Below are 72089 nucleotides of genomic sequence, written 5' to 3' on the forward strand. Positions count from 1 at the left end.
GATGCTCGAAACCCTTCTGGGTGCCCATACCAGAAAGTTTATCGAAACTCAACGTGTCACGATCCGTTGCGACCTGGATAAAATTTTAACCACGTTTAGGCGCCTGGAACCTTTCGAGGTGCCCTGATCAGGGCCATAAATACAATCTTGATCCCAGAAGCTAAAAACAAAACTTGTAATAAATTCTTTTCTTGTTTAGCTTTGTAATTCAGTGCTTCAACTACTGTAAGAGGTTTCTCAGCTTAAAGGAGACTTTAGTGCAATGTCTTGGATTAGCAATCTCCTGATTGCAAACTAAGTAAATCTCGGTGCTTCTTTCTCTCTTTAATTAACTGTTTAAATTCTGTTTATGCAAGTGTTAGTTTTAATTAAACTGTAAAGATCGAGAAGGGTGTTCATTTTTTGTGTAGGGTAATTCACCCCCTCTTGCCAGCCTCCAAGGGAGTAACAATTGGTATCAGAGCAAGGATGCTTCAGAAGGACTAACTTCTGACCGAAGCACAAGAGATGGTCGGACCAAGCATCTACCCGCCTATGTTCGAGGGGGAGTTCACGATTTGGAAAAGAAAGATGGAGGTATTCCTCAAAATGGATTTTGATTTATTACTAATATTAAAATATGATTTTGTAGCTCCAAAAGATAAAGAAGAATATCAATAGACAAAGAAGGAGCAAGCAGATTTCGTAGTAAATGAATGAGCCAAATTCCATCGATTAAGTGTGCTACCTCTATAAGAAGTCAACAGAATTGACGCCTATGAATCAGCAAAGGAGTTTTGGGAGAAGTTCCTGGAGCTACACGAAGGTACGTCCGAAGCCAAACTTGTGAGATGAGACCTCCTTCAGAACCAGATTAGCAGCCTTCGGCTAGAAGAAGGTAAAATCGTTGCACACTTTCACTCAAGGATCAAGAAACTCATCACCGAACTCACGAATTTCAGAAAAAAGGTAACCAATCGAGATTCACTAAGGTACGCACTTAACGCATTTCCTAGGAATCCTGAATGGTTAACCTTAGTAGATGCTAATTACATCTCTAAGGATCTAGAAGTAAGTACATTAGAAGAATTATTTTCTACACTTAAAGTGCATGAAACTAGATGTGCAGATATGAAGAAGGAGCTCAAGCACAATATTACCTTAAGGGAAAAAATGGACGAATCAAAATTCGAAACGACTCTCAATTATGATGAAATGTTCTTTATGGTAAGAAAATTTAAAAAATTTATTAAAACTAATAAGTTTAATCAAGTGCAGGGTAATAGAAGGAAAAGAAAGGTAAGATGCTACCACTGTAATGAAGAAGGGCATATCAAGAACAACTGTCCAAAACTGAAGAATAAGAACAAGGATAAGGAAAAAGACAAAAAGGCGACCCAAGCGGCCCAGAAAAAGCACAAGAACCTAAAGGCGACATGGGACGAAACTTCATCAGAATCAGAAATCGAAGCCTACGCCGAACTTGCACTGATGGCAAGTCACGAAGAAGGTGATGAAGCAAGTTCATTAGAAATGAGTATCGAGAGTATCGATGAAGAGAAAGCAATGTCAGAGGAAAGCAGCTCTTCAGGGGGAGCTTCTGAGATCAACAAGGTAATTCATGTATGATCTCCACCTCTAGATAAATTATTTAAATTTATAAAAATATTGTCAAAATGTTTTTGTAAATTAGAAATAGAAAATAAAAAATTATTAAAAGAAACTAATGAGTTAAAAGGAACTTCAACAATGTCTTGTCGATTAGAGGATTTCGACAAGATAAAAATGGAAAATAAAAAATTAAAAATAGAAATGAAAAATCTTGCATGCTCACATATTCAACAAGCTCGAATTTATAATATATTAAATTGATATTTTAGATATCATCAGGGCTAATTTAGAAAGTTGTCACCAAATATATCCCTAAAAAATTTTTAATTAATCTAATAAAAAGATACCTATTTTGGGTTCCAAAATCATTCTTGGATTAAATTTTTATGCATGTCTTACATTTGAATTGATTGAATAATTTTTTCTTGCTTAGAATTGACTAAATAAATTTTTTTTGCATAATTTCTGTTAAAAATTAATTTGATCCAAATTTTTCTAATTAACTTGCAATCAACTCAACTCATGCTTGGAAGTTAAGGTTTAAACTTATTGCTCCTCCTTGACCATTAAAGTATCTTGAAATTCATTATTCATTTAAATATTTTTCTTAGACTTTCTTAATATTTTTTTATACACTTTTTAAAGCCATTTGAAAATTTAGTGAAGTTTATTTTTTTCTCTCTCCAAATTATTATTCATGATCCTGTCCGAAAGCTGAATCAACGGACGCTGGGCACGTGGCGCTCTCCGAGTCGCTGACGTGGATCTCCGACCGGTTGTACGGTCCTCCGACGAACCTGCAAGGAAGTCGGGCCAGGAAGGGGTTCCCGGCGACGACCCTCCGACGCTCAAGTCAGGCAAAGCTCAACAAGAAAGTGGCTCCAAGAATCGTAGAATGCGTACCTCCGGCGAAGGATGAGGGCCTTTATATAGGGCTCTGGAGAAGCGGGTGCACACATACCCAGGTGTACACGTGTCCTCAGCCCATACCCCAGTAAGGGCCTGTCAGTGAGCTTACCTGACCCCATACTGCCACAGTCCAAGCACGTCTTCGATGGGACAGCGGAACCCCCTGTCGTAAGATTTGGAGTATGGCCTAAACGTAGAACATGCCGCTGTCAGAAAAAGATGTCCCTTGTCCTTTTCCCCTTGATCCCGGCCGGGCGTCCGGCCGGCCAGCCTCTGCCTTACGTCCGGCCGGACACATATAGTGGTCTACTTGGGAGATTCTCGGTAATGTGTTTTGTGGAGACTGTTAGCAGTATGCTACCTCATGTCTTCGGCCGAGCGTACCCTCCGCTCGGTCCTACGATCCTGTACCATGAGCGTCGGGGCCCAGCTTCCTGCTGGGGCACCTTTTGCCATCAGTTAGACACCGGTCAGCCAGTCGGGCGTTCGACCCACCCATCTCCGGTCGGCCACCTGACCCTTTGACTTCCGCGTGGCGTTGACTCCCCAGAACGGGGGTCCCCTGTTCTTACCCCGGATCACTTGCCTCCCTTTCAAGTCTAGTCGAAGGAGGCGATTAGTCCGACTGACTGGACTGCGAGTCTAGCCGGGCGGCGCCTTCATGCCATTATCCTCCGCTCGGGCTACCACAGGGATGGGCTTAAGGTTAGTCAACAGCCACATTCCTTGGACCTCCTCCTAATCTGCGCCAATCTTCGACATTAAGGCTGAGCATGCGCTCATTAAATGCTTCGAATGGCTGAATGCCACATGGCGCACTGTCGTCATCGTACGGAGGCGGCGGCGTGGTGCTTTGATGGGATCGAAGCGGTTTGAAATGAACGGTGCGATGCGAGCTTTGATTCCCGTGACCTGGATCCAACGGTGGAGGCCGCCCGGCCTCCACCCTATAAAATCTTCATTTTCTCCTCTGATGCGAGCTTTGATTCCCATGACCTGGATCCAACGGTGGAGGCCGCCCGGCCTCCACCCTATAAAATCTTCGTTTTCTCCTCCGTCGCCTCACTCCTTCTTTCGCGTGCCCCCAGTTATCCCTCGCGTTCTAGAGCTCCGGCGATCGTGTTCTCCTGCTTCCGTCGATCCCCAGTGTTCTTCCTTCGATCCTCCTTCTTCTCGTAAGGTTCTCCTCCTTTCTTTCTTGTTTCCGGTGCTTTCTTTACATTTATTTCCCCAGTTTTCGCTTCCAGAGTACTCTTTTCGCTTGTTGTCGTCTTTCTTCTGCCTTTTTGCCTTTTCGATTTCTTCCGATCGGACTATGGCTAGTTCTTCTCATCCTGAAGACCAGTCCCTCGGCCCCTGGTACACTACCATGCAGTCACGATTCGATCAGCATGACTTTGATATTCTGACCGATAATTTTGAAATCCCCGATGATTTTGAACTTCTTTTAGCCGGTCCCTCCGCTCGGCCACACAAGCCGCCGCGCGGAGCTTTCTGTGTCTTTCGCGACTAGTTTACTGCCGGTTTGCATTTCCCTGTACATCCTTTCATTATAGATGTTTGAAACTTTTTTGGTGTTCCGCTTGGCAGTCTAGTACCCAACACCTTTTGCCTTCTCTGTGGGGTTGTTGTTTTGTTCAAAATCCACAACATCCCCCTCCGACCGGACGTCTTTTTTTATTTCTATTACCCCAAGCAGTCCGAGCCGGGCACCTTCATGTTCCAAGCTCGGCCCGGCCTAGTTTTCTTCAACAAACTGCCTTCTTCCAATAAACATTGGAAGAAGTATTTTTTCTATATTCGTATGTCTGATCAGGCCAATTTCCGGACCAAGTGGCAGGTCGACCTACCCCCCACTCCTGAGCTGAAGAAGTTCAAGACTCGACTGGACTACCTCCATGCTGCAAATATGCTAGCCGGTCTACGGCTCGACATCAATAAGCTTCTTCACGAAGGAGTGATGTACATCTTCTGTCTGAGTCCCATACGGACTCCTCTTCCGAGCGGCTTCAGTAAGAATTTTACTTGGGCGTTTGCTTTGATTGCTAACTGATTTTTCTCCTTTCCTCTGCAGCGGACATCGTCATGGAGTCAGTAATGGCCGGCATTCTGAAGAGAAAGGCGGCGGCGCTCGAAGCCGCGGCAGCCAAAGAAATGGAAGCGCTCGGCATCCAGCCGGTCGGCTCGCATGAAGAAGAGAGCGGGACACATGCCGGGGAGTCGGTCGCTCAGGCTTCTCTCCCAGAGCCAGCGGCTGGGGCAACCATCAGCCAAGAGCCCTCCGCTCGGGGTGACGGCTCAACTCCGGAAGAAGAGCAGCCTCACCCGAAAAGGCGCCGAGTGGAGACTCCCGTCCGCTCAGCCACGTCGGCTGTTCAACCCTCCGCCCGAGCCACTGCAAGTGGTCGCGGAAAGGCTCCAGAGATCGAAGCCATTTCGTCCAATCGGACTCCTTCGGAATGGGACGAGCCGACGACCCCTATTGAAGCCGTTCCAGTCAGCTCCCTTCCGCCCGCTCCTCAACCAGCCCAGCGTTTGACCATTCGATCTCAGTTTTCGGCGCCGGCTTCTGATCCTCTTCCGATCGCCGGTCGGACGACCCCAGGTCATGGCCGCACGATACGAGTCACTCTTCATCTTCCGACTGAAGAGCTGCTACCAGAGGCCGACCAACCGACAGCGCCCGAGCATACCATCACTCTGAAGGGTCCATTAGTTTAGATGTGGGCCGACGCTCGGGCACGCGTTGCTCTGATCCCCCTCCGAAATTTGGCCAATAGCCATATGCAGCAGGCCACGGGGGTAAGTTTATTTTCTCCTAAGCTTTGTATGCATTCCTTCCGATCGGCCAATAACAACCTCTTATTTCTTTTGTCGGAGATGGGTGGAGGAGATTGCTGTCTCCAACCGCCTGGCCTTGGTAGATGAAGAACTGAGGCAACTGAAGGCGGCAGTCGGTCCGTCCGGCTCTCAAGGCCCTTCATATGCCGAGCTGCAAAAGGAGCTGAAGAAAGCTCAAGATCTGTTGGCGGCCGAGCAGAAGAAGACGATCAATCAGGCCCACACCTTGGCCGAGTCCGAGCGACAGGTCAAGTCGCTCGACACAAAAATAACCCTGGCCACCACTCGAAAAAACACGGCCATCTCCGATCTGGAGAAAAAGAATGTGGAGGCTCGGGGCCTAGAGCAGAAGGTAAAGGGGCTAATGGATCAGCTCGATGGCAAGAAAGCAGGCCGCTCGGCTGACGCACTGAAGCATATAGACGAGCTGAAAACTCTTCAGGCATCCCTCGAAGTGTCTCAATTGGCCTTCAAAGAATACCAAGACGTCGAGCCGAGTCGGGTAGCTGCCCTAAGACAAAGCTACATCCGCTCGCCGGAATTCTCGGAGAAAGTCTGCGAGCGGATGTACACGGCCTTCGACCTGGCTATGACCGCCACCACTACGTATCTGAAGTCTAAGGGTCTTCTTCCGGACTCTACTACTATTCCGGCCGGCGATCAAGTGGCGCTCCTGAACAACATTCCCAAGGACCTTTACGATTATATTGAGTAGGCATTTTTATATGTAATTAGGCCGCTCGGCCAAAAATGATCCTTTTTTGTACTTAAGCCGCTCGGCTTAAAGTTTTATTTTTAGTGCAATGCTTTCCTTTCACGTACTTCGCCCCTTTGGCTAGCTAATATATGTGTTATCCGCCCATCTATTATCACCCCTCTAGCATCCGAAAGGGATTTTTACGAAGTATTTGGCGTGACCCTTCCGCTCGGATAAATATGTAATATTCCGCTTTGATAGCAGAGATCGCTCGCTATATGCTGATGAAGTACTTTTGGGTTTTGAGCTGAGCGGAACGTAGAGACGGTCGAATGATATTGACGGCGAGTTTCTTGGACACTTGTAGTCCTTTTTATTGGCCTTATCCGCTCGGAGGGTTTATAGACGGCGGCTCGTCTCTCGATTTTTAACGTCGGAGCTCGACGGTCTTCCACTCGGAGGGTTTATAGACGCCGGCTCGTCTCTCGATTTTTAACGTTGGAGCTCGACGATCTTCCACTCGGAGGGTTTATAGACGCTGGCTCGTCTCTCGATTTTTAACGTCGGAGCTCGACGGTCTTCCGCTCGGAGGGTTTATAGACGCCGGCTCGTCTCTCGATTTTTAACGTCGGAGCTCGACAGTCTTCCGCTCAGAGGGTTTATAGACGCCGGCTCGTCTCCCGATTTTTAACGTCAGAGCTCGATGGCCTTCCGCTCGGAGGGTTTAGACGCCGGCTCGTCTCTCGATTTTTAACGTCGGAGCTCGACGGTCTTCCGCTCGGAGGGTTTATAGATGCCAGCTGGTCTCTCGATTTTTAACGTCGAAGCTCGACGGTCTTCCGCTCGGAGGGTTTATAGACGCCGGCTCGTCTCCCGATTTTTAACGTCGGAGCTCGACGGCCTTCCGCTCGGAGGGTTTATAGACGCCGGCTCGTCTCTCGATTTTTAACGTCGGAGCTAGACGGTCTTCCGCTCGGAGGGTTTATAGACGCCGACTCGTCTCTCGATTTTTAACGTCGGAGCTAGATGGTCTTCCGCTCGGAGGGTTTATAGACGGCGGCTCGTCTCTCGATTTTTAACGTCGGAGCTCGATGGTCTTCCGCTCGGAGGGTTTATAGATGCCGGCTCGTCTCTCGATTTTTAACGTCGGAGCTCGACGGTCTTCCGCTCGGAGGGTTTATAGACGCCGGCTCGTCTCTCGATTTTAACGTCGGAGTTCGACGGTCTTCCGCTCGGAGGGTTTATAGACGCCAGCTCGTCTCTCGATTTTTAACGTCAGAGCTCGACGGTCTTCCGCTCGGAGGGTTTATAGACGCCGGCTCGTCTCTCGATTTTTAATGTCGGAGCTCGACGGTCTTCCGCTCGGTGGGTTTATAGACGTCGGCTCATCTCCCGATTTTTAACGTCGGAGCTCGACGGCCTTCCGCTCGTAGGGTTTATAGATGCCGGCTCGTCTCTTGATTTTTAACGTTGGAGCTCGACGGTCTTCCGCTCGGAGGGTTTATAGACGCTGGCTCGTCTCTCGATTTTTAACGTCGGAGCTCGACGGCCTTCCGCTCGGAAGGTTTATAGACGCCGGCTTGTCTCTCGATTTTTAACGTCGGAGCTCGACGGTCTTCCGCTCGGAGGGTTTATAGGCCGTCTCTCTATTTTTAACGTCGGAGCTCGGCGGTCTTCCTTCGGAGGGTTTATAGACGCAAGCTCATCTCTCGATTTTAACGTCGAGCTCGGCGGTCTTCCTCAGAAGATTTATAGGCGCCTCGCTCTCGATTTTAACATCGGAGCTCGGCGGTCTTCCGCTCGGAGGGTTTATAGACGCCTTGTCTCGATTTTTAACGTTGGAGCTCGGCGGTCTTCCGCTCGGAGGGTTTATAGGCGCCGGCTTGTCTCTCGATTTTAACGTCGGAGCTCGGCGGTCTTCGCTCGGAGGGTTTATAGAGCCGCCGGCTCGTCTCGATTTTTAACATCGGAGCTCGGCGGTCTTCCGCTCGGAGGGTTTATAGACGCCTCGTCTCTCGATTTTTAACGTCGGAGCTCGACGGTCTTCCGCTCGGAGGGTTTATAGACGCCGGCTCGTCTCTCGATTTTTAACGTCGGAGCTCGACGGTCTTCCGCTCGGAGGGTTTATAGACGCTGGCTCGTCTCTCGATTTTTAACGTCGGAGCTCGACGGTCTTCCGCTCGGAGGGTTTATAGACGCCGGCTTGTCTCCCGATTTTTAACGTCGGAGCTCGACGACCTTTAAGGCTAATTTGAACATCGCCGTTCGGCAAAGCTATTTGTCATCCTTTTTATCATTTTTGCTGCCTGCATTACAAGTACATAGGCGATCAAAATATACACAAAAATGAGTTACATCAGTGCACCTTTCACCCAGCTCGATAAGGTTGGAGATGATTCGCGCTCCACTGTCGGTCCAGCTGTCGCCCGTCTTCATCCTCCAAATAATAAGCGTCCGAGCGGAACTTTTCGATGATTTTGAAGGGGCCTGCCCAAGGAGCCTCCAGTTTGCCGACGTCGCCGACCGGCTTTACTTTCTTCCAGACAAGGTCGCCTACCTGGAATGATCTGGGGATTACGCGTCGATTGTAGTTTTGCTTCATCCGTTACCGGTACGCCATCAGCCGGACGGATGCCTTGGCTCGCTCCTCATCGACCAAATCCAGCTCCATGTTCCTCCGCTCGGCGTTGCCATCATCATAATTCTGGATCCGGATGGACTCGACGCCGACTTCGACAGGAATCACCGCTTCGCCGCCGTACACCAGATGGAAAGGCGTGACGCCCGTTCCTTCCTTTGGGGTCGTGCGGATGGCCCATAAGACGCCAGACACTTCATCCACCCAGCTTCCTCCCAAATGGTCGAGTCGAGCGCGCAGAATACAAAGAATTTCCCGATTGGCTACTTCGGCTTGACCATTGCTTTGAGGATACGCCACGGACGTGAAGTGTTGCTCGATGCCATAGCTTCTGCACCAATCTTCGAGCAACTTTCTTGTGAATTGCCGACCGTTGTCTGAAACAAGTCGACGGGGGATGCCGAACCGGCAGATGATATGTTGTCAGATAAATTTCTTGACCATCTGCTCGGTGATCTTGGCTAGCGGCTCGGCCTCCACCCACTTGAAAAAATAATCAACCGCCACCAATAAAAATTTCCGCTGTCCGGTCGCCATAGGAAACAGACCCACAATATCCATTCCCCATTGGTCGAACGGACAAGACACAGTAGCTGCCTTCATTTCTTCCGCCGGTCGGTGAGAGAAATTATGATACCTTTGGCAAGAAAGGCACGTCGCGACGGTCCGAGCGGCGTCTGCTTATAAAGTTGGCCAGAAGTATCTGGCCAGCAGGATTTTCTTAGCCAGCGATCGCCCGCCCGGATGCCCACCGCAGGATTCTTGATGCACTTCTTGGAGGATATACGTCGCGTCTTCCGAGCTCACGCATTTCAACAGTGGGCGAGAGAAAGCCTTCTTGTATAGTTGGTCTCCAATGAGCGTGAACCGACCGGCTCTCCTCCTTAGTAGCTGGGCCTCATCCCGATCGAACGGTGTAGCACCCGAGCGAAGGAACTCCATGATGGGTGTCCGCCAGTCGCTCGGGAATGAGAGGCCCTCCATCTGGTCGACGTGCGCCACCAAAGATACTTGTTCAACTGGCTGCTGGATGGCGATCGGTGTTATTGAGCTTGCGAGTTTGGCTAACTCATCGGCCGCTTGGTTCTCCGCTCGGGATATCTTCTGGATAATAACCTCTCTGAAGTAGGCCTTGAGTTTCTCGAAGGCTTAAGCGTAAAGCTTGAGCCGAGCGTTGTTGATTTCAAAATAGCTTGAGAGTTGTTGAGCGACCAATTGGGAGTCTGAATGTAGCGTCACCCGTCCGGCCCCAACATGCCGGGCAGCCTGTAAGCCAGCTATGAAAGCCTCATACTCCGCTTCGTTATTTGTAGCTCGATAATCCAGCCGGACGGACAAGTGCATCTTTTCTTCTTGAGGAGAGAGTAATAATATGCCAATCCCGCTTCCGAGCCGAGTGGACGATCCATCCACGAATATTTTCCACATGGCTTCTGTTCGGCGCTGAAATCCCTCTTTCTCTGCTTCATCGGCCGAGCATTCGGTTGGACATGGAGCTCATGCTGCGCTATACTTGGTGAAATTCCGGGCAGCTCATGCGTCGCCCAGATGAAGACATCATGATTTTTCTGGAGGCATTGGATCACTTCCTCCTTCTGGCTCGCCTCCAGATCGGACGCGATGAATGTCGTGGCCTCCGATCGGGTCGGGTGAATTTGCACTTCCTCTTTTTCTTCATAAATCAAAGAGGGTGGCTTTTCAGTGATAGCGTTCACCTCGATCCGGGGCGTCTTCCGAGCGGCATTGACTTCTGCTTGGACCATCTCGACGTAACATCGCCGAGCTGCCAGTTGATCCCCTCGTACTTCTCCCACTTTGTCCTCGACGGGGAACTTGATCTTCTGGTAGAAGGTGGAAACGGCCGCTCGGAATTCACTGAGAGCTGGTCGCCCCAATATGACGTTGTATGCCGACGGAGAGTCCACCACGACGAAGTTTGCAGTACGCGTCCTTCTGAGCGGCTCTTCTCCCAGCGATATGGCCAGCCGGATCTGTCCGATCGACTGAACTTCATTGCCCGTAAACCCATAAAGGGGGGTTGTCATGGGCAGCAGCTCGGCTCGATCAATTTGCAGTTGATCGAATGCCTTTTTGAATATGATATTGACCGAGCTTCCTGTGTCAATAAAAATGTGATGAATAGTGTAATTGGCTATTACCGCTTTGATGAGAAGAGCGTCATCGTAGGGAACTTCAACCCCTTCCAAGTCCCTGGGCCCGAAACTAATTTCGGGTCCGCTCGCCCGTTCCTGGCTGCAGCCGACCGCATGGATCTGGAGCCGCCGGACGCTCGCCTTCCTTGCTCGGTTGGAATCTCCTCTGGTCGGACCACCAGCTATGATGTTAATCTCCCCTCGGGAAGTATTACTTCTGTTTTCTTCTTCCCGAGCGGACTGTTGGGGCCGTTCCCTAGACATCCGGAGATTCTCCCGCCTCAGAGAGCGATGCCGCTCGGGAGTCTGTTGTTGTCGCCTGTCAGCTATCCTCCGATCGGCTTCACGAGGCCTCTGTCGCCTGTCGGCTGATGGCGATCGACGACCGCCGCCACTGGGAACGGAGTGGGCGATTAGAGGAAGACTCTGGCAATCCCTAGTGTTATGTGTGTCTGTTCGGTGGAAGGAGCAGAACATTGGGGTCCATTTCTTCTTTGGCTTGGGCCGCGCGGCAGCTACCTCTTGCACGTGGGACCTAGCATGGGGGGAGCGGATTGCTTTGGCCCTCGGTCCTCTGGGTGGCTGATGAGCAGCGTGCGGCTTTCGCTCGGCAGGAGGAGCCCGCTCGGTTGGAGTTTCTTTTTTCCGGGCCGCTTGGGCTTCCTCCACGTTGATGTATTCGTTGGCCCGATGTAGCATGTGGTTGTAGTCTCGGGGCGGCTTCCGAATGAGTGATCGAAAGAAATCCCCATCTACGAGGCCTTGTGTGAAGGCATTCATCATGGTCTCCGAGGTGGCCGTTGGAATATCCATGGCCACTCTGTTGAACCGCTGGATGTAGGCTCGGAGCGATTCGTGGGCTTCCTGTTTGATGGCAAACAGGCTGACACTAGTCTTCTGATAGCGCCGATTGCTTGCGAAGTGGTGGAGGAAAGCCGTTCGGAAGTCTTTGAAACTTGAGATAGATCCGTCCGGCAGTCTCCGAAACCAGCGTTGAGCCGATCCAGAGAGGGTGGTGAGGAAAACCCGACACTTCACCCCATCTATGTATTGATGCAGGGTTGCCGTGTTATCAAACTTACCCAAATGATCATCCGGGTTGGTGGTTCCATTGTATTCACCGATCGTCGGAGGCACATAGTGCTTGGGCAGAGGGTCTCGTAGAATAGCCTCTGAAAATTGGCGGTTGATCCGCTCGGGCGATGCGTCCGCTCGGGGGCTTTTCCTTTTTTGTTGTCTCGTCTTGGCATTTCATCCGAAGAAGATCCCCGATCTCGATTAGTTGCTGCGGCTTCAGGAGTGCGGAATAGGGCCCGATGGAATGCAACGGTGGCCTGAGGTGCTTCCGCTTGGCCTCCTGATGCTGATGTTGCTTGCTGCTCTGCCCGCTCAGCTTGTGACTTTTGTCTCTGTTCCATAAGCTTGGCGGCTCTTGTCTTGATCAGAGCGTCGAGTTCCTCCATGGAGAGCATCACCGAGTGCTGTCGTCCAGCTTCGTCCATTGCTTCCGATCGGATGCAGGAGCGTTCCCACAGACGGAGCCAAATTGATCCTGTCCGAAAGCTGAATCAACGGACGCTGGGCACGTGGCGCTCTCCGAGTCGCTGACGTGGATCTCCGACCGGTCGTACGGTCCTCCGGCGAACCTGCAAGGAAGTCGGGCCGAGAAGGGGTTCCCGGCGACGACCCTCCGACGCTCAAGTCAGGCAAAGCTCAACAAGAAAGTGGCTCCAAGAATCGTAGAATGCGTACCTCCGGCGAAGGATGAGGGCCTTTATATAGGGCTCTGGAGAAGCGGGTGCACACATACCTAAGTGTACACGTGTCCTCAGCCCATACGCCAGTAAGGGCCTGTCAGTGAGCTTACCTGACCCCATACTGCCACAGTCCAAGCACGTCTTCGATGGGACAGCGGAACCCCCTGTCGTAAGATTTGGAGTATGGCCTAAACGTAGAACATGTCGCTGTCAGAAAAAGATGTCCCTTGTCCTTTTCCCCTTGATCCCGGTCGGGCGTCCGGCCGGCCAGCCTCTGCCTTACGTCTGGCCGAACACCTATAGTGGTCTACTTGGGAGATTCTCGGTAATGTGCTTTGTGGAGACTGTTAGCAGTATGCTACCTCATGTCTTCGGCCGAGCGTACCCTCCGCTCGGTCCTACGATCCTGTACCATGAGCGCCGGGGCCCAGCTTCCTGCTGGGGCGCCTTTTGCCATCAGTTAGACACCGGTCAGCCAGCCGGGCGTTCGACCCACCCATCTCTGGTCGGCCACCTGACCCTTTGACTTATGCGTGGCGTTGACTCCCCAGAACGGGGGTCCCCTGTTCTTACCGCCGGATCAATTCAAAAAGTGTGTTCAAAATTAAAAGAATATTTTAGAATCTATTTAACAGAATTTGAAAAATATATTTTTTTCTCAAAAATTTCAACTAAGTTTCAAAATTGGCTAAAATTACTTTTCAAAGTAAACCTTCTACTAGCTTAATTGAAATAAAATTATCTCTTTAGACATTTAGCTTTACAATGAAAATTAATTATAAAAAGCTAAGTGTTTGAAAAGTTCTTTAAATTATCCAAACATCCTTTCTTTAAAGTTAAGAGTTTTCTTTAAAAAAAAATTTCCAAACTTAATTCAATTTTCGTACTTAAGAAAATCCCTTTTAAAAAAAGACTTTTAAAAGTTTAATGAAAAATCTTTAAATAAAGTCTTTAAAAGCTTAAGTTTTCAAAATTTTGGCTAAATATAATTGTTTTGCACTTAAACTATTTTTACTTAGCCAAATTTCACTAAGCTTTTTCCTACAAAGTTTTAAAATTCAGGTATTTTAAATGTTATTTTTGGGCTTCAACATTTTTACTAAGTTTTTCCTACAAAGTTTTTGATATATGGCAAAGGGGGAGAATAGGACAAAAAGTTCAAAATTCAAACTAAGGATAAGAGTTCTCTTATTAAGGGGGAGCCTTAACTTTGAAAACTTTAAGTTTACCTTAAATTTTAAAATCCTTTTTGCTTGTACTTAACCTGTTACTTAAGTATGCTTACGTTTGGAAACTTCTTATTTTTAAGCATGCTTATGTTTATTTATGCATTTTTGTTTTACTTAACTTTGAATTTGAGTTGCCATAATCAAAATGGGGAAGATTGTTGGTGTGGGAAGCATCAGAGGATCGAACCCAAGTTTTGATAATGGCAAAGGGTTCAAAGTTAAGTAGTGTTGTGATTTAACAAGTTCATGGAGCTTGCAGGAAAGTCCTAAGTGGTACTTAGGCAAAAGTCCTAGCTGCGGTTAGGCAGGTGGAAAACCCTAGGGGGTGGTAACCTTAAGTCATAGGGGTGGTAACCCTATGCGGAAAGTCTTGGCGGGTCGAGAGCTTCAGGTAAAAGTCCTGGGGGGGGTAACCCTAGGTGGAAAGTCCTGGTGTCGCGAACCAGGTGGAAAACTAGACGGGCCGGGAAGCGGAAGTCCAGCAGAAAGTCCGGAAGCTTCGAAAGCTGAGCAAAAGTCCAGTCGATCTGGAGGATCACACTGGCAACAGGTAAATCTCCTGAGTGGAGTAGGTGAGGATGCATTCCCTGTAGAGGGAACAGTAGGCGTCGGGTCGACCTAGGGTTTTCGGTTGGAAATCCGAAGTCAGACCCGGATAGTCCGATGACTGTCGATTATATCACTTATAATATGTCTGTGCTAACTTTGTTTTACAGGGTTTTGTGTTTGGGACTAACACATTTTGCAGGAACAAAGAAGCACATTTGACCTCGGATGAACAATGTCCGAGGCGCCTCCATGGGGCTTGGAGGCGCCTCGGGTGCTAGCCGAAGCCAGTTGTCCAGAGGAGCTGGAGGCGCCTCGGAGGAAGCTGAAGGCACCTTGGACCAGGCGTTGGAGGCGCCTTGGACTAGCCTTGAGGTGCCTTCATTGAGATAAGGCGAGCTGATCCACGCGTGCGACTCGGCGACCTGGAGGCGCCTCCAGCACTGTTTAAAAGGGGGGTCGAGGTAGAGGCTCAGACATCAATTCTAAAGTTGTTATTCATCAACGTGCTGCTCAAAAATGACCTGACGAAGCTACGACGAGTTTTCGACAAGACCTGGTTGACTAAGCTTGAGTTGGCTCAAGCTTGAATCTTGATATTTGGGTTTCAATGTTTGACAATACGTGGAGATTGCAGGTGTAATCATTCGATTGGGGAGATTGCTGGTGCAATTCTCCTCTGGTCAGGGTTTGATCAGACTGATGTGAAGAAGAGTCAAGTAGATCAAAGGATTGATTGGATACTTGACTGAGAAAGTCCTAACTAGAGGTTTGACAATTGATAGTCTTGGTGAGTGAAGTCAGGCAGTTGGAAAGTCCTAGTGAGTGAAGCTAGGTGAAAGTCCTGGTGAGTGAAGCTAGGCATAAAGGAAATTCTAATGAGTGAAGTCTGGTGAAAGTTCTGGTGAGTGAAGTCGGACAGTAGAAAGTCCCGGTGAGTGAAGCCGGACAGTGGAAAGACCTGGTGAGTGAAGTTAGGCAAAAGGAAATCCAAGTGGGTCAAGGTTGACCGGACACCTGGTGTGGGAAGTCCAAGTAGGTCAAAGGATTGACTGGATACTTGGCACAAAGAAATCCAGATGAGTCAAGGATGACCGGACATCTGGTGGAAGGAAGTCCAAATGAGTCAAGGTTGACCAGACATTTAGCACGAGATGAAAAGTCCAAGTGAGTCAAAAGGATTGATCAGACACTTAGTGAAGGAGTCCTAGCAGGTCAAGGTTGATCGGATACTAGGCATAATGTTCCAACAGGTCAGGATTGACCAGATGTTGGAATTGGGGACCCTAGACTTGATTTAAGCAAGTCAAAGGGTAACCAATTGATCGAATGATCTATTGAACAGGGGTTCAATCGATCAGCCGATTGATTGGGGATGTGCTATGACAAAGTAATGGCCCAATCAATCTGCCAATCGATCGGAACCTTATACCGCGCGCACATAAGCGCTCCCAATCGATCAGCCGATCGATTGGGCACCTCCAATCGATCGGCCGATTGATTGGGCACCTCCAATTGATCGGCCGATTGATTGGGGAAGGGATTTCTTGCTCGCAGACGCGAGAAATGCTGGATCGATTGGTTGATCGATTCATCCAATTCCCAGAGAGCACAAAGGCACTCTGAATCAATTGACCGATCGATTTAAAGCCTCCCCAATCGATTGAGAGTCATTCAATCGATTGAGATTTGACCGTTGCGCAGGTTATAGCCGTTGGTGAGCGATTTCTTCGACACGACTTCCTTCTAATCTATAGCGTTTTCTCTCCACCGAGCTCGGTAACACACGCCAGTTCTTGAAGGGTCTTGGAGTGAAGTGCAGTCGCATTCCCAAGCATCAAGAGGTGTATTCAAACAAGAAGAAAAGCAAGTTAGGGTTTCTATCGTGTAAATCTTGTAAGATTTGATATTGTATTACCTTGTATTTTGTTCTTCTTGTATATCTTTGTGTGTGAGCTTGTACAAGGCTTCTCTGCCTTCGGTAGTTACCGTAAAGGAGTGTTTTCTTAGTGGGGAGTGCTCGCGTGTGTGGATCCTTGGATTAGTCACCTCTTCTTGAGGTGAATACCAAGTAAATCCCTTGTGTTAGCATTGGAGAACTTGTTTCGAGTCTATTTCCACTGCATATCAACATCGAAGCAAGCAACGAGAAGTGCGACAAGCTATTCACCCCCCTTAGCACATTTCGACCCTAACATTATTGACCTCCTTAAACATGTGGAACCAGCTAATTATCTCCTGCATCACCGCTATAACATACTTGGTTTTACTTGGTGACTGCATCTCAAGGTGACTACTATTAAGGTCTAGTCTTAACGACTACCACCACTATCATTCTCTTTCTTGGATACCTTTCGGAGGTAGAAAAGCCTCTTACAACCTTTTCTTGCAACAATAAGATACACATATAAAAACAAATGAAAGTAAAACAAACTTTACAAATGAAATATTTACTTTAAAAGTTGCTTGTTGTTTTGGATAGCCGCTTGATGATGAGAAATGCAGCTGATCCTGTCCGAAATCGGTGAAGGCGGTGAGTTGGGAACGTGGTATGCTGTTGACTCGTTGAAGACTTTGCGCTGTCTTACAACACAAAGAGCGTTGGTACCGGGCTAGGTAAGGGGTCCTCGGCATTGGCCCTCCGACGCTCAAGTCAATGCTCAATTTAGGTGAAGAAAGTAGTAACTAACAATAGTATCAAATAGTGTGTGCAAATAAGAAACATCGTATACCTTCACCTATAGATAGAGACTCATTTTATAATATCATTATTGCATTATGCACATATCTCAATGCATTAGCACGTTTTCTAGAGCTTTCCTAAGAAAGGATGGGCCAAAAAGTGCCCCTGACACCTTTCCTTAAACGAGCCGACAAATTACTGTGACTTGATAGGCTAGAAGTTTCTAAAGGAGGATTTGTTGGCGGGATCTTCTTTGTCCTTTCTGGCATAAACTTCCAAAAGAGTACGATATGATTGATATTTAGGTTTCGTTATAGGCCGACCGATGGTCACTTGGCCAGGTGCTTGCCAGCTTGCCTTTCCAGAATGCAACCATCGACTTGTTCTTCACTCGACCCTTCATGTTGTCAGAGAGGCACACTATGTCCGCTCGACCCTATGGCCGATCGAACCTTAGGTATGATTGGCTAGGATGGTGGTCCAGATAAATAGTACTTAGCTCTAAGTTTCATCTGTGAGTTGAGAAGGACAACTATTCGAGTGGTCAAGCTAGCCCTTCATGTTCGATTAGCGATGCGAGGCCCGCTCGGCCAACCGACCTAGTCAACAATTCTAGGTTGTTGGACCTCGTGATTGTTTTGATGTGATCAACCAAGTTTAAGTTAGGTCATGTTTGTCTGATCCCTGTGTCTAAGTGTGCAGGAGCTTAGGAGCGCAGGAAGTCGAGCGGAAGACGCAGCTAGCGAGAAGGACAGCACGAGAAGGGAGCTGACGGGCTCGGTGCGCCCGAAGGACGAGAGAGTTGCGGAAGAGTACACTGGTGGGCGTGAAGAATGTACACGGTATACGAGGGATGTAAAGCCGGGACGGAAGACTGCTTGAGGAGAAGGCCGGGAATTGGGTTCGGGTGAGACCTATTCCGGTTGGCCGAAATCACCCAAGCAAATCGAACCAGAGCAAGTCAACCGGGAGTTGACTTGACAAGTGTTCGGTCGACCGAACGCCATGATCGATCGACCGAACCCCTATCAACAGAAGGCAGCCATTGGTGACACATCAACAACCAGCTGTTGGCTGATCGGTCGACCGGACCCTCTGATCGATCGACCGAACCTGAGATAAACCAAAGACTCAGTCAAGCATTCTGATCGGGCCAGCTCAGGGAAAGACCGTTGGTTGATCGGTCGACCGAACAATGGGATTGGTCGACCGAACGCAGGCTCGATCCACACAGACTGCATCTGGACGGAAGGCTGGCCAAGTACGCAGGTTCGGTCGACCGAACCTGGGGATCGGTCGACCGATCCCTCTCGAGTCAAAACCTGATCCCGAAGATCAGGTGATCTGATAAGCTCTGGAACCCCTATATAAAGGGGCCTCGAGCAAGCAACGAGCACAACAACTCTGTACTTTCATTTCTTAGCAACTTCTGTGCTTTCCAATTGTGTAAAAGGTTTCTCCGTCTTCAGAGAAGGAGACTCTACTAGTGCGCTTATTCAACCGCCTTGGATTAACAACCTTCTTGGTTGTAACCAAGTCAAAACCGCTGAGTCGTCTCTTTTCTTTTCTATTATTTATTTTATTATTCTTGTTGCTTTATCTTAGAGTTGAAAGTTTAAGGAGCGTATACTTTTTGTGTTACAGGCAATTCACCCCCCTCTTGCCGGTCCCGCTGCACCAACATAGGTCTGGTCGGCCCTTGTGACTTTAACCATTTGACTTTGACCTCCACGTCAACTGGACCTCTGGGCTTTGCCCCATTTTTCAGGGGACTCATCTTTTGTTGGTGTGGGAAGCATTCGACGATTGAATCTGTGTTTTGATTATGTCAAAGGGTTCAAAGTTAAGTTGGTTTGTTATCTGATATGTTGAATGAGCTTTGCATGAAAGATCTAAGTGTACTTAGGCAAAAGTCATAACTGCGGTTAGGCAGATGGAAAATCTTAGGGGTGGTAACCCTAGGTCCTAGGGGGTGGTAACCCTAGGTAAAGAAAAGTCCTAATTGTGGTTAGGCAAAGGGAAAACCCTAGGGGGCGGTAACCCTAGGTTCTAGGGGGTGGTAACCCTAGGTGGAAAGTCTTGGCGGGTTGAAGCTTCGGGTAAAAATCATAGGGGGCGGTAACCCTAGGTGGAAAGTCCTGGTGTCATAAACCAGGTGGAAGTCTGGGCGGGTCGCGGAGCGGACGTCCAACATGAAGACCAGAAGCTTCAGACGCTGAGCAAAAGTCTAGTCGGTCTGGAGGACCGAACTAGCAAAAGGTAAACTCTCCTGAGTGGAGTAGGTGAGGGCGCGTTCCCCTTTGAGGGAACAGTAGGCGTCGGTTTGACCTAGGGTTTCCGGTCGAAAATTTGAAGTCAGAACCGGACAGTCCGGTGACTGTCAGACTTTTATATTCATGTTATTATGTGCTAACTTTGTGTTGCAGGGTATGCCTGATATTTTTTTAGGACTATCATATCTTGCAGGGACAAAGGAGCAAGCTTTGTGTCGGATGAACAGTACCCGAGGCACCCTCCATTGAGATTGGAGGCGCCTCGGGTGCAAAGGCTGAGGAATGCGCGCAGCGGAGCTGGAGGCGCCCTCATGGAGTGTTGAGGCATCTCGGATGGCATTGAAGGCACCCTCAGGGAGGTTGGAGGCGCCCTCAAGTGAATAGATGAAGACTGCTTCGGAGCTGATCCACGCTGCGAAACCAGCGGTGATGGAGGCTCCCTCAAGGGCCTTGGAGGTGCTCTCCATAGTCTATAAAAGGCAGTCTCGAGCAGCAGTTTGTATCAACACATTCCAAGAGATTCTTCTTCTGTGTGCTGCTAACGAGACGTTCCAGCTAAGCTACAATAGGATCCCGACAACCCGAAGCTGCGAAACTTCAAATCTTTGTTGTCGGTATAGCTTTTTCAGTATTAAATTATAATAATCTCTTGTATTTTTACGCGATTATAGTTGTTGCCCAAAGTAAACGCTCAACGAGCGTGAGCCTTGGAGTAGGAGTCACCCAAGGCTCCGAACTAAGTAAAAATACTTGGGTCCTTCTGTGTTGTGTTTTATATTTCCACTGCATTTACTTGATACATTTTTTAATACGAAAAGTGAAAGCCACGAGCGCTATTCACCCCCCCCCCCCCTCTCTAGTGCTCCTCGATCCAACAATTGGTATTAGCGTAAGGCCGCTCTGAATTGGTGAAACCATCAATCGAGCAGGGGGTTCCTTTTTGAAAATCAAAATTATATATCATTTTTGTTAAAAATAAAACCTTACACCTTTCATTTTTTCTCTCAAAAATTATTTTTAAAAAATTCAGTTTCATATTTTCACCGTTGGTCGGTATTAGCGAGATATCGCATTTTCAAAAATTTGTAATAATATATTTTTAAATATTTTATTATTTTTTTGAAATTATTGAATTGGTAGTTTTCTCTTAATCCCGCATTGCTAATCCAAGACCAAGTCTTGGAACAAAGTTTCTTGTTTTTGTGTGTGCGAGATTGTCTTTCTAAAATGGTCCATTAAGAAGGCTACAGCACAGCTCGCCCGCCTCTCTTCTTCAGTGAAGACTTTGACTACTGGAAGGGTCGAATGGAATCATACCTACAAACCCAGTTTGAGATGTGGATGATCATCAAGACTGGGATCACTCTTCCACTCGACGGCTCGGGAAAATTGGTTCTATGCGAGAACTGGGATGTAGGTCAAATAAAGAAGGTCAAGGCCAATGCCAAAGCGACGTATACTCTTCAATGTGGTCTAACAAAGGAGGAGTTGAACCGAGTCGGCCCATTCTCAAGCGCGAAAGAGCTATGGGAGAAGCTGATTGAGCTACACGAAGGTATTGCGTTGGTTGCAGGTACAAGCAAGACAAAGGAGGCTAGAAAGAGGAAGGTGTTGAAGGCAACATGGTCCGAGTCATCAGACGAATTCAAATCCGACAAAGAAGAACAAGCAAGCTTCCTCGCTCTACAAGGACAATCAAACATTGTTGAAACCGAGTCTGAGTTCGAGTCCGAAATCGAGAGCGAATCAGAAACCAAGTCCGAACGAAACCACGGATCCGTATCCGTTTACAAAGGACCCAAACCTACTGTAAGCTCTTTAATTTATGGTATTAACATAGATAATCTAGAAAATTTAGTTCCTTATTTGTTAAAGAAATTGGCTAAATCCAACGTCCGGATCAAGTCACTCCAAAAGGAGGTAACATCCCTAAAGGAAACGACTAACTCGAGTCCTATGACTGAGCCAGTTCGAATTGGAAGTTTAACTCAAGTCCAACAACTTGAGAAAGAAAATTCCAATTTGAAAACTCAAGTTAAAGAACTTAAGGACACATTAGAATGATTCACGTTGGGTTCCAAGAATCTTAATCTGATTCTTGGTAAACAAAGAGACATTTACAATAGATCTGGACTTGGATTTAAGTATAAATAAAAATCATATTTGTCAATTATGAATAGATCAAACAGAAGCAAAGTCCAAGCATGGGTCCCCAAGTTGAACTTGGTTAATCAAGTTAGACTTGGACTATATTGAGTCCCTTAGGATCAAATACATTACCGTGATAGACCATATTGAGGCTATGATCCAGAAGGAACCAATAGAAAAACCATCGTTATAAATAAATAGAATTGTTTGATGATTGCTTTGTTTCTTTTGCTTTTATTAAATGCTTAGATTAGGATAGATTAAGGACACAAGCATAATTTACACTTGATTGGTTAGTCCTAGGAGTTTCAAAAAGAAAATTAAATATATAATTTCTTTGAAAGATTTTGTCCAGAAGTGGTGGATGATCCCATACCCAAGAAGGCCTAGTGCCTCACCTCAGCCTGGAAGCCAATCTTTGAAACGTGTATTTAATTAACTAATTGGAAAACCTAAATCTAACTCAAATGTAAATTAATCCTTAAACATAATATAAATTAAAGTTAACCATCTCACAACAACATACAAGGTTCCCTGATTGACAACTTAGAATCAGGTGAGATGGACCTAGGATGAACTTAATCGAATTTATTTAACCTAATTTAATTTAATCTAATTAATCAACCTTAATTCAATTTAACCAATTTAATAAATTTAACTTAATTAATTTTAATCTTAATTAATTTTAAAAATTATAATTAATTTCATAATTATTTTAAAAATCATAATTAATTTCATAATTATTTTTTCAAAAATCATAATTAATTTAATAATCATTTTAAAAATTATAATTAATTTCATAATTATTTAAAATCACAATTAATTTTCAAAATTCTATTTAATTCTATAATTAATTTAAAATCATAATTAATTTTCAAAATTCTATTTAATTCTATAATTAATTTTAAATTATATTTGATTTTAAAAATCCTATTTAATTCTATAATTAATTTTAAATCATAATTAAATTATTTTAAAATTATGATTAATTTCAAAATCATTATTGTCAAAATTATAATTTCAAAATCATAATTATTTGATCTTTAAATCAAAATTAAAATTTCCAAATTAGTAATTATTAAATTTTCATTTTTCAAAATCTAAATGATAGTTACTTTTCAAAATCATATTTAATATTCAAAATCTTAAATGATAATTATTTTCAAAACATATTTAATATTCAAAATTTTAAATGATAATCAATTTTCAAAACCATATTATCAAAATCTTAATTAAATTTTCAAATCATATTTTCAAGCTATAATTTTGAATATATTTTCAAGATCTTCAAACTTTTAAATGTTTACTCATTTGAAATTCAAACTCAAACTTATTTTAAATATCAATTTCAATATTGATAAAATTAAAATAAAGACAACTCTGTCTCACACTCACTCATAAGCTGAACATTCTTGATAACCTAGAATGAGTGAGATGAAAAATTAGGAAAATAAATAGTAATCTTTAAGTTTTTTTTTTTGCTTGGATTCTAGGATCCTCAAAAATTTTAAGGCATTAATTAAGGGGGAGTGAAGGGAGTCAAGTTAAATTCTTCTTTAACGTTAAAGTTTTTGTTCAAAATATTCTAAAAAAGAAAGTTCATTTTTACTATTTTTGGAAAATAAAAAAAAAAAGAACTAAACTAAGTTTTGATCAAGCTTTTTATCAACTTTTTTAAGACAAAGTACTTAACTAAGTTTTTCTCTAACATCTTTTTGAAAACAATTTTCAAAAGCTTAGCTAAGTATTTGTTAAAATCTAAGTATTTTCAAAGCAAAAAAGTTTAGCTAAGTTGTGAAAAAGAAAGTTTCAAAACTTAAGTTTATCAAATTTTATTTACATATTTTAAAGTTAAGTACTAAATTTATCAAAATATTTTTAAGTTGAGTTTTGAAAGCTAAGTACTTGACAAAATATTTATTTTTAAAACTTTGGCTAAGTTTTCTTTGAAAAATCAAGTTAAAATACTTTTGAAGATATTTTAAGTTTGTAAAATACTTAACTATGTTATTCAAGCTAAGTATTTTTCAAGCTAAGTACTTAACTATGCTTTTATAAAAAACCCCTTTAAGCTAAGTACTTAATCAAGTTTTTTTAAACTAAACTTAGTTAGATTATTTTCTAAAACTTAGCTATTTGGCAAGGTGTTTTCTCAACGCAATCATTTTAAAGATGAATATTTAGCTAAGTTGGTTTCTCGAAAAAGATATAAAAAGTTTCAAAACTTATGTTTATCTAAGTTTTTGTTGAAAAAGTTAAATATTTTTCAAAATATTTCTAAATTATCTAAATCATTTTTAAAACTAAATTCAGCTAAGTGCTACTCTTCAGGGGAGCTTAGAATTACATAGAATATTTTTCTATTTTTTCTCTCTACCTATTCTTTTTGATTTATGTCAAAGGGGGAAAGAAAAGTCAAAGTTAAGTAAATTAAGAATTTAAACATAAGGAGGAACATAAGTTTTACAAATTTTTACATTCATGCTCATATTTAATTTTCTTATCTATTGTCATATTTTTTTACTTAACTTTGAATTGTGTTGCCATAATAAAAAAGGGAGAGATTGTTGGTGCGGGAAGCATCCAACGATCGAACCTGTGTTTTGATTATGTCAAAGGGTTCAAAGTTAAGTTGGTTTGTTATCTGATATGTTGAATGAGCTTTGTAGGAAAGACCTAAGTGTACTTAGGCAAAAGTCCTAACTGCGATTAGGCAGGTGGAAAACCCTAGGGGTGGTAACTCTAGGTCCTAGGGGGTGGTAACCTTAGGTGAAGAAAAGTCCTAGCTGCAGTTAGGAAAAGGGAAAACCCTAGGGGGCGGTAACCCTAGATCCTAGGGGTGGTAACCCTAGGCGAAAAGTCTTGGAGGGTCGAAGCTTTGGGCAAAAAATCCTAGGGGGTGGTAACCCTAGGTGGAAAGTCCTGGTGTCGCGAATAGGTGGAAGTCTGGGTAGGTCATGGAGCGGACGTCCAGCATAAAGATCGGAAGCTTCGGACGTTGAGCAAAAGTCCAGTCGGTCTAGAGGATAGAACTAGTAAAAGGTAAACTCTCCTGAGTGGAGTAGGTGACGACGCGTTCCCCGCTGAGGGAACAGTAGGCATCAGTTCGACCTAGGGGTTCCGGTCGGAAATTTGAAGTCAGAACCGAACAGTCCAGCGACTGTCAGACTTTTATATTCATGTTATTATGTGCTAACTTTGTATTGCAGGGTTTGCCTGATATTTTTTGGGACTAACATATCTTGCAGGGACAAAGGAGCAAGCTTTGCCTCGGATGAACAGTACCCGAGGCGCCCTCCATGGAGCTTGGAGGCGCCTCGGGTGCAAAGGCTGAGGAATGTGCGCAACGGAGCTGGAGGCGCTCTCATAGAGTGTTGAGGCGCCTTAGACGGCATTGAAGGCACCCTCAGGGAGGTTGGAGGCGCCCTCAAGTGGATAGACGAAGACTGTTTCAGAGCTTATCCACGCTGCAAAATCGGCGGTGATGGAGGCGCCCTCAAGGGCCTTGGAGGCACCCTCCACGACCTATAAAAGGTAGTCTCGAGCAGCAGATTATATCAACACATTGCAAGTGATTCTTCTTCCGCGCGCTGCTAACGAGACATTCCGGCTGAGCTACAACAAGACCCCGACAACCCGAAGCTGCAAAACTTCAAATCTTTGTTGTCGGTATAGCTTTTTCAGTATTAAATTGTAATAACCTCTTGTACTTTTACGCGATTACAATTGTTGCCCAAAGTAAATGTTCAACGAGCGTGAGCCTTGGAGTAGGAGTCACCTAAGGCTCCGAACCAAGTAAAAATACTTGGGTCCTTCTGTGTTGTGTTTTATATTTCTGCTGCATTTACTTGATACGTTTTCGAATACGAAAAGTGAAAGCCACGAGCGCTCACGAGCGTTATTCACCCCCCCTCTAGTGCGTCTTGATCCAACATCTTTATCACTGTATCAGCAGCAATAATTCATCTCTAACTTCTTAAGAACCAACCCCAAAAATCTTCTCAAAACCCTTCTTTTATAACCTTAAGGTTGATTTTCACCTATCAGTCAACTGATCTTATCCATCTGTCGATTAATCCACTATTGATTCAAACATTGCTCTGACCTATCAGTTGCTCCATCCATCTCAGCATCAGTTGAATAACCATTACCATCAGTTGACTATTACCTAATTAGTTGAGTTTCACAGTCGAGTTCTGAACATTATTTTCGCTCGAACAATGCCATCTTTCAACTGTTACGATCAATTAAGTTTTGAAGTTTCTGTACATTGCTATAGTGCACATTAGTCGACTAATTAAACTCAACAATTGATTGTTACTATAAATACTATAGTAAAATACTATTTATGGTATGATATTGTCCATTTTGAATCTAAGCCCTCATGGTTTTAGTTTTAGGCTCTACCCAAAAAGTCTCATACCAATGAAGATATATTTTCCTTATAAGTTCATGATCCTTTCCATGTGCTTTCAATGTGGCACTTTATTTGCAATCATTGCAACCCAACAACCCCTCAAACGAAGAACCTCCTCCTCGAGTTTACCTGCTTGATGTCATCTGATCCTTAACCCACTAGGAATTTCCTACTCCTCGATCCAACCAACCTACTAGGACTTCATTGTCCCTCGGTCCATCCGACCTACAAGAACTTCCTTGCCCCTTTGTCCAATCGACTTACTAGGTCTTCCTTGCCTAGCAACAACTAAGACTTCTCTTCCTAGTGTCTAGTCGTCTTGATCCAGATATAAGAGCCCCCACTTCCTTCGTTAGAGGTTAATATTTCACCCATATGGCGCGATTGGACCATAACTCTTGTGCACAGTCGGCGATTAGTCCTTCTGGCAGTCCGAGCTCTGATATCAATTGTTAGGATCAAAAGAATTAAGATATCTCCATAATAATATGATATTATCCATTTTGGACCTAAGCCCTCATGATTTTATTTTTGAGCTCTACCCAAAAGGTCTCATACCAATAAAGATATCTTTTCCTTATAAGTTCATGATATTTTCTATGTGTTTTCAATATATGACTTTATTTACAACCATTACAAATCAACATACCTATCGAAACTTTATCGTTGCATTACATCATGTCAACCTTGACCTGTTAGGGCTTCACGTCTTATGTCAACTCCCTGCTGGACTTCCGAGTGTCAGGTTAACCGTAACCCACTTTGACTTTCATCTTACCAACTATATGTTCGACTTCTAATCACCAAGTGTTCGGTCAACCGTGATCCACTTGAACTTTTCGTCTCGTGCTAACTTCATGTTAGACTTCTGACCGCCAAGTATCCGATTGACCATGATCCACTTTAACTTTTCATATCTTATCAAGTATCTATTAGGACCAAAAGAATTCATATCTCCACAATAATATGATATTGTCCATTTTGAGCCTAAACTCATGGATTTATTTTTGGGATCTATCCAACATACATCATTCTAATGGAGATATCTTTCATCTTTTAAACTCATAATCTTTTTCATATTTTTTCAATGTGAGACTTTAATTGTATTCCCAATAATCCTCTATTCAAATGAATGATCACCATTACTCTCATAATTCAGGTAGGGGTGTCAATTCGGGTGGGTCGGGTTGAGTTTTTTTTTTTTTTTAACCCAACCCAAACCCGACCCGAACCCGAATTCAACCCAAAGCACCTCAACCCGAACCCGAACCCGACTAACCCGATCAACCCGAACCCGACCCATATAACCCGAAAATCCGATTCAAAACGACTTTTTTGGACTATTTTCCCTATAATTCTTCACTTTTATCTCAATACTCCATCATTATCATACAAACATGATATTAATATACATTAAAACATCTAAATTTTTAAAATAAAATTTGATTTAACCCCAAAAAAACCCACAAAACCCTATATTTAAGCCAACCCGGGTTAACCCGAACCCGACCCGACCCAACCCGAAATTTTTTGCTCTCCAACACTCCAACCCGAACCCGACCCGAACCCGAAAATGCCTAACCCGAACCTGATTTTTTTCGGGTCGATTCGGGTTGGGTCGTCGGGTCGGGTTCATTTTTGACACCCCTAAATTCAGGTCTTCCCTTAAGTATCTGGTCACTTTTTACCTGTTTCGAGCTTCCCTCAAATATTTGGTCATTTTTGACCTACTTTGGGCCTCCTCATAAGCATTCGTCACTCTTGAGCTGTTTCGGGCCTCCCCTTAAGTATTCGGTCATTTTTTATCTGATCTGGGCCTCCCCTCAACTTCATTCAAGGTCACCCCATACGACAACCCGTCTGGACCATTACTTTGATATCACTTGTTAGGACTAAAAGAGTTCACATATCTTCATAATTGTATGATATTGTTCACTTTGACCTAAGTCCTTCCGAATTTATTTTTGGACTTTATCCAAATGCCTCATATCAATGGAGATATCTTTTATTTTTTTAAACTCGTAATTTTTTTCATGTATTTTCAATGTAAATTTTAATTATATTCCCAACAGTATCCCGTGAACCTGGTCTTACTTAATTTTTAGCTCAACTAATTTAACATATTGATCGATTGTCAAGTATCGAGTTAAACTTGATCTATTTGATATCCCACTCGACCAACTAATAGATTGATCAAATATCAAAATCTGAACTTAAATCCATTCGAATTTGGTTAATCTGATCCATCTCAATTAGAGGTTGATTCTACCAATACATTACATGCATTGAGCTTTGAAACGTTTAAAGTTTAAGTTAATTTGCAAGTCTGTTTGTGCTTAGATTTCAATCATTATGAATATCTAAATACCTAAGTGCAACATTAATATTTTTTAAAAAATAATATAACTATGTGATTTAAGTTGTAAAATAACTTTTATCTTATAATTATGGGTATTCTAAAAAGAGGAGTCTGTTTTTTCAATAACAAAAATTATAATGCACCTTTAATCTTCCATGCGCTTTCACTAATTGTATATTAATGCATGGATACATAAAATTTGGCCTTTGAATTTCTCTAGTTAAGTAGAAGTTGATTGGTGAGGCTATTTAAAAAAAAACGGATGTGCAAATATATTTTTTATTTTATATAAAACTCTTCATCGCAAAAACAATTAAGGAACAAAATTTAAGTAATTAAAATTAATAAGATATTATATGAATATATATAAGCGTCATGGAAAAAGCGTGGGGATAGATACATGCATGAGTACAGAGCACATTAAAGTTTTGAGACTAGTCGAGTGGACAAATGACAAGTGTCCCATTCAATACGTGAAGACAATTCTACCTTAATGAATAAAGAGCGAGGAGTGACGTCAGCTCTTGCCCTCATCTAATCAAAAGCTCGTCATTTCTCTTCCTTTTGTAACCGTCAAAAAGAAAAACTCCTCTTCTCTCTCATCCTCGTTCTATCACCTTCCCTGCAAAGATGTGACATTTGTTGCATGGCGTGATTACAATGGACCGCAGGACCTATCTAAGCTAAAGTGTTCCCCTACGTCCTTCATCTCGTACCACCCTATCCGTCTCTCTCAACCCCTTTCGTTGGATTTGTATTTTAAATTTATACCTTCCTAAATCAATATTGCTTTTTCTCGAGAAAGCTATAATATTTTGGTACGATTTATATTTTAAATTTATATCATCTTGGCCATATATGTCAACTTTAATAACTTTTTGTAACGTATTTTTTATACAACTAAATGCATACCATAGCATTATTAGGAAAGGAATCAATTTATATTTATATTGTTAATTAAAACTTTCTCTCCGTGTCCAATTGGAGTACTTGAATTGATTAACCTCAACTAATAAAAAAATAGACTAATATATAATTATATTTATATTATTAAAAATAACCAAATTGAATTTATAAATAAATAAATAAATAGATAGATAAATAAATATATAACTTGTGGAGAGTAAAAGTTAATTAGTTGACCTCACAAAAGTAGGCACACGGAAAGAAACATGGTCACTAGTTTCACCTTCACCACTTGGATAATAGAGTAGGACACTTGTCAGAGACAATGTTGCTTTTCCCCCTATTATATACCCCGACCCGTTCCTTCATTCTCACCAACTCACTTTACTCTTACAACCTCGCTCGCATCCTTCTTCTTCTTTTTCTACATTTTCTTTGACAATGGATCCAAATTACTCCTTCTCTAGCAACCCTAATCAAGTCCCTCAAGAAACACCTTCCATGGCCATTCCCGAAGATCCTTTTATCTCTCCCCTCTATGAAGCTATGTTCCCCTTCGGCACTACTCCTACGATATCGACTGCCATGACACCTTACGATCTCTCTTTTGATCCTAACTATTCTTCTTCTACGACTCCTCCCATGTTCTCCATTAATGGAGAATCTCATGATGATCCCTCTTACTCTCAACTTTTTCCTACCACAGAACCGGGGTATTTCATGTCCTTGCTCAACTCTGATCTCCCCACTTACTCCGAAGCGTCCTTCTCCTTCCAGAGCCCTTCACAGTCGTCGTCGTCGACGTATCAACGCTCTTCGTCCGAGGAAGTTGCATCTGATCATCAAGCCGTCGACAATAACATGAAGGTCACAGACGACCCTAACAATAAAAATCAAAAGAGCACTTATACGTACTCCAAGTACAAGTATGTTTGCGAGCCTTGTCGCGTGTATTTCAGCACGCCGCAGGCCTTAGGGGGGCACATGAGTTACCATAGCAAGGAGAGGAAGGGCATGCCGATAGCCCCTATAAGAAGATCATCATCATCATCAGTGTATGGCACAGGGAAGAATAATCCTACACGGGCCAAGAAGTACTGCAAGGACAATGATAAGGGTAAGGACGACACGCCCATTAATATCGATACTAATGATATTGATAATGTTTCTAGTGCCACTACGGGTGAAATCGACCTCGACTTCATTCCTTGGGGAACTCAAGTGGAATTTAACAACTTGTTGGAGGAGGGCGAGAAAGAGGCAACAGTACCTAATCATGAAGAAGATTTGCAAATGATGATGACCGATGTAGACGTGAATGCCATGATCAATGAAATGTTTGTGGACTTTGATTGCACCTTCGACAACTAGATGATATAGACCTAGTAGTTAATGTATGCAAGATATATATATAGTGTGTGTGTGTGTTTCATCATATTATGGGATATGTAAGTCGAAGCATGCTTTTTTTAGTTGAAGTTGGTGATCATATTAGATGAATTGTATCTGTGGAGTTTTATTTAAGTATTAGTTTCCTACTCTTTAGATGGAAAAGAGAAAATTTAGCTATAAGCATGTACTTGAAAAATGTATATCTCGTATGGCAAGTATTGTATTGGACAATTAGAAAATAGAAAGGTACAAGTGTTTACAAAATAAGAAAAGCTATAAAATATTAGTGCAAAAGTAATTAGTTGTAGCTTTTGTATGTATAAAAAAGGATAAATATTAGGTTAAGATTATATATGTCAATGTTTTAATTCAACCTTCTAATTTTATAATTAGATCAATTTAATTTATCAGATTGAAAATAATTAAAGACATATAAAAGGTTTTATTTGATCTTACCTATAACTTAAGTCATGCTTTAGATCTAGTTCAATACATATAGAAAAGATATCTATGGTATATCATATATAATTGAGACTCATGCTAATTATTATATTGTTCCTAATAAATTTTGGAAAGTGACTCTGATATATTAGTGGTACAATAAACTACATGAGTTCATATAGTTTTGACATTAGGTAATTCTCTTAAACAACTATACAAGCTTGAGTTTATTAATTGTGCCAAAGTTGATAGCTAGTGATTGATTTGATCAAAAGCGACTACATGTATGATATGCTATGTACATGGATGTACACAAATTCATTATCGATCAAGTTGATGATTAATTAACTAGGTTAGCTATATTGTTATCAATCTAGCTTTTCATCTCTAGCAATTCTCCATGGGTGCAATTCTTTTGGTATTTCATACATGCACGCACTCTTTATAGTTCATTTGTCGGTATCGAGTTAACGACTAATTAGGCCTAGTAAGATTTGTCGAGTTTAAATAATAACACCGCACCGTGTAACAAAGTTAGTTGATTACATCCTAGCTAGCAATTCCCCAAGCGTGCAAAGTTTTTGGTACGTTGTACATGCATATGCCCTATATATCTCATTTGTCGTGGTCGAGTCGACGATTAAGTAGGCCTTGATACGACAATTTACCTAACTAAACCGTACAACAAGTTTAACTGATTAGATTATAAATATGACAAATCTAACAACACCACACTTTGATTGTTTAGAGTTGTACCACAAACTCTAACAATGATCCTTCAACATTGTCATATCGCCCGCTAGGAGACTTAGGTGTACCATTCCTCTTATAATCATATGTAACACCCTATGCTTCCTTATTCATGAAATGGTTGCCATTGATACTCATTTTTACTTTATAAATGTTTGTGATTTAAAATCTCTTGGAGAACAATTTGAGGCATTAACTAGTACTCATGGAAACATCTCTCAATCTAGTTACAATGCTCATATCAAAAGTCCTCAAAAGGACTTTGACATGGATATATTGGAAGGTTTCGACCTTAATTAGTAATTTATTGATCTTCTTTGTACTTCCATTTACATTCTAAGAGTGGATTATATGATGTATTATTTATTGATGGTGAAATTCCTTGTTAGTATGATTTATAAATGAATCAAAAGCGCGGTGATTTGCATATGGGTAAGAACTTGTTTAGGTTAATTCAGCATGTACAAGGTCAATTAAATTAACAAATTTGGACAACTTATTAAACTAAAAAATAAACAAACTTAAATGCATATATGTTGAAACTCGTTAATGTTCGTTAATATAAAAAATAGTAAATTGTTTATAAACAAGGTTCATAAACAAATATAATGAATCATATATTCATCAATAAAACTCTTATCAAACTTATACATAAATCTATAAATAAACAAAAAAGTTTTAAAACAAACAACCTCGTAATATCAAGTTCACTAATCAAATGAACAAATTTTAAAATGTAAAAGTTTTAAAGCTCAAGTCAACTTCAACTTCAAACCTAATTAAAGCTAAAAAAAAAAAGAAGGGAGATAGAATTATATATATATATATATATATATATATATATATATATATATATATATATATATATATATATATATATATTATATTCTACGAATGCATTCGTGAATCGTGATCGAGACACATCGGGCGCGTTTCGGGGATGCGATGGATCCGCTTAGCGAGTCTTTATAGTTCCAATCTCTCTCCTCTCCGCTCCTTCCTTCCCTTCCTTCCTTCGACACGCGCAGGCCTCTGCTCTTTCTCCCCGCCGGTGCTCCGGCCGATCCTCGCCATCTACAGTTTCGACAAGGCAACGACAGTTCTTGGGAGGGAGCGATCCGGGTTAAGGAACCTCCAGTTCGGTCGAGATCCGACCCACAGTTCAGTCAAGAGTAAGCCCTTTTTTTGTTCGCCTTTAAACAAAGGCAGGAATGCCATTGGTTTTTCTTCGATTAAGATCTCCTGCTGTCGGATGCCTGTCCCGGTCGTGATCGAACAATTTTTGATGGAGCTATGTTGTTTTATTGAATCAGAATATTTTGGAGAATATATTATCTATTGAGTATCAGAATGCTCATGAAGGAAATTTAACAATCATGGATCAAGTCATCAGTCATGAACGGTGTAACGAACTTGATATACCTGTGAAATGTGGCTAAATCTCATAGGAGGAACAGTGGAATTAGATTAGCTACAACGTGAGTGTGACTAAGAATGTCTGGTTCAAATTCCTGTTATCATGTAACAGGCCACGAAATATGTTAGCAGGTGCTTCTGTATGTCGTATGTTCTAGGCGTTTCTGTATAAATGTTCTCAGAATCAGATAGAAGTTTAAACTTACCAATGTAATGGTTTTTTTTTTTCTTCTTCTTCAGATTTAACTTCTGGCAGCTTATAGTTATATGTTATTTTAGTTTATTCGAACCCTAGGAATTTCTTAAAATCTACTTAAAGCTTGGTTGCTAGGTATACATAATGGTTCTAAAGAGATGAGTAACTAACATAAGATGTTTTGTATGTATAGAAGATTCAACCAGGTATTTGCTATTTGTATGCAAACATTCACCTCTGTTTAATGATGCATCATTTAATTTGTATTCCGGTAGCAAGAAGTACTACTAGGTGCACACTTGATAGGATCAAAATTTCTTGCATTTCATTTGTTTATAGGTATGGAATAAGGCACTTTTATTATTTCAAAAGCATTTATGGTCAGTAAAGTCATTCAACGCCAAACTATTTTATGAGACGGGATGGCAGATGGCTGCCCCTATCAATATGAAAAGAACTGCTTCAAAATCCAAGCTGAAATGCCTAACTGGCTACCAATCCTACGGGCCAACTAAATTGAGTTTATTCGTATTGCTGCCTTGGATTCTTTATTTTAGTCTTCAGGCAATGTAAGCCATTTTTACTCAACACGGATAGCTTAATAGTAGGATTGTAAACAAGCGAAGCCGAGCCGAGCCGAGCCGAGCAAAACTTTGGGGTGTTCAAGCTTGTTTGATAAAGCCGAGCCTAAAATGAACTAAGTCATTGAAATGATTGTTCAAGCTTGGCTTAGTTTATTTTTTATGAGCTTGAGCTTAGTTCAAGCTTGGCTTGAGCTTGGTTCGTTTAGATGTTATCGAGTTGTCCAGTCAAGTTTGTTTGAATGTTTGAAACTTTTGTTTGTTTGATTGGTTATTGAGCTTGATAATTCAAACTTATTTGTTTATTTTAAAAGTTTATTTATTTAGCATGTTGATAAGAGTTTTATTAATGAACATGGTTCGCGAATATTGTTCACAAACGTTAACGAACTGAACATATATGTGTTTAAGCTTATTTGTTTAGTTTAATGAGTTATTCAATCTTGTTTATTTAATTGATCTTATGTGTATTGAACAAATATAAACAAACTCTTATCAAGTCGAACACTAAGCTTGTTTACAATGTTTAGTTCATTTACAACCCTACTTAATAGAGAGTTTGTTAAGACTTCAAATAATGTTGTCTTTTGGTAGATACAAATGATGGCCCTTATAAAGTATGACTCATGAATCGGGTTCGTGAGCTGATTCATACTGTTTGTTAATTGATTCTTGTCTAACTCCAATTCTTACTGTGGTCCAAGTGATGAGCAAAACAGATTGAATGTTGTGAAGAAAAATACTGAGCAAAACGTAATTGAATATTACAGAAATCTTCTTTTTTAACTTCTTCTAATCAAGGTTTGAATCATGAATTGTTTTGATGGATTATAGAATTATGAATCATGTCCAACCAATCGTCTTCACTTTAAAAATTACAAAATATCCTCAAAATAATTCTACTCTGTTTAGAATATTTTTGGTATCTAAAAGTATATAAAATAATATGGCCTGATGCATAAACTGAGGTATTGTCTTAAGTTAGACTAAGAATAGTAAGTTAGATAAGATATCATTCATGCGACTGCATGCATTTTTTATGTTCTTGGCTCTTGAACATGTACATCCTTATTTGCAAATCATTGAAAGTATGGTAGTTCAGTTTTCGCCTTTTGGTTGCCTAGTAGGAGCTTTAGTATATCTCATGTTTTGGTGAGGCTGCTGCTCATTGGATAACATAAATGCAGCATTACATTTTTTTTAAAAAAAATGAAATATAATATGCATGGCACACCCAGAAAATTTAATTTTCATAATTCTTTTTCCATATTTTATATGCTGTTTTACTTGATAGATAAGAACATTTTTTGTTGTTGTTGATAATTAATGAGTTATTGTGATCCTGATTCTGTTGATATTCTACAGGTCTGCTAAACTATTTTTCAGTATAGTTGATGATGGGCAATGGTGAAATTGAAAGTGCAGATGACGAAATGTCTTCAATGGGTGGACAAAATCATAGACCTATGGTTTCTCATGAAGGATCTGATGTCCAAATGCTGTCTATGGAGTCTAGATTGTCCCCAGAGATACCACTGAAGTAATTCCTTATTTGAAACTTTTATTATTTCCACTAATTCCGTAACTTGTGTCTTATAGGTGTCTCATTCGCAAAATCATTTTCTTGTTACTTATCGGCTTCATCTTTAAACTTATCATGCTTTTGTGAATACAATTTACTTTATTTTATAATATTTTCAATTTAATTACTATATGTAACTTGGTACCAATCTGCTATCTCCTATGGGAGTTTCAAGAATTACAATCTCATTCATGTTCATTGGGATAGAGGATGGTATGTATGTAGTGGTGTCTATGGGCCATGCTTGAGCTGAGCACGATATGGACTTGGTTGGCTGGTTTACTTGTCGGACCGGGCTAGACATAATACACTACATCTCAAGTTATGCCAAAGAGATTTGATATCAGATATGATTTCCTGATCTAACGATTTAACTATTTTAGCCAAAGTGATCCAGCCTACCATTGATACCATTGAATGCATGTGTTCCACCCACCCCTCTAGTTTCCTCTTGATTTTGTTAATGACATACATAAAGTGAACCTTGGCCTTCCTGCTGTTGTGTTAGAATTGCATGCATTTTTTTTAATATTGAACTCAACGCTAGGGGGGGGGGGGGTGGGTGATAACGTTACGAATTTTATAAGAAGATGATAACTTAAATAATTGAATCAATTCAATAGCACAGCGGAAATAAAAATAGCGTAGAATTGATTCAATCAAGTATAGCAAAGCAATGTAAGCATGCAAGTAGTTGATTAACCAAATTAGAAATAAAGGCACATGCAACAATTATAAAAAATATGATTCTTATTTCTAATTTCCCATATCTAGAAAGCTTCTGGAGGTGGTAAAATCTCACAAAAAAAGTATATAAAGAGTTAAGCACGAATACAATGAATATTGCAATACAAAAATAAATGAAATGTTACTCTAGGTGTTGCCGATTAGAAATAAAGCGCAAGTTGCAGCGTGTCGCAGTACAAAAGGTGAGAGAGCACTAGCACAAGAGATTGATAGAATGAGTGTTTGAGTGATTTTCAAGCTATGCCTCAATGCTCTTTATATAGACCTTATCTGGTCGCCTGGATGCATGCTGAACGTCTATTTGATAGATAACTTTAATGGAGCTCTCTAGTTGACTAGAAGCCCTCTGATTGCTTGGAGAGGGGTCAAATCTAATCTTGCCCTGACTTACTTGGATTATTAGATAACTCCATCTCCCGTTCGCTTGGAAGCTACTCCTATCGCCCGTATGCTCCAGTTGTCCCGACCTAGATATGGTCGCCTGAACCCTTCGACTTTACTTGCCGAGAGTTATTACCAGTCAGTCGCTCTGGACTCCCTCCGATCACCTAACCATCAAACATTGCTTCCCTGTTGTTGTTATACGTAATGAGTAGGATACAAAATGTAAAGTTACTCACACTTACTTTGGGTCTAAACGTTCAGCTCCCAGTTGACTCATTTAGACTTAGTTGTCAAGCTACAACTCTTAGCCGATTCCACCTGGACTTGTTTGCCAAGCTTCACCTCCCAACTTACTCTACTTTTAGCCAATTCCACCTGAACTTGTTTGCCAAGCTTCAGCTCCCAACTTACTCCACTTGGTCTTATCCACCAAGCTTCAGCTCCCGACTTACTCCACTTGATCTTGTCCGCCAAGCTTCAACTCCCAACTTACGGTCTTGTTCGCTAAGCCTTCAGCTCCTAGCCGACTCCACTTAGACTTGATTCACCTAGCTCCCAGCTAGAACTTTTTTGCTTGGTTTCCAACCAAGATTTAGTTCCTGCTTGACTCCTAATCACGACTTCAGATTCCTTGCTCCACTAGAACTTAGTCATTGCCTGGTTCACAACTAGGACTTCACTTGCCTAACTTCACTAGGACTTTGCCACTTGTCAAGTAATATGCTCCTGCACATTTGACACAACTTGTTAGATCATAACAAACCTAACTTTAACCTTAGTCATACATCAAAACTATAAGTTGTGCTCAACACCTACATTAATAATATTTTTATTCTTCTAATATAAATAAACAAATAATAAAATTGTAAAGGAAACCTTTTCAAATAAAATCGTAACCGTGTTGGGGAGATTTAGGATTGAGTTGTTGATAACTTTGTTGCTAGCAATGAATATCACTGGTGTTATGGGATTATGATGAGATTGTGTTAATGATGGTAGTGGTGATGGTGATGGAGGAATTATAATGTGAATATGATTGGAAATGGTGAGGAACCCACCCCACTTTGATACCAAGTTGATAGAAACCATGTCCCATCATGTAGAAAATCAAAGTGAGGAAATAAAGGGTTGAAATTTTCCTACAGTATATAGGCATCAATAAACATGTCAATATATATAGGCATATAAAAAGCAATACTGAACAGCTGAGATGAGGTCCCTTTGAATTCTCTTGGCTTGAGTCATAATTAATGTGTGCAAACCACATCATTGTTGAGTTGTAATGGCTTCATTAGCTTGGCTTAAGATTTTCTTGTAATTAATGTGAAAGGATCTTTTTTAATTTTCATGAATGCTCAATGATAATCTCATTGTAAGTTGCATTTTTGGGTTTGGTATGGGTTAAATAGCAACTACATCTATCCTTTTAGGCCTCATTTCTCCCATCAGGAGAACTCCTGATGCATTCTGCATTCTGGTTCTACTGTGGTGTGCATATCTTATGAAGCCTTTTTTCCTTTCATTGTCACAAATCTTCAACTTCTGTTTATTACTGGATCAAGGATTGGATTTCCTATTTCACATGCTAGGTTATGGAATATAATGTTATTAAATTTTGATAAATATGGATTTTTTTAGAAACAACTTATTTGCAATGTGTACCTTCACTTTTACTTTTTATTTTGCTAGCATAGGTTTTCTGTTGCTCTTTTTGTGGTTGATTGCTGAAAAAATATATATATTTCCTCTGTAGGCCAATTAGGATACCATCAAAATCAGTGATTTTTCCCAACACAATGGAAGGTTTCTCTCATGGTCATGATGGGTCTAACACTGTCCAGAGGGAATCAAAGTTGGAACTATTTGGTTTTGATTCTCTTGTTAATATACTGGGACTCAAACGGTATGTCATAAAATTTGAATCCGCTATCTTTTTAACATTCATCCTCCTTTTTGTTGTTGTCATTGCTCAATAAATCATCAATTAGTTGTTTTTTTCTCTCTAATTCATCGTCAGATTTTAATGTTTGGTATATTGTTGCAATTAAGGTATAAATTCCAGTCCAGTATTAATATCAGACCTTCTGGACTGAATATGTATGTATTTATATCTCTGGTATATTGACAATAAATGTTTTGAAACACTCAAGTGTGGCATATAGTTGGTTTACCAACTGTACTTGTGTAACTATCTAGTCTGACTAATAAGTACAATTGGAATCATACATATTTAAACCTTGGATTAATCACCTTCTTCAAATTTTAATTGATTAAATCATTACAGTATGACAGGGGAACATGTTCAAACACCCTCATGCCCAAGAGATGGTGAGGACATATCCATTGCTCTTGGGAGCCCAGAGGTACTCTTGTCAGTTTTCTGGTTATAACTTCTGTAATTTGCTTTTCTTTAGCTGGAAAAAGTCTCAGGATATATATATATTTATTACTGGCATTGGTAGAATTCACTTATTCAAACATCATCTCCTGCTTCAATACCTCTTTAACCTTATGTTTCCAAAGATTTCTTCCAACATTATAGCTGCTGAAGTAAACCAAGTCTGGCAACCTGAATTGATCCCTTTGCCTGACAACCTCAGGAAAAGCAACATATTTGCTTCCTACTTAAACCCTAAGAATTGGCCCAAAAAGAATCTTTGCACACGTGCAATAATTTTTCTATTTGCTAACCTCATACCATCTAATATCTCATCATATGCAAAGACAAGGAAACTGAGCTGACTAAACATAGGGCAGTGGATGGTGGACATTATTGAATATGATAAGGTGGATGTGCACCACTAGTTTCACCTCCCTCCATTGTTTGCATCATTATGTTTCTTCACATTCATACGGAAAATGGGAACAACAATGTGCAGAATAGTTGTTTTATGTAAAGTTGTTGATTGTGCTGCACTAGATTTTCAGTTTTGTTGAAAAATTTTCAACTATGCTTGTGAAAAACTTGAGATGGGATAGAACCATGGTTGCAGGTTGTCACTTTTGAGAAAACAATTTAGGTTGTGAAACTTTACTTTTTTTTGAAGCAAGTCTGCAAGTACCTTTTCAGGTATTCAATGTTGCTGTTATGACCTGTACCTTTGAGGGCGTGTTTGGTTCGGGGTTATCGTGGGTAACCTTGGTTATCTGTCTATGGTTATTCACGATAACCGTGTTTGGTTCGAGGTTTTTTTGGATTCCTAAGTTTTCCTCGATTCCGAAACGTCAGCACACGTCATCAATTGGGGCATCCAACCCGGAATAGAAATACCTTCGGTTGCCTTGGTTTTTCTTGATTCCTGAGGTTAAGAATTTTTTTCCTTCCGAAATTATCCTTGAAGTGATATGACCAGAGCACGAAGGTGGCAGTAGGCTGCAGCAACAGGCGTCGGGCGGCGGTCGGCGTCGTCGGAGGTGGCAGCAGATCGTTGGATGGCGGCAACAAGCGGCTGGCGGCGGTCGACGGGCAATAGCAGATGTCGTCGAAGATGGCAGCAGATCGCTGGATGGTGGCAGTGAGAGGTGGCGGTAGATGGAGGTTGACGGGAAAAGGTCGGGCGGAGGTCAGCGGTGGGCGGCAGGCAATGGGAGACGGGCGGGCGGTGGGCAACGCGAGGGAGAAGAACCAACTTTACTATTATCTGCGGCGTTTTTTTTTTTAATTTTACTATTTTAATTTAAATGTTACTATTTTAATTAAAACTTTATTAAATTAAAACAAATTATAAGTAAAACTTCATTATTAACTTTAATAAATTATTTAAATAGATTATAAAATAAAAAAGAAAATATTATCTAATTTTATTTATTTATATTATTAATATTAATATTATAATTTAATTTATTTTAAAAAATAATCAAATATTAATTTGATTTAGTTATAAAATATCTTAGGTGGAACAAAGGATAATACAGTAAATATTAAATTAGGTTATACATTAGAACCTCCAAACAAACAAGTTTGTGCTACATTACTTAGAATTGAACCAAACAATATTAGGTTATGTTTTATTCCCTATAACTTTAGTTATGTGATTACTAGGTAATTACATAACCAAGATTATAAGTGATAACTTGAACCAAACGCACCCTTAAGGTTCTTACAAATAAACTGGTTGATACTGTCCTTTGAAATTGAACGTCAATGTAGTCTCAGAAGCTTATGTACTGTAATAAGTCTCCTTGTATACAATGTTTCTTTGGTCTGTAAGTTGTGTTAGACTCTTTTATGCTTCTTTTCTTGTAGTTTACAACTTCTTAAGTCAAATCTAAAAGGTGATTTTTATATTACAGATTATTCACAACCATACTACTGTCTTTCATGTTGGTTGTCAATATTTCTTTTTGCAGGTTGCCAGTTCAAAGCTTGGGACTATGATGGGTGTTTTTGTACCTTGCTTTCAGAATATCTTGGGAATCATATACTATATCCGTTTTACCTGGTGAATTACATCATAATTTGATTTATTAATTTCCAATGCTAGCTTGAATGCATTAGTGCCGTTTTTATTTTAACACTGTAACATAATAACGGCATTCCTAGTATCTAACATGTCAATTAAGTATCATGATAACCAATATAGCAACGCTAGTTATTCTAATAGTCAAGAGGGATAAAAACTGTATTGAATTTTTAAAGGGAGAATTATTGCACTATAGGACTTTGGTTTAATACCCAAAGACAAAGTACCTCATGTGAAGCTAGACCATATCGTGTGTAACTGACAACTTTTAATGCTTCTTCAACCAAGAACATTGATACAATCTATGTTTAAAAGGAAACTCAAATATTAAAATAAAATTGAAAAGACATCTGAAGGTGACGGAGATACAATGTTGCTACAGTGGTTGAGAGGCTTGATAATGCAGAGTGCTCCGAAACTTATTTTGGAAGGAGTCTGTTGGACTTGATAAGAATACATTGATTTGATCTTCATTGAAACTTATTGATTGTGGGCGATAATATTTGGTATTTATTTTTATAGGATTGTGGGCATGGCTGGCATCGGTGAGGGTCTTCTATTGGTTGCATTTTGTGGATCTTGCACTTTCTTAACGACAATATCACTAAGTGCCATTGCAACGAATGGGGCAATGAAGGTAAACATTTTTTTTCTTGGAGAGATTTAGTATTTAGTCTTTGGATCCAGGCCCATAAAGCTTTTGGATTTCAGTCTTGCTTGGAAAACTGGAATTAGCATTCTTGAAGATGCATGAAACTACTAGCTATACTGCTTGACTCTAGTACAATCATCCAACGTGAGTGTCGATGATACCAGGCAATTACTCCTAAGAATTTTTTACATAATCAATAGGAAGGAATATGAGTGCCCACCTGGAGTTGGTCTCCATGTGTAGTATCTGACAAAGCTACCAAGAAATTAGATGAAGAGTCAAAGAATCAAATACTACCTTGAAAATAGACTCACTTAAAGGAAGTTTAAACAAGTCTTAGCAATTGATCCAGGTTGCTTTGTTTGGTTTATCACTGTGATATCTTTTATATTCCTTCCTTGTTGCATGTTTGATATATTTAGTCCAAGGATTATTAGTTAAACAAATTTCGAGTTAACATTTAGTTTGAACATTCAGGGAGGTGGACCATATTATCTCATTGGAAGGTCCTTGGGTCCAGAAGTTGGAGTTAGCATTGGACTATGCTTCTTCCTTGGCAATGCAATTGCTGGTGCTATGTAAGTCTATCTAGTTTTCTTTTTCATAGTTTTTATAATTTTCTTTGGTACTTTATATTTAAATCTCTGCTGTTTCTCTGTTTCAAATGTGTGTGAAAGTAATTTAATCACAAGATATGGAGCATGTAGTGTTTTCACTTTTCAGTTTTTGCTTCTTTGCTACTTCTTCACTTTTTTAATGACTTCAGGTATGTCTTGGGAGCTGTGGAGACCTTCTTGGATGCTGTGCCTGCTGCTGGATTGTTTAGAGGTAATTTAGGTTGGCAGTAAGATTTCTTTGTTCACCAGAAAATAGGAAAAATAAGATAAAATAAATCTCTTCTATTTGATGCACTTATGGAGTTGAGGTTTGGATATTCAGCTTGTGTAGATCAAACCACCAGATTGAGCATGAGGTTACCTGTTAGGTGTGCTAATCTTTCAAGATTTGTAAATTTTGACCTATGCTTTCCATTATTAATAAAAAGCAAATTGCAATTGTATTGCAAGAAGATATTGGTTGTAAAAAAAGTGCATATATTTAGAACTAAATTTACAGCAATTTTATGTTTTTTTGATTGAAAATAAGTTTGTCGAATTACAAGGACCCCTAGTGTTCTTTGAAATTGCAAAGTTCAATCACCCTTGTGAATCGCCTTCAATGAATTACAATGCTAGTAAAAAGTTAGTATCGTCATTGAGCTCATTTGTAAAAATATGTAATGAAGATCAAAGAAGGTTAGGCAACTAAGGGATTGCGGGACGAGAAGCACCAAGGTGGTGTTGGAGAAGCTCGTGAAGGATGAGTTGGCGCAGCCAAGTTGGTTGGCTTGGTGGCTTCAGGTCCATTAGAGATTTGAGAAGAATAATATGGTACATTTGAGGAACTACAGGATGAGTGTCAAGGTGCAAGGTTGATGACTGTCGGAAGAAGGAGAAGTATGTAGGTGAAGCCTGAAGGATGATATATAAAGCGAGTTGTGTGCTCAATGCATTTGAAGAACGAGCAACTTGATGGTAGACGACCTTGGTGAAGAAGTTAAACTATGGAAGGTAACCTATCGTATGCTAGTTGTGAGAGTTGAGATAATGTATCCTTGGGAGAGGATAAATCTCAACTTAGGTCAAACTCAGTCATTAGGATGATTATAATCAGCTAGAGATGAGTCCAGTCGATTAGAGATGAGTCTAGTCGATTGGTGAGCAAGTCAATTAAGGAGTCAACTCAATTTGATCAACCGATGAATAGAATATTTTTGTTCATGAATAGAATCTTTAGTGATTTAGTCAGTCATTGATGAAAATTTTTGGTGTATTAGGAAAGTCGGAAGGAATTATTGATCTGCAAAGTTGTATTTTAACGATCGAGTGAACTAAGGGCAATAGTGGAGTGGTCAATTGTTAATGGAATTCAGTCAACTCAAGTAGTCATTGGCAGATTCAGGTTGAAGCGGCCAGGAAACCAATCAACTGATCAACAATAGATCAGTATAGAAACAAGTAAAGCTTGAAGGTGCAAAGGATAAAGGGGCGTAAGGTGAATGTAGAGATTGGATATATGTTATTGAGTCTTTCATTGTAATTCCTCTAAGCTCATTGTATGTTCTTGTGCTAGAAGTTTTTCGCCTTCGGTGGGTATACACAAAGAAGAAAGATAGTGGGTTTTTGGAAGAGACTCATCAATGATTCATACACTATGGAGTAGGAATGAGGATTCACAACCATGTTACATAAGCTTCTTAGCAATTGTGTTATGTGCAATTTTTTTTTTATTTCGCTGCATTAACTCTTATATGAACTTGCTAAGGTATAAGTAAGAGTAGTATAAATTGGTAATTGTAGGTACAATCATTATTCACCCCTCCCCTAGCCCATTCTGCCATCCACACGACACTGTTGCTAACATCAGACTCACTAAGTAGGTTTTTTTTTTGGCATGAAGAGCAAGATCTGAACTTGCACCTGTTTTTGTTTATGGGTTTGTTCGGGCTCCCTATAACCGCCAGACCCACAATCCTAGCTAACAGTAGAGTCACATCTGGCACGTTCATTGAATAACCTGTTGTGCCGATCCATTGTAGTGATCAGCGTGCCTTTAAGCCTAAATTCTTTGATTGGGCTAACAGTAGTTTTTGCCTAGCTCAGCCCAGTTGATCTTTAGTCTTTTTCAAAGAAGTTCAGCTTTTGTCAACTGAGCTCAGCCCAGTTGATCTTATATTCTTTTTCAAAGAAGTTCAGCTATTGTCAATTGAGCCTTGGGATGCTCTATAATTGCATCTCCTGTAAGTGCTACATTGTAGTTGCTTTGTCCATCTATTATCTATTGAATAAGACAAGTTACACCTCGATCTATGAAGTGTGTCTTTTTTAGTTGCTTCTGTGTCAAAAAGAGCTACCTCGTTTATCTCCTAAGTTGCACCATGCATTTTCTCTATGAAAGTTACTTTATTTCAATTGGCCCTCTTATCAACTCTTCTCACTCTTCCTGAGTGGTGCAAGACATGCTTTGCTTCCTAAATTCACGATTCTCGTACCTCCTACCACCGTGTTGTACAAGACCGAAAGAAACACCTTTGTTTGTGTATAGCTAAAAACTAAGACTTAGGCATGCTCCAACAAATCCTCGGAACTCTCTGATCCTCTTGTTGCCTAACATCACCCCAGATGCTGCCTCTAATTTGGACCTTCCCATTGTTCTTCACAAAAGTACTTCAGATTCTGTCTCAAACTTGAACCTTCCCATTGGTCTTCACAAAAGCATTAGAGCATATTCTGGTTCGCACTTATTTTTTTGCTATTCATCGTATGCTTGCTTCACTGCCACTTAAATATTCTTCTTTTTTGCCCTCTTTATCTTCAAAACAAATTCCTCGGATTGTCTCAGAGGCTCTTTGGGATCTGAGTTGACAGTAGAGTTGGTTCCTCTTTCTCCTAGAAAGTCTACTATGGGCCACAAGTTGATTTTTATTGTTAAATGCTTTTATGATTGACTGTAGACCAGCTAAAGTTTGCCTAATGGTTAAGGGATAGGTTGTTTGTGCTGACAATTTTGACAGTTTTTTCCTCGTGAGAAGATTACTTCAATTTACCTTTATCTTTGTCGTTGTCTTTCACTATATCAAGCAACCTTCAAGATATAATTTAATTTCCTCAGAGTAAATAGCAGACTGTCTTAGCTAATCAAGAGGAGAGACAGTTTACCATTATGGCCCTAGTGGATGTGAGCTCATTTGGATCAAAGAATTGTAATCAAGTTCAGACGTGCTCTCATGAAGCTTACGAAGTTGTATTATGACAATCGAACTGCTTGGATTTTAATCCAATGTTCTATGGGAGGACAAAGTAGATAAAGATTGATTGTTACTTCATCAGAGAGAGCGAAATTGAATAAGATCGCCACTGCATTTGGAGCAGATCTGCTAATCAATTCCTTGAGATGCTCTAGAATTGAATATGATTGTTACCAGCTAGATTTTCATGATATATTTGAAGTAGCTGAAGGGAATGTAAATGCCATACATACTAAGAACCTACTTGGTAATTTTACAGTAATGATTAATAACATAAATAAAGGGGACTATCTGGGGTAATTAACACTAATAATCTTTGTAACAATTGAAAATAGAGTCTACATGGGCACTGTGATCATAGTTTTGCACAAGGTTCTAAAATTCGCTAGGCGCTAGTTAGGCGCCAGATCAGCGCCTAACACCTAAGCGGGAAACTAGGCGCCGCTAGGCGGATTCCACGGTATCAATATAAATTACATGTAAATTACATAATAATTAAAACAAATTATCTTTCAATTTGCAAGTATCAAAATTAAAACAAATTACCTTTCAACTTCAATGAATATTGCGAGTGTATGATGAAATGTCAAATTATCTTTCAATAATGCTTTGACCAACTTTCAATTCAATCCCTTCCAAATTGCGTAGTTAAGGAAAGATCAAACAATAAATTTTTCTTCAAATTGATTTCTCCAACCTTTTAACTCTCTGATTTCTCCAAAATGTAGGCTTTTCCACTCGCTTTGATTCCTCCAACTCTGGTTACTTAGTATGATGAAGATGAAGTTTGGTGCTAGCCGCTAGGACATGCTAACAAATCGATTTTCTTGTTGGACCAAAGTTTAGGGATTATAAAACTTAAGCCCAACACAAAAAAAAAGGTTACATTTTAGTTTTTTTTTTAACTGGGTTTTAAATTTAAAAGCCCAAACTAAAAAAAAAATCATGAAAACCTGCACTATTTCTGTGGTGCCTAGACGATTCAACCGATTAGTCGGCGTGAAGGGCCGCCTAATCCTGCCTAGGTGCCAAGACCACCTAGGCTGGCCGACTAGCAGGTTTTCAGTGCGGTTCGCTGGCGCTTAGCACCTAGGCAGCCGCCTAGGACGATTTTTAGAACACTAGTTTTGCAAATAATATATGAGATTAGATTGGTTGCGGTGTCTATTTGGTGATGTTGAAGAAGTACAGTATGATTGTATGAGAAATTGTTTTTAAGGAGAAATAGTCAATAATAAGACAGCGGATGATGCTGGCCAAGAGCAAATAACAAAATGAGCTGAGTTTAATTCTTTGGTGTGTAGAAAGAGTAACAAAACATGGACAACCAGAACAGCCATTAAGATGAGTGTTGAAATGAGAGTTAATTCCTGACCAAATACAATAAATTTGAAGCAGGAGAGATCAAACTATCTCCTCATGTACAAGCATGCAGAAGTAGACAAATATTCTGAAACACAAAATTACAGAGATAGCTAAACCAAAACAACGGTCAATGTTTACCCAGAGGATGTTATTCAGATGTGTAGTAGAGTCGTAGAGATATTTTGAGATGTTGCTAAAATACCACTTTATGTTAGAAAAGACAGAAACTTTCTAATGAAACATTACACAATATTCTTGAAAACATGGTTTAAAATTTCGAGTCGTATTAGAGTTTCGGGTTTATGATCGGAATGATATGATTTTAGTACTGTATTGTGCCGTACCAGTGCGCTTTCATATTTTTTAAATATAAAATATATTAATTTAAAATAAAAATTTTAACTTAAAAATTAAAAAATATAGAAAATAAAATAGTTTTGTTATAAAAAAGGAAAAAATGTGGATCACGGTCCCCCGCGAACCTGCGGAGGTAGCCATGGGATCGCGGTGCCTCCGCGACCTCGCAGAGATCGCTATCGGATTGTGGCAGCCAGTGGTGCCAGTGTTGGTACCAATGTCCCGACGCGGTACGAAATTTTAAACCATGAAAATACATTTCTTAGGTTCAGTTTCTTGAGTGTAGGACACTGTTAGTTTAAGGATATGTTTTCCTTTTGATGCAACGAGGACCCCAATGCTTCATTTATCTGATTTCTTACTTCTTGTTTATCCTTATTAATTGTATTTCTTCTGGTGTTTTTAGAGACTGTCACACTCATCACTAACAGCACTGCTGCTGATGGTACGATAACTGAAGTAATGACAACTATATCAACTCCAAGTTTGCATGACCTTCAAGTTTATGGAGTTATTGTGACTATCCTTCTCTGCTTTGTTGTGTTTGGAGGAGTAAAGATGATAAACAGGGTAGCTCCAGCTTTCTTGATTCCTGTACTTTTTTCACTTTCCTGCATATTCATTGGAGCTCTTTCAGGTCCAAAGGGTGATGGCTCGAGTAAGATTCCTTTATTTTTTTTCTTTTTAATCAAAATTGATTACTATTTTATGTATGCCAATAAACTCTTCTATGGATGAGTTGCATCTTTTTCTTTCGTTGTTTGTGGACTCTCATGCATATGTTGCTCTGTTTGGAGTCTGGAACAGGTGGTATAACTGGATTGAGATTAAAAACATTCAAAGAGAATTGGAGTTCTGATTATCAGTTTACTACAAATGCCGGAATACCTGATCCAGAAGGACCTATATACTGGAATTTCAAGTAAGTCTTGTTACTTTTAGCATATCTATGTTTTCCCATAAGAATAATGGTGAGGTTAAGTAGTATGGTTTTTAAAGGGCTATCCCTATTTGTTTGCTTGAATTGAATATTGCCTTAAGGTCCTTGCTTAAGACCTGCTGATAAGAAATTTTGTTCTCTGGGGCTAGTAGAAAGTGGCTGTGATATGACAAAACACGAAATTTAATGAATATAAGTAATTCACAGTTGTATGCTGAGATGAAGGAAAATATCATCACTATATTATAAAACTTTGTTGGACGAGAGTATTCAGCTTATGTTATTTTCATTTGGAGAATTTAAACATGTTCCATGGAATTGCATCTCACTGTGCTTTTGTAAACATCAAAGCTTCAAACCCAAGTCCACAAGACAGTAGCAGATTTGTTTACTAGATCAGTTTGTTAATATCCGAATTGTAAGGGCTTGTGAGTTCAAATTTCATATTAAATTTCTTATGCGGGATATCATCTGTGCTAGTTGGCTATGTTCGCTTTATGTATTAGGTTGGAATTTAGCTTAGGCACCTTCCCTTTTGAGTATATATAATATGTACAAGTTAAAATTGTAAAGAAGTAACTTTATATTCTATTCTCTCTTTTTATTCTTTGTAGTGCATTGGTGGGTCTATTCTTTCCAGCTGTAACAGGAATCATGGCTGGTTCAAACCGATCTGCATCTTTGAAGGATACACAGCGCTCTATACCAATTGGAACACTTTCTGCAACACTTATTACCTCCTTTTTATATTTTATATCAGTTATATTATTTGGATCCTTGGCCACTAGAGAAGAGCTACTGACAAATCGGTAAAAAAAAATTCCTTATGTTATCATATAGATAGTGCATGAGAGTATAAACTATAAAGTCCTGTAACGTCTACAGAATCTATCACCTTGCTTGCAAATCAAGCTTCTATTTAGTCTTGCGAATTTGCAATTTTTGTACCTTACTTTGGCACTTGAAGCTGCTGTTGTTTCTATAAGAGCATAAATCTGTCTATCAAAAATTTACACGCCAGAAAGAAGAGTTTTGTAGGTCCTGAAAAGGGAAAGAACATGTGGATGTGATTATATGGTATTTTTATGATTTCCTCATCATAAAGCTTCTTAATATGTTTCCTAACTTGAAAACATAGTTATGCTAGGTTAACAGTATGTTGAAGTAGGTCAAATTTACAGGAAAATATTCTTGGGTTTGAAGAAAAAAAGTGCCTCGAAGGCTGTAACATTAAACTCTTGTGCTTGCAATATTCCTCTGTGTTTCAGACCTAAATGTTTATTCTCGTTGCTGGACCTATTCCCTTATTGTGCAGGCTTCTTACTGCTGAAGTTGCTTGGCCCTTTCCAGCGATTATATATGCTGGGATTGTTCTCTCTACTTTAGGTGCAGCGCTTCAGAGTTTGACAGGTGCACCGCGCTTGCTCGCAGCAATAGCGAACGATGACATTCTCCCAGTTCTTAAATATTTCATGGCCACAGAAGGAGAACCGCATTTGGCAACTCTCTTTACTGCCTTTGTTTGTATCTGCTGTGTTATAATTGGAAATCTGGATCTGATAACACCTACTATAACTATGTTCTTCCTGCTTTGTTATGCTGGAGTCAACTTATCTAGCTTCCTTCTTGACCTACTTGATGCTCCTAGCTGGCGCCCTAGATGGAAATTTCACCATTGGAGTCTGTCACTTCTTGGAGCATCTCTTTGCATTGGTATGCCCATTTGCATGGAGAAAGTCATTCCATTTTGCTAGCCTAACTAGATCTTGAGGTGTCTAATTTGAAATTGTATAATATACAAACTACATCGAATGGATGTGCCAGTACAAGACCAAATTGCAGTATACAAAAGAAAAATATAAGTTTGAAAATACATAGGAATTAGTAATTACCACATAACTCAAAGGCTTCAGATATTTCATGTACAAATTAACAGGAAACCTTCTCTGAGAAGTCTGGAAGTTCTTATACATCAGTTTGTTTACCTTATTAAGTCAGTAGTGATTTGGCTTGCTACTGGTTGTGACTGATGCTGTTATGCTAAATTCTCTAATAACTCTTTAGATCTGTCATGTTTTATTTTCATTAGAGAGCATTTAATATATAGTAGTACTACATTCATCATGTTGTTGTGAAACAATCAATCAGTGTTAGATTTTTTTCCCGTTGTCTATTCATGACAAATTTGAAAGAATGGGCCATATCTGATCAACCATATGATATTCTATTCTGCATGGAATTCATGATTTTCTTTTTCTCTTGCTTTCATGTTTTTAATGATCTTACATTTTGATTCTTTTTTCTAAAATGAACGCCTGCAAGTATGTTGTGTTTTCTTAATATGGAATTTGAGAACTAATGTATGGTGTTGAGCTAGATGTTGCTTGCAAGCTCATTCCTTTTCCTCTTGCTTCTTGCTTCTTGCAGTAATTATCTAGAAATAGTAAATTGCAAACTAAATATCTTGTCCCTAATTGTTTAACTTTAGAAAAGTAGTCCATGGGCATCTCTTTTTCATTATTTCTAAGATTATTTTTGTTCTGTCCAGTGATCATGTTCCTGATCTCCTGGTTATTCACTGTGGTGTCTCTGGCCCTTGCTAGCCTGATATATTATTATGTGAGCAAAAAAGGTAAGGCTGGAGACTGGGGGGATGGATTTAAGAGTGCCTATTTTCAACTAGCCTTGCGTAGCCTTCGATCACTGGGAGGTATGCCTTCGCAAGATACTGGTTTTGTTATGATTCCAAGGAAAAATATGCTGCTAAATACATCTTTTGCTGAATGCTATAAATACTGCCGTCACGATCTGGTTTAGCAGAGCCGCTACAAATGTTGGTTTCTTATAATTGTCCTTTGTTGCAGCAAACCAGGTACACCCTAAAAATTGGTACCCTATCCCGCTCATATTCTGCAGACCGTGGGGAAAACTACCTGAAAATGTTCCTTGTCACCCAAAACTAGCAGATTTCGCAAACTGCATGAAGAAAAAGGGTCGAGGGATGTCAATCTTTGTCTCAATTATTGATGGTGACTATCATGAATTGGCAGAGGATGCCAAGACCATCAGCCGTCAGCTGAGCACCTACATCAACTACAAACGCTGTGAAGGAGTAGCTGAGATTATAGTTGCTCCAACAATGTCTGACGGCTTTCGTGGTATTGTCCAGACAATGGGACTAGGCAACCTTAAACCCAATATTATAGTTATGCGATACCCGGAGATATGGCGCCGGGAGAACCTCTTCCAGATTCCATCTACTTTCGTCAGCATCATCAATGATTGCATTATCGCCAACAAAGCAGTTGTAATTGTCAAGGGCCTCGACGAATGGCCGGGTGAATATCAAAGACAATTTGGCACGATTGACCTTTACTGGATCGTGAGAGATGGGGGACTCATGCTTCTCTTATCCCAGCTCCTCCTGACAAAAGAAAGTTTTGAGGGTTGCAAGATTCAAGTCTTTTGCATTGCCGAAGAGGACACAGAAGCTGAAGTTCTCATGGCCGATGTTAAGAAGTTCCTTTACGACCTCCGCATGCAAGCTGAGGTAATTGTTATACCAATGAAATCATGGGAGTCAGATTCTAACCATGAAGGTCAACAAGATGAGTCGATGGAGGCATTTACGGGCGCACAACGCCGAATTGCAAAGTACCTTTCTGACATGAAGGACGCTGCCAAAAGTGAAGGAAGGCCCTTGATGGCTGATGGGAAGCCAGTAATTGTAAACGAGCAACAGGTCGATAAGTTCCTTTATACGACTCTGAAGTTAAATTCGACGATCCTTGGATACTCACGAATGGCAGCTGTCGTGTTGGTCAGCCTCCCTCCACCCCCTCTAAATCACCCAGCGTATTTCTACATGGAGTATATGGATCTCTTAGTTGAGAATGTGCCAAGGATGTTGATAGTTAAGGGATATAGGAGAGATGTTGTTACCCTGTTCACATAATTGTAATTGCCTTTTTGTCTCGATTTTCAATTTTCATTAAACTCCTAATTATTTCATTGATTCTTTTTTGGACTTATGGGAACCTCAATTTTCATATGCTTGAAAAAAAAAACTTACTGTCTGATTGACAATCCAATAGAAAGTGTATATTTACAGGACTATTTCTTGCGTTTTTGATACAGCAATCTCAAGTCTATGGATGCTGCTTGTCAAGCTCGGCTAAAGGCTTGAACTCAACAACTTTGATTGTCGACGTAAGTTTTTTTTTTTCAAAAAAAAAAAAAAAAAAAGGAATCAATTACAAAAATAAGATATAACAAATGTTATGCTTTTGGTGATGTTGGCCTTGTGCCAATTATTTAGGTATATTCGAAGCATAATCGGAATTGACCTAAAATTTATCTAATCATCTGTTTATTAACTTTTCCTCTGTCTTTTGGATCCCCATTTCGATTTACACTTTTATCAAGTTTTGTCGAACATAACTATTTGGGATTCTGATGAAGCGAATCCGGTTGCCTATTTGTTGCTTGGTTTTTTTTATTCGTCTATCGAATAAATTCATAGCATATAATTATATAACCTTTGAAATTCCACGCTATTGACTTTTAGAGAAAAATAATAATAATAATAATAAAATAATAAATTAACTCGCTATGGAGTCTGGCATTGATTCCTAGTTGATTGCTACGCTGATAGACTTTTATAATTGATGAATATGTAAAATAACTAAACAATATTGTATAATGTAATTTATCTTATTTACTGAGGCAAACAAAACTATTATATATTCAATATGTGAGGGCGGAATTTTTTAAAAACTTTCGAGCTAAAACAGTTAAAATGTCCGTCAAAATGTTTAACGGACATTTTTATTTAACAATATTTTCCTTCAAATTGAAACTTTTAGGGATATATATTTTTTTTTATTATTAAAATATTTTTTGTGCTTAATATTTTTCATATATATTTTTGTTTCTATAAGCGTGAGATTGTTGCTCATCTCTCGGTGATCCAACATAAAATATCTCCGTATAAATGTTAAGATGATTAGAGAGTTATAGATTTATTATAATAAAATATGAATATATCCTTAAAAAACACCTTTTCACTCCTGATCAATTTAACAGTTAATTATAAATTAACCTTACAATTTATTACACTTCCAGACGGTAAATATATTCTTCGTTATTGTTGATCTTAGTGAATTACTTTGAATGCCGCACCGTCCGCTCCAGATTTGTTGCTGAAACAGTGAGAGCTTTTAATGGAACAGGTAGACTAGCTATTAATTATTATATATATTCCCGGTCATGTCGATCTTTCCACGATTCCAACACGCGTCGCGTCGATGCGTCGCATCACGTTCCGTTCCCAGCTAGATTCATTCACCTCGCCCACCCGCCTCCTCTTTGTCCTGCATGCTGTCTCGTCAGTCAATCGCATCCACCTTCCCTCCCTTCGCCCGGCTTTCCACCTTATTCGTCGTGGTCATGGACCGAACCGGCCGGCCCAGATCTTAATATCTTCCATCGCATGTTTTGGCGATCTTCCAGGGTGGGGCAATGAATCAGTCAAGTCAGGTGATATATCGAGCTGAATGTACCAATTAAATCAAGAGCATGGATCTGTTGGTACGCGTCCCTTCGGATGGATCTAGTGATTAGTACATAAAATATTATCATAATAAGGTTTAGGATTCGAATCTCGACAAAACTGAGGTAAATATCTCCTTTATGTGCTAGTCAATATTCCAAAGACTAGTAGTCGTCCGTGATTTACCTCCTCCGTGTTGGCCTTGGGACGGGTTGACGGGGATACTGGGGACGAGCGTATTCGTCTTTTGTCACAATGGATCTGTTGGTGCGCAATTGACCTCGGGTCAATATTGATTTTGACATGAATTGAATGGTTGGATGAAAAGTTAAATAAATAAAGATAGATTGAATATTTGCGAATGAAAATTTTAAATGCGACACGAATGATCAGATACTTAGTAATGGTAAAAATCTTAACATGGCATGGAGGATTGGATGTTAGGCATCGAAAGTGAAAGTATTAGGCACGAGAAGTGAAGTCCTCGTAGATCATGTAGGATTGGATATTAAACACGAGGAGGGAAGTTCAAACGGATAAAAAAGAATCATATGTTTGGTAGTGGTGAAGCCTTGACTGTTAATTCTTGTAAAAACTTAAATCGTATGAATTCTAAATACCAGATAAAAACTGGTATATAGGAAAACAAGAATAAAAAAGATCAAATTCATTATGAGCATGACATAAGAAAGTAATACATAAACATGATAAGATAACTTGATTGAAAAATCATTATCCTTGTCCTTTAGCGTCATTTGAAATATCATGAGGAAGGAGAAGAAGCGGAAGCAAATAAGGAAGATCTTCGTTGGATGCTAAGGTTGACAACACCAAAAAGCTCTAGGTCAATAGAGAACCAAGAGCTCTGTCAAGATTATCCTAAACCCTTGAGAGCCTCCTCTTTATATAAGAATTCAATCCGTTATCAACCCAAAGAAGATAACAAATTAGGCTAAAGGGTTCTATATAATGAACTTCTATCCAATAATCTGAAACTTAATAAATATAAGTTAAATCACTTTAAAAGGTTTGGATTGTATTCATATGTTTAACTTACAAATAATTTTATCTAATAGGGATAATAAAATCTAGCAATCTCCCACTTGAGCCACATGTGAGTTGTATGTGAAATACAAGTAAAACTTTAATTAATATCAAACTTTATAGGTCAAGATATCCCTGTAAATAATATGGTCTATTAACTTTATAGGTATAGGACTAAAGATGTTATAGCTTCTATATAGATTGTAACAAGCCCCAACAGTAATCACAATACCAATGTCATTAATGATATAAATCAATATGCAGATGTATAGTGTGGAAATTACATGAAATATGATCAATACATATCAATTTTCAACTGGTCCTAAGATGACCTCAAAAGAGGTCAGATCAAATTTACAAATATTTTATGCTAAACTGCAAGAGTAAATCATGATCTAAACTTTATGATTTAAAAAGAAATCTATATCACATTTACAAACACTAAATGCTAAACAACAATAGTAAATTATGATATTGCAATTCAAAATATCCAACAAACAAATAAAATCCCATGAGTATTTTAAACTTTAAGTACACACAATAATTAAAATAAAAATATTTATATTTATTATCAAATATAGAATAATAAAATAAATATAGACTCTAACTATATGAGTTTTTCTTTCATAATAAGGACTCTCGTATCCACAACATGCGAATGAAATACCTTAGGCGCTAAGCCTTTGGTGAGTGGATCATCTAACATGAAATATGTGCTAATGTGCTCCACCATGATCTGATGACTCTGAACACTTTCTTTAACCATTAAAGATTTGATATTGATATGCTTAGACTTCGACAAACTGCCGTTGTTCTTGGCATAAAGTTTCGTGGCGTTATTATCACAATAAATGTTCAGTAACCTGTCAATGTCATCAATGATTTGCAATACAACAATAAAGTTCCATAGCCAAATCTTGTGATTGGATGTTTTGTAGTATGCTACCAACTCTGCATCCATAATAGAAGTAACTACTAGCGTCTTCTTTATCCTCTTTCAAGATATAACCCCTCCGGCAATCATGAAAATATAGTCTGAAGTGAATGTTATAATATCCAAACATCCAGCAAAATCAGAGTCTAAATAACCAATTACCAACAAGTGATCTGACCTATGATACGTGAGCATGTGTCTTTTATTTCTTTGCAAATACTGCATCACTCTCTTAACTGCTTTCCAGTGTGACGGTCCTAAGTTACTAACATATCTGCCTAACATTTCCACTATAAATGCTATATTTGGTTGAGTATAAACTTGTGTATACATGAGATGCCCCACTGTTAACGCATATGAGAATTGTTTCATCTCCGTTATTTCAAATTCAAATTGTGAATTTGTCACCTCTTGACATAAGTGTGTCACTAGGTATACAGTTTTGCATGTCATACCTTATAAGTTTATTTTTAATAGGGGCCTATTGTGAAAGTCCAAGAATATCTCTTGAATGATCACAATAGATCTGTATGCCTAAAACAAATGATACTTCACCAAAATCTTTTATTTTAAAATTCCATGATAGAAATTACTTGGTTCATACAGTAGACCTTTATTATTACTTGCAAGCAATATATTATCCACATACAGAATAAGTATAATAAACTTGCTCTCACTGAACTTAACATATATGCACTGATCAATGAGGCTCTCCTTAAAACCATATAAGGTAACCACTTGATTAAATTTTCAGTACCATTGACGAGACACCAATTTTAAACCATAAATGACATTATTTAATCTACATACTAAGTGCTTTGAGTCCTTAAACTCAAAGTTCTCTAGTTGCATCATATATATAAACTTCTCTATATCTCTATTGAAGAATGCAGTCTTTACATCCATTTAATATATCTCCAAATCATAATGAGCTATTGTAAGTACCCCAAGTTGATTTTGATGTGATCAACAGAGTTAAGTTAACTCTGCTGTAACGCCCGAAAATTCTCAAAGTAATTTAGAAATATTCTATGATTTTTCTGGAATTTTAGAATATTTTTATAGAATTTTTGGAGTAACAGAAGTAGCAAAATTAAATAAAAACGTAAAATAACCTAAGCGGGAGTTGAACCCGAGACCTACCGAACCCTATGACTTATAGTTGACTTTAGTAACCAAGGGGCCCCAACAGGGGTGTGCTGAAAGGAAAGGAGAGCAATTATATTTAAGGTTTAGTTGAGGTGTATTTACCACTTAATATAAATAGGAAATTTAAGTGGGAGATTTTATTTTTAACGACAGTTTCTCCTCACCCTCAAACCCTCACCGCCGAACCTCCCTCTTCCTCACCTATCGGCGCACAAACCCCAAGGAGACCTAGGGTTCCATCCCTAGGGTCGTAGGAGCACCTTCCGGCGACATCTCGGACACGAGGACGTTCCTCTCCGCGAGAAGAACGCATAGACGTGAGAGGATCGTCGAAGAGATTATCTTCTCTGGAAGTCTAGCGAACAGATTTGTAAGAAAACTAGCGCAGGAAGTAAGTAACCCTTCACCTGTAGTATAAGTAGTTAAACGTATGTGTTTTCAGTCTCAGTTTAGCTATATGCAGAATTTGTGCACACTAAGTGCTCGATAAAATGACTAGCACAGTATTATGCCACGATAGACATTTTAATAACCCAGATAAATGCTATAGATGCATTTTAAATAGCGTACATAGTCTTGTTCAATTTATATGGGACTACGGTCCAATGGGTGGGCTTCCATAGTCGCCTCTAGGTTCAGATAACCTAGTCAGAACAAGACAAAATAGTCAGATTAAAAATCAGTATTTTACTTTATCAGTGGCACTGTACTGGACTTCAGTTGTCCTTGAGTTGGGCTCCCATAGTCGTCCCTAGGTTTAGATAACCTAGTAACCCTACTAGATTTGGGACTTGCTACCTCGGGCCTAGTTAGGGATGCGTGCACAGCAAGTACAGTTGCCGGGCCCATCAGCAGCATGTTTAGTAATTTTATCTATTTATGAAAATAGTTTTCAACTTCACAAAACAGATAAGTGGATTCAACTTAGCTTCAGTTCAGTTTTCTATTTACATAGCAGATAGCTTATATTTAGTTCTTGATTGCCATGATTTACATGCTCATGTGCCATGTTTTAGCATTTCTAGTATGATTCTCAGCTTGCATATCAGCATAGCATCTTTTAAAGAGCATGATTTCTGCAAATGCATGTTTTTGTGAGGTAGATGGTTTCTTACTAAGCTCCCAAGCTTATAGTTGTACTTTCCTTATACTGCAGATAAAGGTAAAGAAAAGATGGAATAGCGGAGGCTGGAGGCAATGTGATGAAGATGTGTGTGAGAAGGAACTTGGAATAAAGATCTTTGGAGACTAGCAAACTTAGAAACTTAGTATTTCCTTATGTTGTTACTTCTCTGCACTTTTAGGATGCTAAGTATCATAAATTGTGAAACTAGATATTATGCCATGCTTAGACAGCTTATTATCTTGATATTAGCTAGCAAAGTATAAGTGATAACCTGTCTAGTGGTATTGTTTTATCTTTTAGTTGAGTTCTGACAAATCTGTATGAGTTCGTGGCTGATTTCAGTGAAATCAGAAACCCAATCAATCAACTGATCGATGATCAACTGATCGATTGAGAAGTCCTCAATCGATCAGCCGATCTATTGGGAGGTGATTCCCAGTGAACAGTGAGCAGTTGAGTTGGACAACTGATCGATTGAGAAGTTCTCGATCGATCAGTCGATCGACTGGGAAGCGGACTTCCGCATACAGAAAGTTGATGAATCGATCAGCTGATCGATCAGCCATGGATCGATCAGCCGATCGATCGAGAATTTAAATCCCGCGAACAGAGAGCCTCTGAATCGATCTCTGGATCGATTGGCCAGACTGGATCGATCAGCCGATCGATCCAGACGGAACTTCCGTGCACAGTAGCACGTTGAATCGATCAGTGGATTGATCAAACAACTCCAATCGATCAGCCGATCGATTGGAATATCCAGAGTTCATAGTAGATAGTAGAGACTTTTAATTAGTGCAGTCTTTTCCTTTTTCGCACAAAAATAGTTAGCATAATGTAACCCCCAGCCTCACAGTAGGAGGCGGGGCGTTACAGAGAGGTATCAGAGCAAGTTCCATATTTCCTCACACACGCATCAGCATTGAACCTGCAGCTTCCAAGTAAGAACATCTCTCACTTTATTATGTTTTTGCTTTCATGTTATAGATAACGAAAGCATGTTTATGTATGATAGCATCTAACCTGATAATAGTAGTTATGTACCTATGATTGTATTAGTTATATATGCCCTCTACTTCTCTAGAAAATGGTATGAGAACGCCCAGCTAAAAAGACACCAGCTACTGAGCCCCAGCATGAGGCAGACAGTTCAGTGCCTCCCCCAGACTTTACAGCAGTAGTGGCTCAGTTACAGAAGCAACTAGCTGAACAGAAACAGGAGATAGCCACCCTAAGGGATAATCAGCAGAACACTTCCACTGTCACTCCAGAACCTAACCTAGCAACCCCAGTAGTGATAGAGGTTCCACCAGTCCAACCTGCAACACCAGTAGCCCCAGCAGCAGGGGTAAGGAGAGAAGCCTATCTGATCCAGTGGCAGAAAATCAAGCCCGAGAATTTCTCAGGCACCAGTGAACCATGGGATGCCCAAGCCTGGTTCAAAACACTGGAGAGTACGATGGAGCTTCTGGACTGGCCAGAGTATGAAAAGGTGAAATGCGCCTCCTTCTGCCTGGCAGGAGACGCACGCATGTGGTGGGAGCGGATCAAGGCGAAGCGCCCGGTGAGCCAGATGACATGGGCAGACTTCGAGAGAGAATTCTTCGAGGAGTTCTTTCACATGCGGGTCACAAACCGCCACTACGACGAGTTCACTGAATTTCGTCAGGGCAACCTTTCAGTTGAGGAGGCCATGAAGAAATTCAACAGATTGGCTCGTCTATGCCCCGATCTAGTCAACACTGAAAGAGAACGAGTCCGGTTGATGTTTAAAATGCTAAGGCCGGAAATAGCAATGAACGTGGCCAGTGGCGTTCATAGGCCGCAAACCACAGAAGAACTGATAAGTAGTGCTCTGACCACCGAACACTACCAGAACAACATCAAACAGCAGAAGCTAGCCCTCTCAGAGTCTAAGGGCCAAGGAGGCTCGGGTACTCAGAAACACCAGAGCCACAGCTCTAACTGGAAAGGGAACTCCAGTAACAAATGAAAGCCAGGGAGTTACCCAAAAGGAGGACCAGCTAGTAAACAGCCTAGCTATCCCAAGTGTTCCACTTATGGAAAATTTCACCCAGGGGTTTGTCGCAAGGGCACACGAGGATGCTTTGAATGTGGCCAGGAGGGACATATGGCTAAACAATGCTCGAACAAGACCAGTGTTCCTACACCACAGCCGATTCAGTACGTAGGAAACCCAGCACAGTTACATCAGATGCAGGCTGCTATAGATGGACCACACATCAATCAGGGCAGACTAGAGGCCCCCTTAGCCACGACGAACGCGAGGATCTACTCACTCACCAGAGAGGACGTAGCGAATGTCTCAACAGTTGTTACAGGTCAGATTAGTATTTTACAACAAAGTGCAACTGTCTTATTCGATACTGGGGCAACCCATTCTTATATATCCAAGGCATTTGCCGAAAAGCTAGCAATACCTCCAGAAGCACTTAGTGGTCAATTTTTGACGACACTACCTTCATGAGAAATTATGGCATCCACGCACTGGCTTCGAGCAGTGCCAATCATTATAGCGGATAGAGAACTCTATAGTGATCTGATCGTACTAGATATGGCCGATTATGATGTCATCTTGGGAATGGACTTTCTGATCAAGTACGGTGCCTCCATAGAGTGCCGTAAACAGAAAGTTGTATTCCAACCTGAAGTAGGAGTGCAGTTTGGGTACATCGGAGAACCAAAGAGAAAGGCTAAGAAGTTTCTCTCAGCTTTGAAAACACAGAAACTATTAGATTCAGGATGTATGGGGTTCCTAGCACATGTACTCAGTACCAGTCAGGACAAGGACCAAAAGCTAGAGGAGGTCCGAGTTGTATGTGGCTATCCAGTAGTCTTCCCTGAGGAGTTACCAGGCCTAGCACCAGACAGGGAGATTGAATTTGAGATAGAACTTGTCCCCAGTACAAATCTCATCTCCAAAGCACCCTACCACATGGCTCCAGCAGAACTAAAGGAACTTCAGGAGCAACTACAGGAGCTGCTTGACAAGGGCTTCATACGCCCTAGTCACTCACCATGGGGAGCGCCTGTATTGTTCGTGAAGAAGAAGGACGGGAGCATGCGCCTGTGTATAGACTACCGGGCACTAAACCAAGTCACGATTAAGAACAGGTATCCTCTTCCCAAGATAGATGACCTGTTCGATCAGCTAAAGGGAGAAATAGTGTTCTCAAAAATAGACCTCAGGTCGGGATATCACCAAGTGAGAGTTAAAGAAGGTGATATACCCAAGACGACGTTCAGGACCAGATACGGACATTATGAGTTCGTAGTCATGCCCTTTGGCGTGACGAATGCTCCAGCTACTTTCATGGACCTCATGAACAGAGTATTCAGAGAATACTTAGATAAGTTTGTTATCGTGTTTATCGATGACATTCGTATTTATTCCAAAACTCAAGAGGAACACGTAGAGCACCTGAAGATAGTACTGCAGACCCTTCAGCAGAACCAGCTGTACGCCAAGTTCACGAAATGTGAATTCTGGCCAGATCAGGTATCCTTTCTGGGTCACATCATCTCCAAGGATGATATCATGGTAGACCCTAGTAAGATAGAAGCTGCGAGTAACTGGAAGAGACCTAAGAACGTCAGTGAAATCAGAAGCTTTTTGGGACTAGCAGGCTATTATAGAAAATTCGTAGAGGATTTCTCCAGGATAGCCTCCCCACTGACAGCTCTCACCAGGAAGAACAGAAAATTTCAGTGGACAGAGGATTGCGAGAACAGTTTTATGGAGCTCAAAAGAAGATTGACCAGTGCACCCATTCTGACTCTGCCAGAAAATATAGACAGCTTTGATATCTACAGCGATGCCTCTAAATTGGGATTAGGAGAAGTACTGATGCAAGAAGGTAAGGTGATCACCTATGCCTCCAGACAACTCAAGGACTATGAGAGGAACTACCCTACTCATGACCTTGAGCTGACAGCAGTTGTATTTGCCCTCAAAATTTGGAGACATTACTTGTATGGAGCTCAGTGCAGAGTGTATACAGATCATTAAAGTCTGAAGTACTTCTTCACTCAGAAGGATCTGAATATACGACAGCGCAGATGGCTCGAGCTGGTCAAAGATTATGACATAGACATCCTCTACCACCCAGGAAAGGCCAATAAGGTGGCAGACGCACTTAACAGAAAGTCCAGTGCCATCTTATTATCCCTATCAGCCATGTCACCGCCCCTACAAAAGGAGATTACAGATTTTGGTCTCGAACTTATAGTTGGACAACTCTCTACTATGACCTTAGCATCTACCCTGCTTGGTGACATCTAGACCGCTCAGGGGCAGGACCCTGAAATTCAGAAAATCAAACAAGGGTTTGCCGAATCAGAAAGTGGAGAGTTTCGAATATCTGATAGTGGGGTAGTATATTTCGGTGATAGACTATGTGCTCCAGATCAGGAAGAACTACGGAGGAAGATCCTAGACGAGGCTCACAGGACTCCTTATGCGATGCATCCCGGTTCTACCAAAATGTACCAAGACCTAAAGAAATGTTTTTGGTAGCCTGGGATGAAAAGAGACATAGCTAGATACATCAGTACTTGTCTGACCTACCAGAGGGTCAAGGCAGAACACCAGAGACCAGGAGGAGTTTTTGCAGCCTATTCAGATTCCAGAATGGAAGTGGGAGGATATTTCCATGGATTTTATAGTGGGACTACCTAGAACCACGAATGGTTTTGATGCCATCTGGGTAATAGTTGACAGATTGACTAAGTCAGCTCACTTCTTAGCTATCAGGATATCCTACTCCATGGAGCAGCTAGCTCAGTTGTATCTCAAGGAGATCGTCAGACTGCATGGAGTCCCACAGACCATCATTTCAGACAGAGACAGTAGATTCACATCACACTTCTGGAAGTGCGTGCAGTCAGCATTGGGTACCAGGTTAAAGTTTAGCACAGCTTTCCATCCTCAGACAGATGGTCAGACGGAGCGAGTAAATCAAGTACTTGAAGATATGCTCCGAGCGTGTGCCCTAGACTTCAAGGGAAGTTAGTGCAAATATCTGAGTTTAGCAGAATTTGCATACAACAACAGCTACCAGGCCACCATCGGCATGACACCCTATGAGGCTCTCTATGGGCGGAGGTGTAGATCTCCAATCTGCTGGTATGAGAGTGGTGAACAAAAAGAGCTAGAACTTCAGACAGATCTAGTGGCAGATACCACAGCAGCTATACAGCAGATCCGCCAGAGGATAGAGACAACTCAGAGCCGCCAGAAAAGTTATGCTGATACATGGCGCTGACCCTTAGAGTTTTCAGTTGGGGATACAATGTTTCTCAGAGTAGCTCCCATGAAGGGAGTAATGTGTTTTGGGAAGAAGGGCAAATTAAGTCCCAGATATGTGGGACCATACCTTATCACTAGAAGAATTGGCAAGGTAGCATATGAGCTAGAGCTACCCCAGGAGATGTCAGCTATTCATAATGTATTCCATGTCTCTATGCTGAAGAAGCATATCCCAGATGCCACCCAGGTGATTGAGCCCCAATCGGTACAAGTCCGCGAAGACCTCAGCTATGACAGTCGGCCTATTCAGATAATAGACCGAGCAGTTAAGAAATTACGGAATAAGGAGGTACCATTAGTAAAAGTCATTTGGCAAAATCACACAACAGAAGAGGCAACTTGGGAGACAGAAGCTAGTATGAGACAAAAGTACCCAGAGTTATTCTAAGTTCGAGGATGAACTTTTTATAAGGTATGGGGAATTGTAATGCCCGAAAATTCTCAAAGTAATTTTAGAAATATTCTATGATTTTTATGGAATTTTAGAATATTTTTATAGAATTTTTGGAGTAGCAGAAGTAGTAAAATTAAATAAAAACGTAAAATAGCCTAAGCGGGAATTGAACCCGAGACCTACCGAACCCTATGACTTATAGATGACTTTAGTAACCAAGGGGCCCCAGCAGGGGTGTGCTGAAAGGAAAGAAGAGCAATTATATTTAAGGTTTAGTTGAGGTGTATTTACCACTTAATATAAATAGAGAATTTAAGTGGGAGATTTTATTTTTAACGACAGTTTCTCCTCACCCTCAAACCCTCACCGCCGAACCTCCCTCTTCCTCACCTCTCGGCGCACAAACCCCAAGGAGACCTAGGGTTCCATCCCTAGGGTCGTAGGAGCACCTTCCGACGACATCTCGGATACGAGGACGTTCCTCTCCGCGAGAAGAACGCATAGACGTGAGAGGATCGCCGAAGAGATTATCTTCTCTGGAAGTCTAGCGAACAGATTTGTAAGAAAACTAGCGCAGGAAGTAAGTAACCCCTCACCTGTAGTATAAGTAGTTAAACGTATGTGTTTTCAGTCTCAGTTTAGCCATATGCAGAATTTGTGCACACTAAGTGCTCGATAAAATGACTAGCACAGTATTATGCCACGATAGACATTTTAATAACCCAGATAAATGTTATAGATGCATTTTAAATAGCGTACATAGTCTTGTTCAGTTTATATGGGACTACGGTCCAATGGGTGGGCTCCCATAGTCGCCTCTAGGTTTAGATAACCTAGTTCTAGGTTCAGATAACCTAGTCAGAACAAGACAAAATAATCAGATTAAAAATCAATATTTTACTTTATCAGTGGCACTGTACTGGACTTTAGTTGTCCTTGGGTTAGACTCCCATAGTCGTCCCTAGGTTTAGATAACCTAGTAACCCTACTAGATTCGGGACTTGCTACCTCGGGCCTAGTTAGGGATGCGCGCACAGTAAGTACAGTTGCTGGGCCCATCAGCAGCATGTTTAGTATTTTTATCTATTTACGAAAATAGTTTTCAACTTCACAAAATAGATAAGTGGATTCAACTTAGCTTCAGTTCAGTTTTCTATTTACATAGCAGATAACTTATGTTTAGTTCTTGATTACCATGATTTACATGCTCATGTGCCATGTTTTAGCATTTCTAGTATGATTCTTAGCTTGCATATCAGCATAGCATCTTTTAAAGAGCATGATTTCTGCAAATGCATGTTTTTGTGAGGTAGATGGTTTCTTACTAAGCTCCCAAGCTTATAGTTGTACTTTCCTTATACTGCAGATAAAGGTAAAGGAAAGATAGAATAGCGGAGGCTGGAGGTAATGCGATGAAGATGTGTGTGAGAAGGAACCTGGAATAAAGATCTTTGGAGACTAGCAAACTTAAAAACTTAGTATTTCCTTATGTTGTTACTTCTCTGCACTTTTAGGATGCTAAGTATCATAAATTGTGAAACTAGATATTATGCCATGCTTAGACAGCTTATTATCTTGATATTAGCTAGCAAAGTATAAGTGATAACCTGTCTAGTGGTATTGTTTTATCTTTTAGTTGAGTTCTGACAAATCTGTATGAGTTCGTGGCTGATTTCAGTGAAATCAGAAACCCAATCGATCAACTGATCGATTGAGAAGTCCTCAATCGATCAGCTGATCGATTCGGAGGTGATTCCTCGCGAACAGTGAGCAGCTGAGTCGTTCAACTGATCGATTGAGAAGTTCTCGATCGATTAGCCGATCGACTGGGAAGCGGACTTCCGCGTACAAAAAGCTGATGAATCGATCAGCTGATCGATCAGCCATGGATCGATCACCCGATCGATCGGGAATTTAAATCCCGCGAACAGAGAGCCTCTGAATCGATCTCTGGATCGATTGGCCAGACTGGATCGATCAACCGATCGATCCAGACGGAACTTCCGTGCACAGTAGCACGTTGAATCGATCAGTGGATCGATCAAACAACTCCAATCGATCAGCCGATCGATTGGAATATCCAGAGTTCATAGTAGATAGTAGGGATTTTTAATTAGTGCAGTCTTTTCCTTTTCCGCACAAAAATAGTTAGCATAATGTAACCCCTGGCCTCACAGTAGGAGGCGGGGTGTTACATCTGCAGTTTTGATCCTTTGTATTTAAGTGTGTAGGGACTTAGGAATATAAGAAGTCGAGCGGAACACGCAACGAGAGAGAAGGATGGTATGGGAAGCGAATCGATGTGCTCGGTGCATCTGAGGGACGAGAAGGATGCATGCGACGCTTCCGAGGGATGAGAAGCCGGGGAGGAAGACTACTTGAGGAGAAGCCTAGAGTTGGGTTCAGGTGAGCTCAACTCTGGACAGTTGGAGAATCACCGAAGGTTAACTCTAAGTTGACTGTGTCCAGGCGCCCGGACCATGTCCAAGCGCCTGGAATGTACCACCATGTCAGTGAGCCATTGGTCGGAGAGGATCAACACGAAGTTCATGTCAGCAGACTCTAGGAGCCTAGGAAGTCTTGATTCATTGGAAAGAAGCTATTATAGAGTGGATCGAGTCAACCGAGTCCAGGCACTCGGGAAGCGCCACGTCAACAAATGGCTAGTTGTGACTAGTAAGCTACAAATAGAGCTCTATTGCTCAAAGTTTACATGACATGGTTGTACTTTTCATTTCATTATACAGTTTTAAGAGTTCATGTACTCAACTGCTGTAAGAGGCTACTTTGCCTTCACGTAGAAATTCTTTTAGTGTGCTTTACATTGTCTTGGATTAGCAATCTTCCTAGTTGCAAACCAAGTAAACTCTCTACCTCTTACTCTATTTTATTTCTTTTATTTTATTTTAATTAAAGTGTATCCTTGCTAAGTTTGATAGCAAGAGAAAGATAATTTTAACTTGCAGAGCTATTCACCCCCTCTAGTCGGCTTATCGGGACATACAATTAGTATCAGAACTCAACCGCTTTAGAAGAACTAACCGCTAGCTAAAGCAAAAGAAAGATGGTCGGATCTAGTATCTATTCACTAGTGTACGAGGGGGAGTTCATGTTTTAGAAGCGACGTATAGAGATATTTTTCAAAACTGATTTTAATATTTTATTAACAATTAAATATTATTTTGAAGTGATCAAAAATAAAGATGGAAAAGAATTCAAGGAGCATTGTTGGACTAAAAAATAGCGTGACAAATTTATAGCAAATAGTAAGGTCGAGTTCCATCTTCTAAGTGTGTTACCTACTCAAGAACTCGAAAGAATCAATAATTACAATTGTACCAAAGAACTTTGGAAAAAGTTCTTGGTATTCTAGAAAGAACCCAAAGAGACAAAATCTAACTCTTTGATGGATATTGATTTTTCTTCAGAAGACTATGAGTCCGGAGAGATTGTAGGAACAACACTAATAGCTTAACACCTACTTGAAGATGATGAAACCACTTTGGAAGCAAGCAACGATGAAAGGGGAGCATCTACCTACGAGTCTAACATGGTAAGTGAGGTACGTAATGTTAGGACAATCTAGGAGCTAGAGGGGTTGATTAGCTCTAATTGCTTCGTCTCGTTGAATTCTTGCAGCGGAAAACTCGAACCAATGCTAACACCCTTGATTTTATTTGGTATTCATCTCCTTGAGGTAACTAATCCAAGGGTTCACTCTCCTCACGATCTCATCCACTATGAAATCTACTCCTTCTCAGAAACAATCTAGAGGCAGAGAGACCTTGTACAATCTCACAACAAGAATACAATGAAAGCAAGAAGTAAATACATAATACAAATAAAACATTGCTTGCTTGATCTCTTGTTACTTGTAGACGCCTCTTGAAGCTTGGAAAGTGCAGCAACACTTTTCTTCCAAAAGCTCCAAGAACTGGCGAAGAAGGGCGGAAAAGAAGAGAGGTGGTTCGAATCCTTACGAAAACACCTTTTATCCGTGATCTAGGGTTTCCAATCAATTGGTCTTACCCTCAATCAATTGCCACATCAGATCCAAGCAAATCCAATCGCCCAAATCTTGTAATAGCTCTTTTCTTCTTCTCTCAATTGATTAACCAATCGATTATGAGGCTTCTTAATCGGTCACCTAATCAATTCAGAGGCTCACTGTTCACTTGTGAACTTCTCCCAATCGATCACCTGATCGATTCACGTGGCTCAATCGATCACCTGATCAATTCACATGGCTTAATCGATCACCTAATCAATTCAAAAGCCCATTGTTTATCATGAGCTTCTCCCAATCAATTGGGCACTTTCCCAATTGATTCAACACAGTAAAATGTTGTACTTCACGAAAACCCTCACTTCAATTGATTACCCAATCGATTGAAGAGAACTGAATCGATTAGCCAATAGATTCAGCCCCCTCTCTATTCTCATGAGAACATCTCCTAATCGATCACCTGATCGATTGATTTTGGCCTAATTGATTACCCAATTGATTGCCCAACCCTAACTCACTTAACTTGAGTGTATGGTTTTCTTGTCCAACATCCGGTTAATTAATCGTGACCTGTTGGGACTTTTTCACCAAGTATCTAGTCAACCTTTGACCCACTTGGACTTTCCATGTCATGCTAACTTTCTGTTGAACTTTCGATCACCAAGTGCGGTCCTCCTTGACCCACTTGGATTTTCCTCTTACCTAACCGTAGTTAGGACTTTCCTTCTATCAATGTGTGGTCCTCCTTGACCCACTTGAACTTCCCTTTGCCTAACCATAGTTAGGACTTCCCTTTGTCAACATGTGATCCTCCTTGACCCACTTGAACTTTCCTTTGCCTAATAACAGTTAGGACTTTCCTTTGCCAATGAGTAGTCCTCCTTAACTCACTTAGACTTTCCTTTACCCAACTGTAGTTAGGACTTTCCTTTACCAACGTGCAGTCCTCTTTGACATATTTGGACTTTTCCTTCCCTAACCCTCGAGTTAGGACTTTTCCTTGCCTAACCTCTTAGTTAGGACTTTGCCCTTGCCTAACCTCCAATTAGGACTTTACCTTGTCTAACCTCTAGTTAGGACTTTACCCTTGTCTAACCCTCGAGTTAGGACTTTAACAATCAAGTATTCAGTCCTCCATGACATACTTGACTTTCCTCTCACTTATCGTCAAGTATCCAGTTAACCTTGACCTACTTGACCTCTTTCAAATATTTTCCAAACATATTATCTAAATATCGAAACTCAAACTCAAACTCGAATCCACTTGAGTTTAGTCAAAATGGTCAACCTTAACCCAGGGATAATTATACCAATAATCTCCCCTTTTGATGTTTGATAATGTGATTAAGTTAGGCTAACCCATATTAGCCCAATTCTCATGCCAAATGCATGAATGTGGGTTTCTAACTTAAACCCTATATTTTCTCCCCCTTCGACACACATAAAAAACTCTTCACCTTAAAAGTCAATTTTGTCAAAGGGGCTGAATGAAAGTCTCATATCTTTCATTGTATCCTATGCTCAACCTTGAGCATAACTCCATCATAATAAAGATTTTCAATCTTCCATTGTTTCCAATGCTCATCCACAAGTATTCATAACAATGAAAGTTTCCTATCTTATATTGTTTCTTCATCCTTATATATAAACAAAATCATGCTTTTAAGGAAGACTTCCCCCTTTAAACATACACTAAACTTCTATCATTGCACGAACAATGATTTAGAGTTCCTAAACCTTTAGGAAACATAAAATTAAAGTTTTGAAGTTGAAAATTCAACTTTGAATCTAAATCTCCTCCTAAACTTCAAATTAGTCTCATTTAACCATTTCTTTCTCATTTTTATTAATAAAATTATCTTTAACCATTAGGGTTTATTAACTTGATTAAACGTGGCTTATAGATTGAAATCAAACCACTTAAACCAAAAATAGCCTTCCTAATCGATTAGTTTCAGCTACCAATCGATTCCAACATGTCTTAATTGATTGAAGTTGGATTCAATCGATTACTGCCACCTTAATCGATCAGTTGATCAATCCAAAGGGCTCTTGATCATCAAATCTCATTATCAATCGATCACCCAATCAATTAACATGCCCTAATCGATCACCTAATTGATTGGAGTTTTTGATTTTCTGAATTCAATTTTAGATCCAATTTCAAAAACTCATAAACAATTCTACGATTATTAAAAAATCATAAAATTTTACATAGATATTGCTTATGTCATATACTATCAGAGAAAAATAGTTGTCTATAAAAATAACTCCCATTTTTAAAGATTTATATAAGATTAGAAACTATTAAAAAACTTTAATGTTTCACTCTATTTTGTATTCAACTAATCAATGATGACTTCTATCAAAAGATAGACTTCACCAAGATTTTTTAAAATAATTTTGAAATAATTTTCTAAATAAATTTCTAACCATATTCTTTAAGCTAAATGTACATGACTTGTACACTTACTTTCCTAATGATTGATCTTCACATAATCTATTATTTGATGATACTAAGACTCCAAAAAAGATGCACTAAATTAATATCTTGAGCATTGTTTATTTTTTTAATATCTCACTTGTATCTAATGTGTCTCAAAAATACATATAAGTCAAACCTATGGTCCTGTGAGATATAAAATGGGTTTTCCCTAAAAGTAAGAGATCATGCATTTTTAACTAGGCATTTAAACTTTCATTATTCAACTTAGAATGTCAATTAATGTCATTTCCCTTAATTTTAAGAAATTAAAATAATGCATTAAAATGATTAAGGCATACATCAAAATGAATATTTTTTAAAAGAAAAACTATCATAAATAATGATGCATGTATGACTTGGCATATGACATTTTTCATAATAAATATGAATGTAAAATATGATGTCATGGCATATGATAGGGCACACAAAAAATGATAATTTTAGTATAAATAAAATACTTAGATTCTCTATCTAAGTATCACTTAACTAATTGCTAAATTAAAAATAAGTCTAAGTTTCCGTTATCTCCCTAAGAAAATGTCAAAAATCCCAACTTAGTCTCTCTCTTTTTTTTTTATTGACTTTTAACCAAATTATGCAAATTTAATTATTAATTCTTCAAAAATATTGGTACACTTTTACTCTTCAAGAGTAAAGATTTAAATTTTCATTTTTAAGGTGTAACATTACCTTAAAAATGCCCCCAAAGTACCAACTTTGTCACGGTAGGGTTAACCACTCTTCCATTTAAAGTTGACACACTCTAAAACCATATAGGATGTAGAGAATACATTCTTAGGAATTCAAAATCTATTGATACTTCTCGGGTGTTCTAGGTACTCATTAGGGATAACTGTTATGAACCGCAAGTGCACAGTTACGTCGTCAGTAATATAAAAGATTATTGATCCCACATGGACTGTTGATTAAGCACTAGTTAACTTTGCATAGCGAATTATCTAGACAATCTAAAATGGTTCACAAACGCTAGAGAGAAAGAAAAGAGAGGAAAGAGAGTAAAAAGCGTAAGTGAATGAAGGGGAATATATACTAGGATTTGGATTTCGTTGCGATGCTAGTTAATGTCCCTACACATTGTTCATCTCCCTAACTCCATGCTTACACTCGTGTAAGAGTTCTAACTAGAGTTCGATACAACCCCACGAAGATTGCACCGAAGAGTCTGCCCAAGTTCTAACGCCATTAAGTAGAAGAGGTAATTTAGGAAGTCTGATTATAGGGCTATCCTTCTGTCACAAGGGCCCTCGGTCCATGTTCCTAGATTACACAAGTCAATTCCTAATAGTAGATTAATGCAATTAAGTAGAAGAGGTAATTTAGGAAGTTTGATTATAGGGCTATCCTTCTGTCACCAGGGCCCTCAGTCCACGTTCTTAGATTACACAGATCACTTCCTAACTTTAATTTGGGAGAACCCTTTGAACTCTAATTAATATTTCTAACAAGGATCAGTCCCTATGTTAAGATCTTTTAACTCTAGAAATTGAGTAAGTATCGATGTCCTCTGTCACGAAGGACATAATATGTCCGGTTGAATGAGTATCCTTTTGTCATAAGGATCCTCCGGTTATCTAATCTAGTAGCAACCTTAACATAAAGATAAATCCCTTATATCTACATGAATTATCCTCACACATATTTCGTCAAAAATATACAAGGCACAATACACAATAGAATATTATATAAACACTTCATAGCATAGGAAAATATCCAAATACATAGTTCATACATCACAACATATCATAACTACTTCCTACATCCTATATCTGGAGATCTACTTTATTACAAAGG

At 40.1% G+C, this 72089-nt stretch overlaps 1 protein-coding gene across 1 annotated transcript; it reads left to right on the top strand.

Moving 5' to 3' along the window:
* Nucleotides 1-32749: 32749 nt before the first annotated feature.
* On the top strand, nucleotides 32750-52286 carry LOC122052976 (cation-chloride cotransporter 1-like). The gene is made up of 14 exons (XM_042614765.1): nucleotides 32750-32901; nucleotides 35288-35462; nucleotides 38389-38538; nucleotides 38920-38998; nucleotides 40986-41077; nucleotides 41621-41735; nucleotides 42228-42328; nucleotides 42517-42578; nucleotides 47726-47977; nucleotides 48127-48241; nucleotides 48874-49068; nucleotides 49575-49972; nucleotides 50808-50969; nucleotides 51124-52286. Exons 2-14 carry the CDS (start codon nucleotides 35317-35319, stop codon nucleotides 52212-52214), a joined length of 2958 nt encoding a protein of 985 aa, XP_042470699.1. The 5' UTR covers nucleotides 32750-32901; nucleotides 35288-35316; the 3' UTR covers nucleotides 52215-52286.
* Nucleotides 52287-72089: the final 19803 nt, after the last annotated feature.

This window comes from Zingiber officinale, chromosome 3A, assembly GCF_018446385.1.
Source record: "Zingiber officinale cultivar Zhangliang chromosome 3A, Zo_v1.1, whole genome shotgun sequence".
Classification (NCBI taxonomy): Eukaryota; Viridiplantae; Streptophyta; class Magnoliopsida; order Zingiberales; family Zingiberaceae; genus Zingiber; species Zingiber officinale.

What these genes read in the sequence shown, in the direction of transcription:
- LOC122052976 (XM_042614765.1), top strand. Translation starts at nt 35,317, where the DNA reads ATGATGGGCAATGGTGAAATTGAAAGTGCAGATGACGAAATGTCTTCA. An exon ending in CCTATATACTGGAATTTCAA is followed by an intron (nt 48,242 to 48,873) that starts GTAAGTCTTGTT and finishes TATTCTTTGTAG; the next exon opens with TGCATTGGTGGGTCTATTCT. An exon ending in TAGCCTTCGATCACTGGGAG is followed by an intron (nt 50,970 to 51,123) that starts GTATGCCTTCGC and finishes CCTTTGTTGCAG; the next exon opens with CAAACCAGGTACACCCTAAA.